Raw genomic sequence first — 71329 nt, 5'->3', positions numbered from 1 at the left:
TGGAATCGTATAGAACTACCCACTATCTCTGTTTTAGTTCCAAAGTCGAGATACAATGAAATACACAAAACTAGTTCCATGGATTGGTACATAACTCCCACTATCTCTGCTGAAGTTCCAAAGTCTGCATACAATGAAATACCCAAAACAAGGTCCATGGATTGGTACATAACTACCCATTATCTCTGCTGTAATTCCGAAGTCTGGATAATCGAAATACACAAAACCGGTTCCATGGATTGGTACATAACTACCCATTATCTGTGTTGTACTTCCAATGTCCGGATAAACAAAATCCACAAAACTAGGTCCTTTGAATCTTTCATGACTACCCACTATCTCTGTTGGAGTTCCAAAGTCCAGATACTACGAAATACAGAAAACTAGGTCCATGGAATCTCACATAACCACCCACTATATCTCTTGTAGTTCCAAAGTCCGGATACAACGAAATACACAAAACATTTCCATGGAATCGTTCATAACTACCCAATAACTCTCTTTTAGTTCCAAAGTCTGGATACATCAAAATACACAAAACTAGGTCCATAGAATGGTATATAACTATCACCATCTCTGTTATACTTCCAAAGTCCAGATAAACGAAATACACAAAACTAGGTCCATGGATTGGTACATAACTATCCATTATTTGTGTGGTACTTCCAATGTCTGGATAAACGAAATACACAAAACTAGGTCTATTGAATTGTTCATGACTACCCTTTATCTCTGTTGTAGTTCCAACGTCCGGATACTACGAAAGACAAAAAAAATAGGTCCATGGATTCCTACATAACTACCCACTAACTCTGTTGTAGTTCCGAAGTCCGGATACAACAAAATAAAGAAAATTAGGTCCATGCAATAGTACATACCTACTCATTATGTCTCTTGTAGTTCCAAGGTCCGGATACAATGAAAAACCCAAAACTATTTCATGGAATCCTACATAACTACGCACTAACTGTGTTGTAGTTCCAAAGTCCGGACACAATTAACTACAGATAACTAAGTCCATGCAATCATACATAACTACCCACTATCTTTATAATAGTTCCAAGTCCAGATACAACGAAATACAGAAAACTAGGTCTATGGAATGATACATAACTACCCACTATCTATATAATTGTTCCTGTCCGGATACAACGAAATACAGAAAACTAGGTCCACGGAATCATACATAACTACCAACTATCTCTCTTGTAGATCCAAAGTCCGGATACACCACAATACAGAAAACTAGATCCATGGAATCAAACCTAACTACCCACTATCTCTGTTGTAGTTCCAAGGTCCGGACACAATGAAATACACAAAACAAGGACCAAGGAATGGTACATAACCCATTATCTCTGTTGTACTTCCAAAGTCCGGATAAACGAAATACACCAATCTACGTCCATTGAATCATACATGACAACCCACAATTTCTGTTGTATTTCCAAAGTCCAGATACTGGGGAATACAGTAAACTAGGTCCATAGAATCGTACATAACTACCCATTATCTCTGTGGTATTTCCAAGTCCAGATACAGTGAAATACAGAAAACGAGGTCCATGGAATCTTACATAACTCCCCAGTATATCTCTTGTTGTTCCAAAGTGGGGATACAAGAAATACACAAAACTAGGTCCATTGAATCTTACATAACTATGCACTATCTCTGTTGTATTTCCAAAATCAAGGTATAACGATATACAGAAAACTAGGTCCATGGATGCGTCCATAACTACCCACTAACTCTGTTGTATTTCCAAAGTCCGGAAACAACCAAATACAGAAAAATAGGTCCATGGAATCATACATAACTACCCACTATCTCTGTTGTAGTATCAAGGTCTGGATAAACGAAATACACCAAACTAGGTCCATTGAATCACACATGACAAGCGACTATCTCTGTTGTAGTGCCAAAGTCCAGATACTGCGAAATACAGAAAAGTAAGTCCATGAAATCCTACATAACTACCCACTATCTCTGTTGTAGTTCCAACGTCTGGATACAACGAAAAACAGAAAGCTAGGTCCATTGAATCGTACATAACTACGCACTATCTGTGTTTTAGCTCCAAGTCCAGAAACAAAGAAATACACAAAACTGGTTTATGGAATCGGTCAAATCTACGCACTAACTGTCTTGTAGTTCAAAGTCCTGATACAATGAAATAGAGAAAACTAGGTAAATGGAATTACATAACAAACCACGTACTCTGTTGTTATTCCGAAGACCAGATATAACGAAATACAGAAAACTAGGTCCATGGAACCTTACGTAACTACCCACTAAATCTCTTGTAGTTCCAAAGTCCGGATATAACGAAATACAGAAATCTTGGTCCATGGAATCTTACATAACTACCCTCTATCTCTCTTGTAGTTCCAAAGTCCGGATACAACGAAACCCACAAAACATGATCCATTGTCTCTTACACAACTATGGACTATCTCTGTTGTAGTTCCAAAGTCAAGGTACAAGGATATACAGAAAACTAGGTCCATGGATGTATACATATCTACCCACTAACTCTGTTTTAGTCATACATGACAACCCACTATCTCTGTTGTAGTTCCAAAGTCCAGATACTACGAAATACAGAAAACTAGGTCCTTGGAATCATACATACCTCCCCGCTATCACTGTTGTAGTTCCAAGGTGCGGATACAATCAAACACACAAAACAAGGTCCATGGAAGGGGAACATAACCCATTATCTCTGTTGTACATCCAGAGTCCGGATAAACAAAATACACCAAACTAGGTCCATTCAATCATACATGACAACCACTCTCTCTGTTGTAGTTCCAAAGTCCAGATACTGTGAAATACAGAAAACTGGGACCATGGAATCATACATAACCACCCACTATCTCTGTGTAGTTCCAAAGTCCAGATACAATGAAATACACTAAACTAGGTCCATTGAATCATACATGACAACCCACTATCTCTGTTGTAGTTCCAAATTCCAGATACTACAAAATACAGAAAAGTAGGTCCATGGAATCGTACATAACTCCCCATTATCTCTGTAGTATTTCCAAGTCCAGACACAGCAAAATACCGACAACTAGGTCCATGGAATCATACATAACAACCCACTATCGCTATTGCATTTCCGAAGTCCGGATAAAATGAAAAACAGAAAACAAGGTCCATTGAATCTTGCATAACTATGATGTATCTGTGTTGTACTTCCAAAGTCTACATACAACCAAATACAGAAAACTAGGTCCATGGAATCTTGGATAACTACCCATTATCTCTGTAGTATTTCCAAGTCCAGATACAGTGAAATACAGTGAACGAGGTCCATGGAATCTTACATACCTACCCACTATATCTCTTGTAGTTCCAAATTGGGAATACAAGGAAATACACAAAACTAGGTCCATTGAATCTTACATAACTATGCACTATCTCTGTTGTATTTCCAAAGTCAAGGTATAACGATATACAGAAAACTAGGTCCATGGATGCGTCCATAACTACCCACTAACTCTGTTGTATTTCCAAAGTCCGGATACAACCAAATACAGAAAACTAGGTCCATGGAATCGTATAGAACTACCCACTATCTCTGTTTTAGTTCCAAAGTCGAGATACAATGAAATACACAAAACTAGTTCCATGGATTGGTACATAACTCCCACTATCTCTGCTGAAGTTCCAAAGTCTGCATACAATGAAATACCCAAAACAAGGTCCATGGATTGGTACATAACTACCCATTATCTCTGCTGTAATTCCGAAGTCTGGATAATCGAAATACACAAAACCGGTTCCATGGATTGGTACATAACTACCCATTATCTGTGTTGTACTTCCAATGTCCGGATAAACAAAATCCACAAAACTAGGTCCTTTGAGTCTTTCATGACTACCCACTATCTCTGTTGGAGTTCCAAAGTCCAGATATTACAAAATATAGAAAACTAGGTCCATGAAATCTCACATAACCACCCACTATATCTCTTGTAGTTCCAAAGTCCGGATACAACGAAATACACAAAACTAGGTTTTTGGAATCGTTCATAATGCTGCACTAACAGAGTTTTAGTTCCAAAATCCGGATACAACGAAATACACAACTAGGTTTATGGAATCGTTCAAAGACACAATAACTCTCTTGTAGTTCAAAGTCTGGATACAATGAAATACAGAAAACTAGGTTTATGGAATTGTGCCTAACAACCCAATAACACTGTTGTAGTTCCAAAGTCAATATACAACGAAATACACAACACTAGGTTTATGGAATCGTTCATAACTACGCACTAACTCTGTTGTAGTTCAAAGTCCAGTTCCAAAGAAATACACAAAACTCGGTTTATGGAATCGTTCCTAACAACTCAAAACTCTGTTGTATTCCAGAGTCCTGATACAACTAAATACACAAAAGTAGGTTTATGGAATCGTTCATAACAATGCAGTTACTGTGTTTTAGTTCCAAAGTCCGGATTCAATGAAATATACAAAACTAGGTTTATGGAATGGTCATAACGACGCACTAAATCTATTGTAGTTCAAGGTCCGGATACAACGAAATACACAAAACTAGGTTTATGGAATCGTTCATAACGATGCACTAACCGAGTTTTAGTTGCAAAGTCCGGATTCAACGAAATACACAAAACTAGGTTTTTGGAATCGTTCATAATGATGCACTAACTGAGTTTTAGTTCCAAAGTCCAGATACAACGGAATATACAACTAGGTTTATGGAATCGTTCAAAAGACGCAATAACTCTCTTGTAGTTCAAAGTCTGGATACAATGAAATACAGAAAACTAGGTTTATGGCATCGTGCCTAACAACCCAATAACACTGTTGTATTTCCAAAGTCAATATACAACGAAATACACAAAACTAGGATTATGGAATCGTTCATAACTACGCACTAACTCTGTTGTAGTTCAAAGTCCAGTTCCAACAAAATACACAAAACTCGGTTTATGGAATCGTTCCTAACAACTCAAAACTCTGTTGTTTTCCAAAGTCCGGATACAACTAAATACACAAAAGTAGGTTTATGGAATCGTTCATAACAATGCAGTAACTGTGTTTTAGTTCCAAAGTCCAGATATATCGAAATACACAAAACTAGGTTTATGGAATCGTTCATAATGACGCACTAACTGAGTTTTAATTCCAATGTCCGGATTCAACGAAAAACACAAAACTAGGTTTATGGAATCGTTCATAGCGACGCACTAACTCTCTTGTAGTTCAAAGTCCGGATACAACGAAATACACAAAACTAGGTTTTTTGAATCGTTCATAACGACACACTAACTGAGTTTTAGTTCCAAAGTCCGGATACAACAAAATACACAAAAGTAGTTTTATGGAATCGTTCATAACTATGCATTAATTCTGTTGTAGTTCAAAATCCAGATACAAAGAAATAAACAAAACTAGGTTTATGGAATTGTTCCTAACAACCCTAAACTCTGTTGTATTCCAATATCCGGATACAACAATACACACAAAACTAGGTTTATGGAATCTTTCATAATGAAGCACCAACTCTCTTGTGTTCAAAGTCCGGATACAACCAAATACACAAAACTAGGTTTATGGAATCGTTCATAACGACGCACTAACTCTCTTGTAGTTCAAAGTCCAGATGCAACGAAATACCCAAAACTAGGTTTTTGGAATCGTTCGTATCGACGCACTAACTGAGTTTTAGTTCCAAAGCCCGGATACAACAAAATACACAAAAGTAGTTTTATGGAATCGTTCATAACTATGCATTAATTCTGTTGTAGTTCAAAATCCAGATACAACGAAATATACAAAACAAGGTTTATGGAATTGTTCCTAACAACCCAAAACTCTGTTGTATTCCAATGTCCGGATACAACGATACACACAAAACTAGGTTTATGGAATCTTTCATAACGAAGCACTAACTCTCTTGTGTTCAAAGTCCGGATACAACGAAATACACAAAACTAGGTTTATGGAATCGTTCATAACGACGCACTAACTCTCTTGTAGTTCAAAGTCCGGATGCAACGAAATACACAAAACTCGGTTTATGGAATCGTTCCTAACAACTCAAAACTCTGTTGTATTCCAAAGTCCGGGTACAACTTAATACACAAAAGTAGGTTTATGGAATCGTTCATAACAATGCAGTGACTGTGTTTTAGTTCCAAAGTCCGGATACATCGAAATACACAAAACTAGGTTTATGGAATCGTTCATAACGACCCACTATCTCTGTTTTGGTTCAAAGTCCGGATACAACGAAATACACAAAACTAGGTTTAAGGGATCGTTCATAACGATGCACTAACTGAGTTTTAGTTCCAAAGTCCGGATTCAACGAAATACACAAAACTAGGTTTTTGGAATCGTTCATAACGACGCACTAACTGAGTTTTAGTTCCAAAGTCCGGATACAACAAAATACACAAAAGTAGTTTTATGGAATCGTTCATAACTATGCATTAATTCTGTTGTAGTTCAAAATCCAGATACAACGAAATAAACAAAACTAGGTTTATGGAATTGTTCCTAACAACCCAAAACTCTGTTGTATTCCAATGTCCGGATACAACGAAATACAGGAAACTAGGTATATGGAATCATACGTATGTATGCAATAACCGTGTTTTAGTTCCAAAGTCCGGATTCAATGAAATATACAAAACTAGGTTTATGGAATGTTCATAACGACGCACCAAATCTCTTGTAGTTCAAAGTCCGGATACAACGAAATACACAAAACTAGGTTTTTGGAATCGTTCATAACGACGCACTAACTTTTTTGTGTTCAAAGTCCGGATACAACCAAATACACAAAAGTAGGTTTATGGAATCGTTCCTAACAACTCAAAACTCTGTTGTATTCCAGAGTCCTGATACAACTAAATACACAAAAGTAGGTTTATGGAATCGTTCATAACAATGCAGTTACTGTGTTTTAGTTCCAAAGTCTGGATTCAATGAAATATACAAAACTAGGTTTATGGAATGGTCATAACGACGCACTAAATCTCTTGTAGTTCAAAGTCCGGATACAACGAAATACACAAAACTAGGTTTATGGAATCGTTCATAACGATTCACTAAGCGAGTTTTAGTTGCAAAGTCCGGATTCAACGAAATACACAAAACTAGGTTTTTGGAATCGTTCATAATGATGCACTAACTGAGTTTTAGTTCCAAAGTCCAGATACAACGGAATATACAACTAGGTTTATGGAATCGTTCAAAAGACGCAATAACTCTCTTGTAGTTCAAAGTCTGGATACAATGAAATACAGAAAACTAGGTTTATGGCATCGTGCCTAACAACCCAATAACACTGTTGTATTTCCAAAGTCAATATACAACGAAATACACAAAACTAGGATTATGGAATCGTTCATAACTACGCACTAACTCTGTTGTAGTTCAAAGTCCAGTTCCAACAAAATACACAAAACTCGGTTTATGGAATCGTTCCTAACAACTCAAAACTCTGTTGTTTTCCAAAGTCCGGATACAACTAAATACACAAAAGTAGGTTTATGGAATCGTTCATAACAATGCAGTAACTGTGTTTTAGTTCCAAAGTCCAGATATATCGAAATACACAAAACTAGGTTTATGGAATCGTTCATAATGACGCACTAACTGAGTTTTAATTCCAATGTCCGGATTCAACGAAAAACACAAAACTAGGTTTATGGAATCGTTCATAGCGACGCACTAACTCTCTTGTAGTTCAAAGTCCGGATACAACGAAATACACAAAACTAGGTTTTTTGAATCGTTCATAACGACACACTAACTGAGTTTTAGTTCCAAAGTCCGGATACAACAAAATACACAAAAGTAGTTTTATGGAATCGTTCATAACTATGCATTAATTCTGTTGTAGTTCAAAATCCAGATACAAAGAAATAAACAAAACTAGGTTTATGGAATTGTTCCTAACAACCCTAAACTCTGTTGTATTCCAATATCCGGATACAACAATACACACAAAACTAGGTTTATGGAATCTTTCATAATGAAGCACCAACTCTCTTGTGTTCAAAGTCCGGATACAACCAAATACACAAAACTAGGTTTATGGAATCGTTCATAACGACGCACTAACTCTCTTGTAGTTCAAAGTCCAGATGCAACGAAATACCCAAAACTAGGTTTTTGGAATCGTTCGTATCGACGCACTAACTGAGTTTTAGTTCCAAAGCCCGGATACAACAAAATACACAAAAGTAGTTTTATGGAATCGTTCATAACTATGCATTAATTCTGTTGTAGTTCAAAATCCAGATACAACGAAATATACAAAACAAGGTTTATGGAATTGTTCCTAACAACCCAAAACTCTGTTGTATTCCAATGTCCGGATACAACGATACACACAAAACTAGGTTTATGGAATCTTTCATAACGAAGCACTAACTCTCTTGTGTTCAAAGTCCGGATACAACGAAATACACAAAACTAGGTTTATGGAATCGTTCATAACGACGCACTAACTCTCTTGTAGTTCAAAGTCCGGATGCAACGAAATACACAAAACTCGGTTTATGGAATCGTTCCTAACAACTCAAAACTCTGTTGTATTCCAAAGTCCGGGTACAACTTAATACACAAAAGTAGGTTTATGGAATCGTTCATAACAATGCAGTGACTGTGTTTTAGTTCCAAAGTCCGGATACATCGAAATACACAAAACTAGGTTTATGGAATCGTTCATAACGACCCACTATCTCTGTTTTGGTTCAAAGTCCGGATACAACGAAATACACAAAACTAGGTTTAAGGGATCGTTCATAACGATGCACTAACTGAGTTTTAGTTCCAAAGTCCGGATTCAACGAAATACACAAAACTAGGTTTTTGGAATCGTTCATAACGACGCACTAACTGAGTTTTAGTTCCAAAGTCCGGATACAACAAAATACACAAAAGTAGTTTTATGGAATCGTTCATAACTATGCATTAATTCTGTTGTAGTTCAAAATCCAGATACAACGAAATAAACAAAACTAGGTTTATGGAATTGTTCCTAACAACCCAAAACTCTGTTGTATTCCAATGTCCGGATACAACGAAATACAGGAAACTAGGTATATGGAATCATACGTATGTATGCAATAACCGTGTTTTAGTTCCAAAGTCCGGATTCAATGAAATATACAAAACTAGGTTTATGGAATGTTCATAACGACGCACCAAATCTCTTGTAGTTCAAAGTCCGGATACAACGAAATACACAAAACTAGGTTTTTGGAATCGTTCATAACGACGCACTAACTTTTTTGTGTTCAAAGTCCGGATACAACCAAATACACAAAAGTAGGTTTATGGAATCGTTCCTAACAACTCAAAACTCTGTTGTATTCCAGAGTCCTGATACAACTAAATACACAAAAGTAGGTTTATGGAATCGTTCATAACAATGCAGTTACTGTGTTTTAGTTCCAAAGTCTGGATTCAATGAAATATACAAAACTAGGTTTATGGAATGGTCATAACGACGCACTAAATCTCTTGTAGTTCAAAGTCCGGATACAACGAAATACACAAAACTAGGTTTATGGAATCGTTCATAACGATTCACTAAGCGAGTTTTAGTTGCAAAGTCCGGATTCAACGAAATACACAAAACTAGGTTTTTGGAATCGTTCATAATGATGCACTAACTGAGTTTTAGTTCCAAAGTCCAGATACAACGGAATATACAACTAGGTTTATGGAATCGTTCAAAAGACGCAATAACTCTCTTGTAGTTCAAAGTCTGGATACAATGAAATACAGAAAACTAGGTTTATGGCATCGTGCCTAACAACCCAATAACACTGTTGTATTTCCAAAGTCAATATACAACGAAATACACAAAACTAGGATTATGGAATCATTCATAACTACGCACTAACTCTGTTGTAGTTCAAAGTCCAGTTCCAACAAAATACACAAAACTCGGTTTATGGAATCATTCCTAACAACTCAAAACTCTGTTGTTTTCCAAAGTCCGGATACAACTAAATACACAAAAGTAGGTTTATGGAATCGTTCATAACAATGCAGTAACTGTGTTTTAGTTCCAAAGTCCAGATATATCGAAATACACAAAACTAGGTTTATGGAATCGTTCATAATGACGCACTAACTGAGTTTTAATTCCAATGTCCGGATTCAACGAAAAACACAAAACTAGGTTTATGGAATCATTCATAGGGACGCACTAACTCTCTTGTAGTTCAAAGTCCGGATACAACGAAATACACAAAACTAGGTTTTTGGAATCGTTCATAACGACGCACTGAGTTTTAGTTCCAAAGTCCGGATACAACAAAATACACAAAAGTAGTTTTATGGAATCGTTCATAACTATGCATTAATTCTGTTGTAGTTCAAAATCCAGATACAACGAAATAAACAAAACTAGGTTTATGGAATTGTTCCTAACAACCCTAAACTCTGTTGTATTCCAATATCCGGATACAACAATACACACAAAACTAGGTTTATGGAATCTTTCATAATGAAGCACTAACTCTCTTGTGTTCAAAGTCCGGATACAACCAAATACACAAAACTAGGTTTATGGAATCGTTCATAACGACGCACTAACTCTCTTGTAGTTCAAAGTCCGGATGCAATGAAATACCCAAAACTAGGTTTTTGGAATCGTTCGTATCGACGCAATAACTGAGTTTTAGTTCCAAAGTCCGGATACAACAAAATACACAAAAGTAGTTTTATGGAATCGTTCATAACTATGCATTAATTCTGTTGTAGTTCAAAATCCAGATACAACGAAATATACAAAACAAGGTTTATGGAATTGTTCCTAACAACCCAAAACTCTGTTGTATTCCAATGTCCGGATACAACGATACACACAAAACTAGGTTTATGGAATCTTTCATAAATAAGCACTAACTCTCTTGTGTTCAAAGTCCGGATACAAAGAAATACACAAAACTAGGTTTATGGAATCGTTCAAAAGACGCAATAACTCTCTTGTAGTTCAAAGTCTGGATACAATGAAATACAGAAAACTAGGTTTATGGCATCGTGCCTAACAACCCAATAACACTGTTGTATTTCCAAAGTCAATATACAACGAAATACACAAAACTAGGATTATGGAATCGTTCATAACTACGCACTAACTCTGTTGTAGTTCAAAGTCCAGTTCCAACAAAATACACAAAACTCGGTTTATGGAATCGTTCCTAACAACTCAAAACTCTGTTGTTTTCCAAAGTCCGGATACAACTAAATACACAAAAGTAGGTTTATGGAATCGTTCATAACAATGCAGTAACTGTGTTTTAGTTCCAAAGTCCAGATATATCGAAATACACAAAACTAGGTTTATGGAATCGTTCATAATGACGCACTAACTGAGTTTTAATTCCAATGTCCGGATTCAACGAAAAACACAAAACTAGGTTTATGGAATCATTCATAGCGACCCACTAACTCTCTTGTAGTTCAAACCCCGAATACAACGAAATACACAAAACTCGGTTTATGGAATCGTTCCTAACAACTCAAAACTCTGTTGTATTCCAAAGTCCGGGTACAACTTAATACACAAAAGTAGGTTTATGGAATCGTTCATAACAATGCAGTGACTGTGTTTTAGTTCCAAAGTCCGGATACATCGAAATACACAAAACTAGGTTTATGGAATCGTTCATAACGACCCACTATCTCTCTTTTGGTTCAAAGTCCGGATACAACGAAATACACAAAACTAAGTTTAAGGGATCGTTCATAACGATGCACTAACTGAGTTTTAGTTCCAAAGTCCAGATGCAACGAAATACACAAAACTAGGTTTTTGGAATCGTTCATAACGACGCACTAACTGAGTTTTAGTTCCAAAGTCCGGATACAACAAAATACACAAAAGTAGTTTTATGGAATCGTTCATAACTATGCATTAATTCTGTTGTAGTTCAAAATCCAGATACAACGAAATAAACAAAACTAGGTTTATGGAATTGTTCCTAACAACCCAAAACTCTGTTGTATTCCAATGTCCGGATACAACGAAATACAGGAAACTAGGTATATGGAATCATACGTATGTATGCAATAACCGTGTTTTAGTTCCAAAGTCCGGATTCAATGAAATATACAAAACTAGGTTTATGGAATGTTCATAACGACGCACCAAATCTCTTGTAGTTCAAAGTCCGGATACAACGAAATACACAAAACTAGGTTTTTGGAATCGTTCATAACGACGCACAAACTCTTTTGTGTTCAAAGTCCGGATACAACCAAATACACAAAAGTAGGTTTATGGAATCGTTCATAACGACGCACTAACTCTCTTGTAGTTCAAAGTGCGGATACAACGAAGTACACAAAACTCGGTTTATGGAATCGTTCCTAACAACTCAAAACTCTGTTGTTTTCCAAAGTCCGGATACAACTAAATACACAAAAGTAGGTTTATGGAATCGTTCATAACAATGCAGTAACTGTGTTTTAGTTCCAAAGTCCAGATATATCGAAATACACAAAACTAGGTTTATGTAATCGTTCATAATGACGCACTAACTGAGTTTTAATTCCAATATCCGGATTCAACGAAAAACACAAAACTAGGTTTATGGAATCGTTCATAGCGACTCACTAACTCTCTTGTAGTTCAAAGTCCGGATACAACGAAATACACAAAACTAGGTTTTTGGAATCGTTCATAACGACGCACTAACTGAGTTTTAGTTCCAAAGTCCGGATACAACAAAATACACAAAAGTAGTTTTATGGAATCGTTCATAACTATGCATTAATTCTGTGGTAGTTCAAAATCCAGATACAACGAAATAAACAAAACTAGGTTTATGGAATTGTTCCTAACAACCCTAAATTCTGTTGTATTCCAATGTCCGGATACAACAATACACACAAAACTAGGTTTATGGAATCTTTCATAATGAAGCACTAACTCTCTTGTGTTCAAAGTCCGGATACAACCAAATACACAAAACTAGGTTTATGGAATCGTTCATAACGACCTACTAACTCTCTTGTAGTTCAAAGTCCGGATGCAACGAAATACCCAAAACTAGGTTTTTGGAATCGTTCGTATCGACGCACTAACTGAGTTTTAGTTCCAAAGTCCGGATACAACAAAATACACAAAAGTAGTTTTATGGAATCGTTCATAACTATGCATTAATTCTCTTGTAGTTCAAAATCCAGATACAACGAAATATACAAAACAAGGTTTATGGAATTGTTCCTAACAACCCAAAACTCTGTTGTATTCCAATGTCCGGATACAACGAAATACAGGAAACTAGGTATATGGAATCATACGTATGTATGCAATAACCGTGTTTTAGTTCCAAAGTCCGGATTCAATGAAATATACAAAACTAGGTTTATGGAATGTTCATAACGACGCACCAAATCTCTTGTAGTTCAAAGTCCGGATACAACGAAATACACAAAACTAGGTTTTTGGAATCGTTCATAACGACACACTAACTCTTTTGTGTTCAAAGTCCGGATACAACCAAATACACAAAAGTAGGTTTATGGAATCGTTCCTAACAACTCAAAACTCTGTTGTATTCCAGAGTCCTGATACAACTAAATACACAAAAGTAGGTTTATGGAATCGTTCATAACAATGCAGTTACTGTGTTTTAGTTCCAAAGTCCGGATCGATGAAATATACAAAACTAGGTTTATGGAATGTTCATAACGACGCACTAACTCTCTTGTAGTTCAAAGTCCGGATACAACGAAATACACAAAACTAGGTTTATGGAATCGTTCATAACGATGCACTAACCGAGTTTTAGTTGCAAAGTCCGGATTCAACGAAATACACAAAACTAGGTTTTTGGAATCGTTCATAATGATGCACTAACTGAGTTTTAGTTCCAAAGTCCAGATACAACGGAATATACAACTAGGTTTATGGAATCGTTCAAAAGACGCAATAACTCTCTTGTAGTTCAAAGTCTGGATACAATGAAATACAGAAAACTAGGTTTATGGCATCGTGCCTAACAACCCAATAACACTGTTGTATTTCCAAAGTCAATATACAACGAAATACACCAAACTAGGATTATGGAATCGTTCATAACTACGCACTAACTCTGTTGTAGTTCAAAGTCCAGTTCCAACAAAATACACAAAACTCGGTTTATGGAATCGTTCCTAACAACTCAAAACTCTGTTGTTTTCCAAAGTCCGGATACAACTAAATACACAAAAGTAGGTTTATGGAATCGTTCATAACAATGCAGTAACTGTGTTTTAGTTCCAAAGTCCAGATATATCGAAATACACAAAACTAGGTTTATGGAATCATTCATAGCGACGCACTAACTCTCTTGTAGTTCAAAGTCCGGATACAACGAAATACACAAAACTAGGTTTTTGGAATCGTTCATAACGACGCACTAACTGAGTTTTAGTTCCAAAGTCCGGATACAACAAAATACACAAAAGTAGTTTTATGGAATCGTTCATAACTATGCATTAATTCTGTTGTAGTTCAAAATCCAGATACAATGAAATAAACAAAACTAGGTTTATGGAATTGTTCCTAGCAACCCTAAACTCTGTTGTATTCCAATATCCGGATACAACAATACACACAAAACTAGGTTTATGGAATCTTTCATAATGAAGCACTAACTCTCTTGTGTTCAAAGTCCGGATACAACCAAATACACAAAACTAGGTTTATGGAATCGTTCATAACGACGCACTAACTCTCTTGTAGTTCAAAGTCCAGATGCAACGAAATACCCAAAACTAGGTTTTTGGAATCGTTCGTATCGACGCACTAACTGAGTTTTAGTTCCAAAGTCCGGATACAACAAAATACACAAAAGTAGTTTTATGGAATCGTTCATAACTATGCATTAATTCTCTTGTAGTTCAAAATCCAGATACAACGAAATATACAAAACAAGGTTTATGGAATTGTTCCTAACAACCCAAAACTCTGTTGTATTCCAATGTCCGGATACAACGAAATACAGGAAACTAGGTATATGGAATCATACGTATGTATGCAATAACCGTGTTTTAGTTCCAAAGTCAGAATTCAATGAAATATACAAAACTAGGTTTATGGAATGTTCATAACGACGCACCAAATCTCTTGTAGTTCAAAGTCCGGATACAACGAAATACACAAAACTAGGTTTTTGGAATCGTTCATAACGACGCACTAACTCTTTTGTGTTCAAAGTCCGGATACAACCAAAAACACAAAAGTATGTTTATGGAATCGTTCCTAACAACTCAAAACTCTGTTGTATTCCAGAGTCCTGATACAACTAAATACACAAAAGTAGGTTTATGGAATCGTTCATAACAATGCAGTTACTGTGTTTTAGTTCCAAAGTCCGGATCAATGAAATATACAAAACTAGGTTTATGGAATGGTCATAACGACGCACTAAATCTCTTGTAGTTCAAAGTCCGGATACAACGAAATACACAAAACTAGGTTTATGGAATCGTTCATAACGATGCACTAACCGAGTTTTAGTTGCAAAGTCCGGATTCAACGAAATACACAAAACTAGGTTTTTGGAATCGTTCATAATGATGCACTAACTGAGTTTTAGTTCCAAAGTCCAGATACAACGGAATATACAACTAGGTTTATGGAATCGTTCAAAAGACGCAATAACTCTTTTGTAGTTCAAAGTCTGGATACAATGAAATACAGAAAACTAGGTTTATGGCATCGTGCCTAACAACCCAATAACACTGTTGTATTTCCAAAGTCAATATACAACGAAATACACCAAACTAGGATTATGGAATCGTTCATAACTACGCACTAACTCTGTTGTAGTTCAAAGTCCAGTTCCAACAAAATACACAAAACTCGGTTTATGGAATCGTTCCTAACAACTCAAAACTCTGTTGTTTTCCAAAGTCCGGATACAACTAAATACACAAAAGTAGGTTTATGGAATCGTTCATAACAATGCAGTAACTGTGTTTTAGTTCCAAAGTACAGATATATCAAAATACACAAAACTAGGTTTATGGAATCGTTCATAGCGACGCACTAACTCTCTTGTAGTTCAAAGTCCGGATACAACGAAATACACAAAACTAGGTTTTTGGAATCGTTCATAACGACGCACTAACTGAGTTTTAGTTCCAAAGTCCGGATACAACAAAATACACAAAAGTAGTTTTATGGAATCGTTCATAACTATGCCTTAATTCTGTTGTAGTTCAAAATCCAAATACAATGAAATAAACAAAACTAGGTTTATGGAATTGTTCCTAGCAACCCTAAACTCTGTTGTATTCCAATATCCGGATACAACAATACACACAAAACTAGGTTTATGGAATCTTTCATAATGAAGCACTAAATCTCTTGTGTTCAAAGTCCGGATACAACCAAATACACAAAACTAGGTTTATGGAATCGTTCATAACGACGCACTAACTCTCTTGTAGTTCAAAGTCCGGATGCAACGAAATACCCAAAACTAGGTTTTTGGAATCGTTCGTATCGACGCACTAACTGAGTTTTAGTTCCAAAGTCCGGATACAACAAAATACACAAAAGTAGTTTTATGGAATCGTTCATAACTATGCATTAATTCTCTTGTAGTTCAAAATCCAGATACAACGAAATATACAAAACAAGGTTTATGGAATTGTTCCTAACAACCCAAAACTCTGTTGTATTCCAATGTCCGGATACAACGATACACACAAAACTAGGTTTATGGAATCTTTCATAACGAAGCACTAACTCTCTTGTGTTCAAATTCCGGATACAACGAAATACACAAAACTAGGTTTATGGAATCGTTCATAACGACGCACTAACTCTCTTGTAGTTCAAAGTCCGGATGCAACGAAATACACAAAACTCGGTTTATGGAATCGTTCCTAACAACTCAAAATCTGTTGTATTCCAAAGTCCGGATACAACTAAATACACAAAAGTAGTTTTATGGAATCGTTCATAACAATGCAGTAACTGTGTTTTAGTTCCAAAGTCCGGATACAACGAAATACACAAAAGTAGGTTTATGGAATCGTTCATAACGATGCAATAACTGAGTTTTAGTTCCAAAGTCCGGATACAAGGAAATACACAAAAGTAGGTTTATGGAATCGTTCATAATGACGCAGTAACTCTCTTGTAGTTTAAACTCCGGATACAACGAAATACACAAAACCAGGGTTTTGGTATCGTTCATAACAACCCAATAACACTGTTGTTGTTCCAAAGTCCGTATACAACGAAATACACAAAACCAGGTTCATGGAAAATTTCAAACAATGCAATAACTCTGTTGTACTTCCAAAATCCAGATAAAACGAAATACACAAAACTCGGTTTCTGGAATCATTCCTACCAACTCAAAACTCTGTTGTATTCCAGTGTCCGGATACAACGAAATACACAAAACTAGGCTTATGTAATCGTTCATAACTATGCATTAATTCTGTTGTAGTTAAAAGTCCAGATACAATGAAATACACAAAACTCAGTTTATGGAATCGTTCCTAATCCTGGGCTGGCAGGATGGAACAGTTGGATAATGGTGCTTACTCCCAAATCTCAAGATTTGATGTGTGTCAGGACCCAGATGGTAGAAAGATAAATTAACTGTTGCAAATTGTCATCAAACACACACACACACACACACACACACACACACACACACACACACACACACACAATCAGACAGACACTCAAATGAAACATGTAAAAATGTAATATGTAAATATTACAACAAATATATAAAACATGTTACAAATCAAGTTAAATAGATTGACGTTGTTCTACTTTTCATAAGTGAGGTAATTTTTTATCTCCCCTTTGGAGCCCAATGAGTTGGGTGTAATGATATCATCACTTATCTATTGATTATTTTACTTGTTCACTGAATGGAGGGATTTGAATCACGTTTGGCTTGCGATTAGGTTCTATAAACAGTTACTTAGCACATTTGCAATCATGTTACTTTGAAAAATTGAAGACCCCAGCCCTTTGATTGTCAGTGATTTTTTTTGTCTAGGCAGGTGTGCTGGCAGGACTCAGTTCACTGGAATTGTGTCTTCTGTCTTCAACTGACTTGAGTGCCCAGTTAGGAATCTGCTGACCACTGTTCCTACATTTCAGTCCAATCAAAGAATGGGGGAATTCCTGGCTGGATTCTCTGAGAGAAACATGCTCAGTTGTCAGGAACATCTATCTATTTTTTCCCTGAAGACCACCTCAAGTCTGTCTTCCACCTGGCTGCCTCTTGCATAATATTTGGACAGCACTACAGGGCAATTCCTTCACTGCCTTCCAGAAATGTCCTTTCTTAGTCAGTGCACTCATCTACTAGACTCTTATGCACTATACCCTCTAGAAATTTAGTAGAAAGTTCTTGGGCCAAGGATGTGAGTTCTGACATCTACAGTCAAATTGTATAGTATTTTTCCCATTTTGAGTTCAGTGGCAAATTTGTTGAAAACTCTGGATGGTGTGTTGATTAAATGCATACCTGTTAATTATGGTCTACACATACAGGTAAGGATAAGAATAATTTTTAATGGGTCAGAATATGAAAATTATTTAATAACTGTGACCACTAGGTGGTGCCACCATTGAAGGAAAACAATGTTACTCTTGCTGGTTACTCTTGCTGGCCAATCAAGGATCACACACAGCCTTGAGTTGCACATGAATGAACATATGCACTTATACATGAATGTTTGCATACAAAAGTAATGATCTAATGACTCTTTGTAATTAACAATAGTGTTAACGTGTTTTTGTGCATAGAAAGCTGTGCATTATCGGGCATTGCTCCTTTAATTCCAGCACTTGCAAGGCAGAGGTAGGTCAATCTCTGTGAGTTCGAGACCAGCCTGGTCTACAAGAGCTAGTTCCAGTACAGGCTACAAAGCCACAGAGATACCCTGTCTCCAAAAACCAAATAAATAAATAAATTTTAAAATGATACCAATAATTGATGTTTTAGAATCATGAAAATATGTAGAAGAACATTTAGCTATAATGAACTTGCAATACAAAAGGCACTTCCCTGATCCAGAGAATGCCAGTACTAAGACACTGTATGACTTTGTCCTATGTAATATATTACCCAATCAGTACAGTTTTGCAAGCCTCTGAACTGACTTAACTATGTCAACCTGGATTGCGCACATCTGCACAGGAGCGTTCTCTCTAATTAGAAATTAGCATTTGTATACTGCTGGGTGGTATTGAATACTGCTTAGCAATGGAGAGGTAGAGGTATGATGATCTCTGTGAGTTTGAGACCATCCTGGTCTACGAGAGCTAGTTTCAGGACAGGCTCCAAGCCACAGAGAAACCTGTTTTGAAAACCTGGGGAAAAAAAAGAAATTGAATACTTAGTAGTTCAAGCAATCCTCCATAAAATGTACAGCCATCAATTCTGTCTTTTTCATTTCCATGGAAACAATTAATGCATGCAGGAAAACTGTGATACAGAAAGTCATTCATCATAGCTCATCCATAGTTCTTCATGATGCAGATACCTGCATCTAACCTCCTCCAACTTGAGACTGTGATTCCTACCATCTCATTTGTTTGCCCCTGAAGTGTACACTGTGCACTGTTTCATGCTCTTCTGTTCCGAAGGAAAAACCATGCTTCAAACATAAGTCCTTTCCCTGGTCTGCAATGGACAATTCGCTATGTGACTCAAACTAGTACTTTTAAGACTCTGTGGTGCTGCAGACTTTTAATCCAATATTTAGAGTGGTTTGCCAGGATAACAAGAGCAATGAAAATACCCTGTGGGGCTACAGCCATGCGTCAAGTCCACTCAATCAATATAGGAGACCTTGTCACAAAACTGCTTTGCAAAAGACTGGAGATGTGTCTACACCCTGCCCTCTGTCCAGCGGTGGGTGCCCTAGCCTCAGAACCCTCATCCAGTGGTTGATGGAAGCAGAGGCAGACATCCACAGATACACACTGAACTGAACTCTGGAACTTAGTTGCAGAGAGGGAGGAATGAAGATCAAAGGGGTTGGTACCAGGTTGGAGAAACCCACAGAAACAGCTGGCCTGTGCATGGGGGAACACATTGACTGTAGGGGGCCGTTTCCTGCATTCTCCATCACAATAATGGTGCCTGAAGACACCAAGATGTAAATTACTTCACAGGCGCTGGGTAATCTCCATTCCTTTGATCTCTGCCTATCCTGTGGCTCATTTGGCCTGAGGAGCTGAAGCCATTCATAGGGTAACACGTCACAGGCGGCTGCTTGCCAGCCTTTATTAAGGAAAGGGTTTCTTAGTTCAGAGTCTCCGCTCTGGTAAGCTTATGCTCTCCCCAACTCTCAAGATGCATTAAAGCTTGTCTGCAGAAGGATCCGAGTGTCCTGCGTGTATTTCTTGCCGGCGAGAACATACAGCGCGCGGGACAATTGACCCCAGATGCAGTCTGAGAGGCCAGTACAGGACTGATCCAGACCCCTGAACATAGATGTCAATGAGGAGGCCTCTGCACTCTCAGAGGCCCCTGGTAGTGGATTAGTATTTTTCCCTGGTGTAAGAAGGGACTTTGAGAGCCCATCCCTCATGAAGGGAGGCTCTCTTGCCCTGGACACATGCAGGAGGGCCTAGGCCCAGCCCAGGATGATGTGGTGGACTTTGCAGAGCTCCATTGAGGGCCCTACCCTGCCAGGGGAGTGGAGGGTGGATGAGGTGGGGGGTAGGTCTGGTTGGGTTAGGAGGGGTAAGGGTGAGGGGAGGGAGAGGGAGAAGGGATTGAAATGTGAAACAAGCTTGTTCCTAATTTGAACTAATAAAAAAAATAAATATAAAAAAAGATTGGAGATGCAGCACTTCTGGAATCAATATACCTTTATGGCACATGACAGGTTAATGCCTGTTGTGATCCTGTAATGGTTCCTTGAGCAGTATTTAGAGGCCTGCTGTTTTAGTAGAGTAATAGGCTTTTCTGCTGGCTTTAAATCAGGGTTGTCTCCTTTGTTATTGGAATATAGCTGGGTAAACCTGAGGAGCAAACATTTACATCTCACCATATTGTATTATAACCATCATGGTTTGCATACTACTTGTCTTTGAAGAATTTAAGATGTAGTCCTCCATTACCTAAATTCTATTTTCTGACTTAATGTCTCCTAAGAACTGATAAATCTGTGTAGTATAAATTCTACTGCCATTGCATCTATACTTCAAGATCACAGTTTAGCAGTGGAGTGTTCCCTACAAAGGAAATATTTTTTACAAGATCCACATAATTAACTCCAAGTGTATTCAAACCATAGATAATAATCCAGACAGTGGTTGTGTATGCCTTTAATCCCAGCACTCAGGATGCAAAGGCAGGTGAATCTCTGTGAGTTTGAGACTAGCTTGGTCTACAAGAGCTTGTTCTAGGACCGTCTACAAAGCCACCAAGAAAACCAGTCTCAAAAAAATAAAATTACCATAGCTATTATAATTTCAAAATGTAGAAGTTCTAGGAGACACTAAAAGGACCAGAGTTTGTTAAGTCTGTGCTTCATAGTGATATGAGAAGTACTCTGGGTGCCTGCATTTAACAGTGATGTCAACAAGGATATTTCAAAGCACAGTTGCAATCCCAATGCTCTGCACAGTTCCAGCCATCAGAGTGAAGATGCTCAATCTGCCAGCTGGACCAGAGAAAAGACCATTCAGAAAACTTTGGATCACATGGGAATAAACTGGAGCATACAGGACCATTAGGAATATGCAGGATAATTAATCCAAGACCAGGCATGAATGTGGCAAACTCTGCATCTGTCCACTGACTCCCACTCAGGCATGGGAGGATCCTCCACACTGGCTCCCTTGGCACTTCTCCCAGTCTGGGGATTGTAGCCCCAAGTTAACCATGTTGTGGCTTTCCAATTCCTCTAAGCTCAACTCCCTGCAGCAGCACTCACAGCACAGCAATACTGACCACAAGAACAGTTTTCTACAAAGACAAGCCTGGAGATGACAGCAGGAATGACCCAGAACTTCTGTCTGAGAGATTGCCTGGAGGGCATGATTGTCTAGTGACACCTGAGTGACAAGAGATTCTCCCATAGGATTACACTGTGCTTTAAATAGTTCCTGATCCTGTCTTGCACCCCAGACAAAGACCTTTTCTACATCAGCAGAGATAATCATATCAATAGCACTTGTCCCAGGCTCCAAGAACATACCCTGCTACCTTCCTGATCTCCAAAGGCACTTACTCTTCTCTCTTCTGAAAACAAAGTAGCTAGCAAACTTTTACAGCCCTCTACACTATGTGGAGTGGAGTGAATTTCTGTCACACAGGTGAAAGAGTAGCCAAAATATTAACAACTAAAGAGAGATTTCAGGAAACAATAGGAGAGTTTTGTTATGTGGCTTCACACTGAGGTCACTTTCTATCTTACTTTCTATCTAGTTGCAATAGGGACTTCAGAAAACCAGGGAAGGAAATCAGTAACTAGATCACAAACAAGACAACAGAACTTTCTCCCATCAGAAAGTTGGATGATGCCTCCATTGCTTTAGGAGTTATATTTCTGAAATTCAGAGCAAAATGTTGATAAATGAATACTAATACAGAGTAGTCCTCATGGACAGCTGAATACTTGGAGAATAATGGAGCAAGGAAAATGTGTTTATAAGCACTATTGTTAGCAAGAATGACTTACTCCTTGATGAGTTGAAAAAAATAAAAACAACTCATGGTTCTCAATAGTGCTGGTAGAATGATTCACTACACATATGTGGAAATGGATTTATTAAAATGTGTAAGGAGCCTGTAACAAGGCAGGCAAAAGCCTGCCAAAAGGAAGATTGAGACAGAAGCTTACAAAGGCCTGGCAAGAGAAAAAATTGAAGGAAAGGGAGCCATTGTAGATAAGAGTGAAAATGTGTGGTGTGTGGCAAGGTGTGATTAGCAAGATTTAGCAAGCTATTTAAGTGACCAGCTTAGAACTAGAATTTTAGACTGCACCATGATTCTATGCCTTGGAGCTCCCCTCCACTAACCTGAGACAACCAGTCCATCAAGCTGAGTGCTTCCCTTTCTGAAAAGCAATACCATGACCCTGGGACCTCAGGAGACTGAATTCAGAGGTCCAGAAGTTGAGAGCCCTAACCTGCAGGCTGCTGCAGGAGATGTAGCCCTGCTGTGAGCCTGTTGTCTGTGATTCTTAGGAGTGTTTGCTTAAGCTTGTGTGGTACTTTAATATAAGTGTGAAGTAAAATTTACATATTAAAAACTAACTGGCTAAGTCTGTCATTCCACCCAGGTCAAAACCTGGAAAGGGTTCCAGACAGTTTGCAGGATTCAGTCTAGGAAGAGCTGAGGAATGTGCTGGGGATAACTAATTTATTTAGCAACTAGATAGGACTGGCTAGGTAGAGTTACAAATTTAACTCCCCAGTAAACTTGTTCATCCAAGCTGCAAAGCAACTCCTTCAAGGTACCACCACTCCAAAGGCAACCACAGTACAGAGGCCAAAAGCCAAAATAATGTGGGAAGAGTGGGTGGAAATCAGGGATTGAAGGTTTTCCAGAAACACCACCCTCCCTCTAAGGAGACTTGTAACCAGGCAGGCAAAGACCTGGCTGGAGGGAGATTAGAATGGAGGTTACAACCAGGCAGGCAAAGTCCTGGCTGAAGAAAGATTAAGGAAAGGGAGCATAGGTCCACTGTGCAGCCCAGCCATTGTAGATATGAGTGAGAACGTGTGACATGTGGCAAAGTGTGATTAGCATGATTTAGTGAACTATTTAAGGACCAGCTCAGAACTGGGAATTTTAGAATGTACCATGACTTTATGTCCTGGAGCTCTCCTTGGCTAACCTGAGACAACCAGTCCATCAAGCTGAGTGCTGCCCTTTCTGACCCTGACTCCATGACACTGGAGACTTGAATCCAGAGGAGAGGAAGTCCCTAGCCTGAACCTGTGGGCTGCTGCAGGAGAGGTACCCCTGCTGTGAGCCTATTGTCTGTGGTTATTAGGATTGTTTGCTTATGTTTGTGTGTTGCTGTGACATAAGTGTGAAGTAAAACTTATATACTCAAACCAACTCACTGAGTTTGTCATTCCTCCCTGGTCAAAACCTGGTAAGGGTTTGAGACTCTCCCTAAAAGTACTGAGTATGGATAGATTACTATATACCTTAATGCCAACTGGGCGACTTCGGAAACTTGCATGTCTTAGAGGAATACATAAGAATCAATACCCGGGGCTGGAGAGATGGATCAGTTGTTAGGCTGACTGCTCTTCCAGAGGACCCAAGTTCAGTTCTCAGGACCCACATGACAGCTCACAACTGTCTGTAACTCCAGTTTCAGGGGCCCTGACCCCCTAAACACAGACACCAGTGCACATAAAATAACAATAAATATAATAAATTTTGAGGCTGGATAGATGGCTCTTAGTTTACCTCTTCCAGAGGTCCTGAGTTCAATTCCCAGCAAGCACATGGTGACTCACAATCATCCATTATGAGATCTGGTGCCTTCTTATGGTGTGCAGATATACATGGAAGCAGAATGTTATGTACATAATGAATAAAGAAAATCTTTTAAAAAAAATAATCAATACCCATGTACTATGGTGGATATACATACAGGACTGGGGTTAGCCAGGTCCTCCACATCCCCAAATCAAGCAACCACCATATTGACATTATGGACATGGGCAGCAAAATATGGAGCAACCAATATATTACAATCTGATCAAGGCACACACTTCACAGGACAACAAACACAAAGAGTGACTAGAATTTTAGGAAGCATGTGGGACTTTCATAGCTTATAACCCCACAGCAGCAGGAGCCATAGAATGATTCAATGGAATGCTTAAAATAAATTAGAATCTATGAGAGATACTAAGATAACTCTGGCCTTAGAGAGAGCAACATATGAATTAAATAATAGGCCTAGAATAAATAGAAAATCTCACTTAAAGGAAGTAATAGATATAATGCCAGAAATAGAATACCCAACTCTCATGAATTAGGAAGTAATAAGGGATTATAATTGCATTTACAGGAACAAGAAGAGAAAGGACATAACTAAGGCTGAAATAATAGCCCCAGGCGCAGAAAACACCATTAGGATATCTCAAGATAAAGATTTAAAAATCAACAAATTGGAGGATATTGCATAAATATGCTACACATGTATACAGGCAAAGGTAGGATACTACCTATTATGCATTGCACTAGTAACAATTTATCTCATCCTCGCAGTCTGGAATATGACGACACCATTCTGCAAGGAGATATACACACACATGATTGGAACTGTCACACCAGGAAGCAGGGTGGCCAACTCCACAATCTCCTGGCTACATCTGCTGAATCACAGACTCACACAAAGGTGGGAAATGAGGAAAACGTTAAGAAGGAAGGCACTTTTACTGACACTTGGATTTTTCACAGTAGTCATAAAGCAGGTATATACTGCCATTGACTTTTGCTATCACTATTTATATTATTGTGTCCATGTCAGACACAGGATAGCAAAAGCAGGATAGCAAAACTGGTTACCATATCCACATTTACCATAGCCACATTTGTACAGAAATTTGCATCATTGGAAGGAAGATTACCCTTACACTGGTTCACTGAACAAAAATGGACTGAGTGCATTGCCAATAAACCTACAGCTTATTGTATATTGTGTAGAGTATCATGGCAAGCTGGGTGTGAACAATTCCAGAAGGCAATAGACACTGAACCTCCCATTTGAGCTACAGTCAAAACATGGATGATACATATAACACAAACATCCGTGAAATAAATACATCCCTTAAAATGCCATCTCATGAAAATATGGTCAAATATTACAGACAATAAGGGCATCTTCTCAACTTATTGAAGGAAATGCTAATATATTAAACATAAGTGTATTTGTGGTCAACAAAAATATGTAACTAAAATCATTGGCATAGAAACAAAACTGGAATTTAATTGTTAATTATATATTAATGTGTACTTTGTGAGACAATATTTTGCAAACCTCATAGCTAGGAGATTCAGAACACAGGTATATGGTAAAATCACTCAAGCCAGAGATTTGAACAACAGAATCATAATAATAGCACAAAACAGGACAGGACACAAATATAAACCTACGTATCCCAATGAATTGGACAGAATGTACTTAAGGGAATTTAAAAAGCCATTCATGATTAGAGCTGGACGTCCCCGCCATGAAGACCTTGGGGTCAGCATCATTACAAACCATGGTACCCCATTATCTTCTTTGGAGAACTTGGGTCATTCTCAGGATCTGGAATTCTGTCTGATATTATAAGCTTTGTAGTTAACATTTTAAATTCTATATTCTGCAGATCTCTGTAGTATTAGAAGTCTGCCTGGGTAAATCTGGCAACTTGTTTTCAGTTACTTGTTTTAAGCTTAACCTTTGAAAACATATACAAGGGACTAAGTGAGGTTTATCGCTGTTATAAAACATTAGTATTTAGCTTGACTATAAGCAATGAACTTGTTTATTTAAAAGGATGGCTAGTACCTTGTATCTCTTAGAATCTTAAAATAGGTTCGCAGCTTTTATAAAACTAAGATTTTATACTGCCAGGTTTTCCTTTAACATTTAATGTTTTAATCCTTAGTACAATTTTTTTTCTGTTGTTATCAGTGTAAATATCTGACATACAGGGGATCCTAGGCTACCCTTATAAAAGGGTTTTGTTTTTTGTTTTGTTTTGTTTTTAAACCTCCAAAGAATTGAGACCCATGGGCTTAGAAGTTATTTTAAGCCCTTTGTTAAACTTAGGTCTTTGTCTTACTGTACCAGATGAAATGAACAGCTCAAATTTTGGTTAGCATGTGGAGCTTATGTCTGTGATCTTAAATTCTGGTTCTTTGATTTAAGTACAAACATTATCAACATAACAAAAGCACAAATATAACGTTATAAATTTAACCATTTTAAAAATAATTAAAATCTTTTAATGTCTTCTTGCAATATCAAAAATAAAGTACCCTTTATGTCTTTAAAACCATTATCACCTGGGTGACAGTTAAATTTATCTTATCAATTCCCAGTACTACTAGTTTTAATTTTTTATTAGTTTTAATTTTTAGCAGTTTTAAAAATAAAATATTTCTAATACCATTCTTACTGAAATGACATCTGCATTGCTGATAACCCAAATTTAATGAGAAGATCTCAGAGAAAAATGTTGAGCTGGCTGCTGATAGCACATTAGACAGAAAAAAATATTTAAACCATTTTTTTGGCTGTGTGTTTGTAACAAAACTTATGTGCATACCAGGAAGCATAGATAGAACTTGATAAAACAAGCATACATACATTTATGGAGCAATAAACAAAACTTTTAAACAGAATTAACCTGGTATGGTCAATATTTTTAACCCATATTACCTTTTTTTAAATTTGGTTTATGCAGATATGAGAGTCCAGAGCAAAATGTTTACATCTACCTCTGACACTTTTATGACTTTTCTTTGACTTCCTTTATTTTTTTTTACATTCCCTTAAGCTCTTTCTCTGATTCCCTCAGATATCCCCATCTTAGACAAATCTCTCCTTTTCTCTTTGTCTCTTTCTTTTCCCCTCTCTCAGTGATTCTCACTCAGGGGTGCATGGCTGAAGTAAACACCATATCTTCTTATTTTCCTGTAAATACTGAGAGTACCTTTGCCTGTGCCTGTCTGCATTCTCTGATCTCTCAACTGTTTGTTGCTTTTACTGTTTACATGAAGTTTACCAGCTCTCCTTTTATTTTTTTAATAACTTTATAAATTTCTTACCTCCAGAGCTGTTTTTAATGATGTTTCTCAGAATGGTTTCCTTCCAGATGATAATTGAGAAGCTAATTAAAAAAATAAATGGTGCCAGGTTCCACAAGGGTAACAGAACTGTGCTGTTTTTCTGGGATTTTGTTTTTTTCTTTTTTCTTTTTTAAATGGAGAGTGCTGGATGTCTCTACAATTTCGTTTAAATGACCACAGAACCTGGAAAAGCTGTTGCTGCTATTGATGAATAATATACTACCATTATTGATATATATATATATGATTTGAATTTTTGGAAACTTTAGCTGTGCTGTCAACTTTGGAAAAAAGTATCCCAGTTTACTGTGTTAGTTGGCATTGTACAAAAATTAACAGCCATGTTGTTCTAGAAATGTTGAACTTAATTTTTTCCCATTTATACAAGAGTAATGCACTGTATTAAATATGTAAGGTCTTAAAAAAAAGGGATTTTGAGAGCCCATCCCATATGAAGGATGCTCTCTTGACCTTGACACATGGGGAAGAGCCTAGGCCTGGCCCAGGATGATGTGGTAGACTTTGGGGAGCCCTTTTGAGGGCCTTAACCTGCCTGGGGAGTGGAGGGGGGATGGCTAGGGGCAGGTGGGATGTTGGGGGGAGCAGGGACGAGGGAGAAGGGATTGACATCTGAAGCAAGCTTGTTCCTAATTTGAACTAATAAAATAAAATTAAAATTAAAAAAATTCATACCTCCTTACAACTCTCCTGTTTTATTGTTTATTGCTCAGAGAAGCAGAATCCTACTCTCAACACCTTAAGCTCTTTCCAATGCTCTTCTGTTTTGCTTTGGTGTATTCTGTGGACATCTGAATGTGCACCCCCATTTGACATCTCCTACATCTAATGTTTTAACACATTTGGTCTTCTTGCATCAGACTGATCATACCAAGTCTTCACATAGCCATCACATCTACATACCATCCAGTTTTATAACCTTATTTCTCCATCTTAATTGTTAGCAGGAACCACACACAGTGCAGGCACTGCATTCCCGGCCCCTGACAGTAAAACTTAATACAACTTTTATATATGATTATATTTTTTTTACCTAAATCCCCGCTATTTTTTAAGATTTTATTTATTCATTAAGTATACAACATTCTGCTTCCATGTATATCTGCACACCAGAAGAGGGCACCAGATCTTATAATTGATGGTTGTGAGCCACCATGTGGTTGCTGGGAATTGAACTCAGGACCTCTGGAAAAGCAGTCGGTGTTCTTAACCGTTGAGCCATCTCTCCAGCCCCCAATCCCCGCTTTTTTTAATTAATAATAATATGGACCAATTTTTTTAAAATGATGACAAATAAATGTAACTCATTACGTTTGGATAACTAAAACACATATATTTTTTTCTGTGGAAGGAAAAGCATTTTTTTATAAACATAATGTATCTTTGTCTTTTATGTAAATGTCAAAGCTTCCCAAAGTATACAGAATGGCATAATTTAACATAATTGGCTTAGGAAGAAATGGAGCCAGAACTGATGGGCACAAACTGTCTTTGCCTGCCAGTGGTTTTGAAAAACATTTTTCATTACCCTAACCAATAACAATTTGTAACCAGCCCTTGAATCTGAATGACCAGAGCAGACCTGGTGGAGGGAAGTCTGGCTACAGTGTCATAACAGGACCCAGGCATCCTTAGGCTGTAACTTTACAGCACAAAGCCAAGCCTGTTTGACTAGGAGTGGGCAACTTTTCAGGCAGGGTGCAGGAATCCCATCTGCTAGCACTGGAGAGAGCTGTGACAGGCAAGTGAGCCAGTGAGTGTTAACTTTGGAGGACCATGGCTTTTTCCTAAGAGCAGCAAGGTTTCCAAAGGTTCACTCATGCCCTTTAGGCCTAATGAGCCAGCAGGTGCCACCCAGGCTGCATTCACGCTCTCTGCACTTACTGGGCAATGGTGAAGAGGCAACACTGAGCAACATTCCCTGGGTGGCTGAGCAACACTGATGATGCCCCTCCCTCCAGCAATCACAGGCCTGCTGCTACCCTCTGAGCCCCTTCTGCCCATAGACCTGCTGGGACCTCAGCTTCCCAGGAATGCAGGGCCAGAGGGGCACACTTAGATTTGGAGGCACCCACCCCTTGGCTAGCCAGTGTGAGCCCCACAGGCATCTTTCTCCCAAGGATTTGTCATCCTTGAACCCACCACTGACACAGGCCTATGTGGAGGATGCTTTCTCCCAGAAGGCATGCTGTAGGCCACTGTCACCCTGCAGAGAAGGAGGGGAGAGGCAAGTCTTTCTGGAAGCCAGCTCCTACCCAAGCCCAGGGACAAGCAGGCTCTGAGTGCCTGCCATTCACAGGCTTTTATGTAGCCCCAGGAGCCTCCATCAGGAGGCTGGCAGCCCATGCTGGTCTAGGGGCATGCAAGGAGCCAGAGGGTACTGTCCTCCACCAGGCTGTAACTTCCCCCCTGTTTTTCAAAGGGGAGGAAAGGGTCTGTCCCATTAGCTTCTGTCCTGAGTCATAATCCTTCAAGAGAAGACAAACTGACAAACAACAAACACAGGGCTGAGACTAGGAATAAAGTGTCTATACCTAGATTCCTACATTTAGCGATGGAAGTCCTCAATTGGACCCCCTATATTACCAACAGAAGTTCTCAATTAGACCACCTATTTTAACCTAGATTGCAGGTTTGATCCAACTCTCCATAGAATACCTGCCCTAGAAGAAAAGTTGAGGACTTCTCCTAGGTTGCCCAGGCCTGGCCTTGTAGGCAAATCTGCCAAGCTCTTGGCCTGTTACCTCTATTACCTGTTACCCTAGCATACATAAATTAGAGGAACATGAACTTAACAAATATAAAACATTTACTCAATCAACTAGTTGGAGTTGAAAACCTACGTGTTCTGAGTCCTGGTAGGGTCTTGAGTTTCATAGTCAGGAAACCAAATTGTTTGCCAGGTTCCTGGAGCCCAGCGACTAAACCAAGGTTTTGACACTCTGATGCAAAAGCAAAAGGTTTCTTTTTATTTCAAGCTGGCCAGCTAGGATCTCACTGCATGGCGGGCAAGTGAGATACCAACCACCCAAAAAGAGAAGCTTTTACAGGGGAAGACCAAAGGTTGAAAGCCACAAATTACAGGGTTTCCATGGTTACTTCAGGTTATACAAAGTACAGAGTATAGCAGTAACTATATATTTTAAGTGAGATACATTTGAGTGAAATAAGACAGGGCATGGGCTTGCAGGGTTAGAGGGTCACTGGGTACTGTCAATTATCCCCTTGGCTGCAGGATCTTTTTTTTTTCTCTTTTTTAAACAAAAACCTGAACACATTTATTCAAAAACAGTTCAGTTAAGTTAAAATCCTATAATCAGTTCAGCCCCAATTCCAGTCACTTGGGTGCGAAGTGTAGATTTGTCACTAGCCACATCTGGGTGAATCCCTTGGTCCGCAGGTACAGGCTGGTGAGGTAACTACCCTGCTTGTTAGCTGCCAGGGACAAGAAAGTCCTCCGCAGTTCTGAGCAGCGCCCTCCTCACCCAAGTGCCAGGGTCGCTGCAGGCCGCTCAAGGGCTCCCAGGTGATGGTGGCTCCTGCACAGGGGCGGACAGAGGCTTGAGGAATCGGTGTGAGGATAGATTTGCCTGTAGCTGTAGTTGTAGTGAATGTAGCCGCGGCACTGCCTCCTTGATGAGGTTTCCCGAAAGCAGGAGCTGCTGCAGGAGCTGGTGCGGGTCGTCGTCGCTGGTGTGGGTCTCAGGCTGAGATCCAAGACAGTGGGACATGGCTGTGCTCTAGGGCCAACCCCGCTGGCACTGGCCTGAGAGAGGTTGTGGGGTGCTCGGCTTGCCTGTCACCGGAGGTCCCTCACGGCCAGGCTGCTGGGATGCAGGGAATAGGGCACTGGCGCCCTCGGTGAGCTCCGCCACGCAGTAGGGAGCAGCCAGACTCCACACGTGCCCTCACTCCCACAGCATGCAGCGAATGGCTCCGGGGTGAGCTGGGGCTCTGGCCAGGGACCGGTTCTGTTCCACTGAGACAGCCATGACCAGCAGTGGCCCTTGGTATGGGGACCCCCTGGGAGGCTGCTTTCTTCTCTTATCTAGGGTTGATCAGCAGTACACCTGGGGAGCTACTGGCTGCCTACAGCCAGGTGATATTTCCTATTTTCCCTCTTGCCAACAAGGCCTGTTTACAAATATGCAGATTATCTGCATAGGGCAAGGGTCTTAAGAGCTTGGAATTTGAACTGAGTTACTTCCTCGGGAACTTCCAATGCTATAGAAGTCAACAACCCCCTACATAAAATTGGCATTTTTCTTTCAAGAGTGACCAGCTGTTTTGCCTTTATTAATCTTCATATCCCTTGCTGGAACCTGTAAGAAGTAGTAGCACTGGATGCTACATAGTGGAGGTGCTCACCAAGATTAAGAAAGAAGGGAATACACACTGACGGATCACCAGTGGATTTGCTGGCCAGCGCCAAGGTCAAGGTAGCCTTGGGAGTATTGATATGTGTAAAAACCATACACCTGGATGACCATGCCCCCTAATGTCGGAGCACACACCTGCCATGCATTGGGACCTGTGTGAGGACTCTGCTCAGGTGCAAAACCCCAGTGCGCATATGCAAAATCCCCTTTAAAAGGTCCTGCCTCCCATCTCTCCTCCCTTCTTTTGGCTCCTCTCGGGTTAGCTGACAACTCAGCCCCATCGCTCCCCACATTTCTGGTAAATAAACTTCATGTGGGTTGTTCATCCATTGTTCCTTTCTTTATATCATCATCTGCAGCTTAAACAAAAGAATAGCAATATGGCTGCCTCAACTCCTGAGAGAGTTAGGTTGGTAAGGTAATGTAAGTGTGCCACAGCTCTAGTCGGAGCTGGATTGTAAATAGAGAAGCACTGTCTCAAAAAGAAATTTAAAAAGGAGAATATAGAAAAATAGAAAAATTTAGCAATAGGAAATAAAAATGTCATGCATGGGTTTATTGGGATTTGTTTAGATATCAGACCAACAGTAACTTCAGTTAAAAATGTTATTCCTTTAGAGAGAGCAGGGCATGGGGAGGAGGAAATACACAGAGGCTTCTAGAGATTGCTTTGGACATGGTCAGGAAGGGCACTGAGTCAGAGAGAGTACCAACAGAAGAGAAAATAGAGAACTGGGTTTGTGCCCCATATGCAGGAGAGGGAAGCAGCCACAGATGACCTACAGCAGGTCAGAGGAGAGAAGGCTAGGGTAAGGTCAATGTCAGAACTTAGATAACTTGCAGCCTTGGGAGATGGAGCTGTGGCTGACACCAGTCACATGTATAAAAACGCTATTGATACAGCCAGTCAGAAACTCTTTTAAGGCCTTAGGGAAAAGAAAAGAAAGACAACATAGGTAAATTTGGATCTGTTCGAATTTTGGATGCTCATAATTCATGAATTGACTGTAACTGCTGTGTTACCAGAGATTTCAATTAGGGATTTTTCAGTTCAACAAACTGATCATAACCTAGGCAAAAGGAGAAATGTGAGATGTATGCAAGTTGTGAATGTTTGGTGTGGCCACACATGAATGTTTGATAAATGTAGGATTGTGAATACATGAATGCTGACAAATGGAACTGCTTATTGACTTGGATATAGTTTGTCTCAGACATAGTAAATTAGCTACCAAAATTGCTTTAATTATAGTCAATAAGAACATCCAGTTGGTCACTCAATGTCTTAACAGGAGATGTTGATTTGAATCCTCAAGATTCACTTGGTGGAAAAATAACAGGAGCCCATAGCATTGATTGAGGGGCAAGGGAAATCTATGGATGATTATATGGAATTTGGCAGATGAGAAGATACAGAAATCCTCCTAAATTTTTATAGTTGTAATGAAAAATCTAGAAAGTAAATGTTGATACATGATTTTTGAGAAAAAGCCACTCAGGAGACAGCTGCCTGTTAAAACCATTAATTGATTTCAAGGAAAATTGATAATCAGTTTCCAAATCTTGGGCTGTTGCAATTTATGCTAATGTATCCTTTCAGATTCCCAAAATAGTAAGGAGCAGTCCCATGAAAATACTATGTCATTTTTTACTAATGGTTCTTCTGATAGAACAGCAGCTCCTGTTGTTACTAGTAAAAATATGCAGGAGAGACGGCCCCAACCACAGCTCAGAGAATGAAGTTATGTGCTGTTGCAATGGTCTCTCAGCATCTAATAATATGATTCATTTAATCTATGTTCTAAGAATCATTTTGTTTTTACGACTCTTTAAATTGTGGAGACAATTCTATATAGAGAGACTATTACGATCAGGTTAAAAATGTTATTTGGGCTCTCTTCTCCAGGTCCTTATAGAGCGACATGATGGAGGAATCTGGATCGGAGACAATCAGGTCGGCACCGACTGGTCAGAAAGTTGGCGTGGGCAGCCTCTCTGGGCAAGGTGATGGCGGCAGTGGGCCTGGACCACAGGCATGGCTGCAGTTGCAGGTAGGGATGGCTCTGGCAGGGACACCACCAGGGGAGCTGACAGCGATGGCGAGATGAGTTCCATGGAGCTTCTGCAGTTCCAACAGCAACAGGCTCTCCAGGTGCCCAGGCAGTTCCTGTTGCAGCAAGCCTCCAATCTGAACTCCCCAGGGAACAAGGACAGCAAACAGTGGGCTTCTGCAGTGCAGGTGCCTATGTCTGAGGCCATGATGTCACAGCACATGCTCGTTGCAGCAACAGCACTTGCTCAACCTGCAGAGGCAGGGGCTGGTCGACCTGCAGCCCAGCCAAGCCTCCTGGCCCCTCCAGGCCCTCCCGCAAGCAGCCGCGTGCCCATCACACCTGCCTCAGCTGTGGAAAGGCCAGGGTGCCCCAGGGCAGCCTGCTGAGGACAGCATCAGGCAGGAGGGGCTGGACCTCGCCAGCACAGCTGCCACTGCTACTTCGTTCGCCAGGCCCCCCAAGGTCTCCCCACCCCTCTGCCACCACCCCTTACCCAATAGACAGCCCACTGTGCTCACATCTCAGAGAGACAGCTCCTCCCATGAGGAAACCCCCAGTTCCCACCCCCTTTATGGACATGGGGAATGCAACTGGCCAGGCAGTGAGACCCTGTGTGAAGACTTGGGCCAGTTTATCAAACACCTCAACACAGAACATGCTTTGGATGATCGGAGCACGGCCCAATGCCAAGAACAAATGCAGGTGGTCCAGCAGCTGGAGATCCAGCTCACCAAGGAGAGTGAGCGGTTCCAGGCCATGAAGGCACATGTGCACATGGGGCCTTCAGAGCCCAAGCCCTTCTGCCAGTCAGTGACCGTCTCTTCAGACCCATTCCTAGATGGCCTCGTGCATGCCCCAACTTCAGCTGCTGCCCCTGTCACACCCTTGCAACCCCCTGGTCTGGGCTCTACCTCTTTGCATAGTGGGGGCCCTGCCCGCAGGAGAAGCAGCCACGAATTCAGCTCCCCCATCTGTTCAGAGCTTGCCCAGAATCATGATTTCTACAAGAATGTTGCTGTCAGGCCCCCCTTCACCTATGTCTCCCTTATCCGCCAGGCCATTCTAGAATCTCCAGATAGGCAACTGACTCTGAAAGAGATCTGTAACTGGATCACCAGGATGTTTGCCTTCTTCCGAGGAAAAACTGACAACTGGAAGAAAGTTGTGAGCCAAAACCTCAGCATGCATGAGTGCTTCGTCAAAGTGGAGACTGTCAAGGGGGCTGTGTGGACCGTGGAGGAGCAGAAATATCAGAAACGGAGATCATCAAGGATGACAGGGAGTGATGATCTCGGGCCTCAGTTTTGGCCCCTTAACACCAGCTATCAGGCTGCCCTGGCAGAGAGCAACCTCCCCTTCCTCAACAGTCCTGACATGCTGAACCCTGGCTCAGCCTGCAGCCTTCTGCCCCTCAGCCAGGATGACATGGGTGCCCCTGGGGAGCCACTGCCCTGCAGAGGGAACAGCAGCCCCCCTCGCCTCTCCCCTCCTCAGTAAAGCCACCAGGTGCAAGTGAAGGAGGAGCCTGCTGAGGCAGAGGAAGACAGGCAGCCTTGGCCTCCCCTGGGTGCCCCCAACCCCAGCACTGTGGGACCTCGGGAAGACAGGGACCTGGAGGAGGACCTGCCAGGAGAAGACATGTCCTAAGGGCTGGGAGGGCAGGTGGGGCTGGCCACGACCCTGCCACCCAGTCCAGACCACAGCCCACCCACCCCACTCTACAGCCCCTACAACCTCAAGGCAATTCGGGGACTCAGATCAGGGAGACCTGGGCCAGCAGCTCCCTGGGGACTTTTGAGAGGGCCAGATCCTGTTTTGGTGTGGGCTCCTTGCATTTTTCCAGAGAATGGTGAATCTCCAATCTGGTTTCCAGAGTGTTATATATACCTGGTTTTGCTGATTCCATTCAGCTTTCTAATGAGCCATTGGATGCTAATGAGAAATCTGCCAGCCTTGGTGCTGATGGATTCTCAAAAACAGGTGTGACCGGTTATGGTCAGCTCCAACCTTAATCTGGGAAAGGCAGACGGCAATAAGGATTTAAAAGAACAAATTTCCTAATTGTTGACCACGTCTGCTTAGGAAAGCTGGAAGCCAAGCCAACCTTTTCCCACATGTTCCTCTGCTGGCCTTATGCCTGGTTAAAATACAGTCCCTTTGGCTGCTAAAGGGGTTAATTTATCTGACAAGGTGTGCTCCTACACTCTTTGAACCCTATTTTACCTAGATGGCAAGTTTGATCCAACTCTGCATTGAATTCCTGCCCTAGACTGGACATTGAGGACATCTCCTCGGTTCCCCAGTCCTGGCCTTGTAGGCACGTCTGCCAAGCTTTGGGCCTGTTTCCTACATTACCTGTTGCTGTAGCATACATGGATTAGAAGAACATGCACTTAGAGACAAACATAAAACATTTACTCACCCAAATAGTTGAGGGTGAAAAACTCAGAGTTGTGAAGCTGATTTATTTAACATAACAGAATTTCATAAAGGCTGTCTCATCATAGTCCTTAAAATCCTTCTTTGGGCGAGTTTGAGGCCAGCCTGGAATATGGTTGGACCATGTCTCTTTTTTTAAAGAAACTTTTGTCACATACTATTTTGCAGGTACTTGTGTGTCTCCTTTTTGACCAGCTGGTCCTTTCCTGTGAAATGACTCTTGCTCTCCCAATTTCTTACTGTTTTAACATCTGTGGTTACCTCAGGGTAAATGAACAGCTTGAGAGGCAGTCACCATACCAAAGCCCCGTCAGAGCTTTTCAATAAATTGTTAGCCATTATGGCACATTTCTTTTCCATACAAATTTTGCAATATTATTTGTCATATTTTGTGAAAATTCTTCTGGGACATTGCTTGTGGTTGATTTTCTGATTTGGGGCAACACTTGATTTCTTTAGAAAATCATGTTTCCTCCATTAATACTTATCTTTGGCTTTGCCGACATCACATGGCTTTTCTCCTGATTTCCCAACAAAATGATTTACATAAATATGTATTTTATGAAGTTGAATTCACTTTCTAATTCCTCCTGCTATAGTTGAATTCTCATCCTGAGTGTAGGATTAGGTTGAAGGGAGGGAAGGTGAGCTGACCAGCATTCAGGCTCCCCCAGGTGGCCAGCAAGCAAAGGTCAATGACCTTGGAATGTGAGAATTTGGGTTCCTGTAAAATACTGGACTTCAGGCATTCAGGCCAGAAAGATTTCATGGAAGCAGGAATTTGGTAGACATACACTTTGTCTATTCATTTTGGCTGTTTGTGTGTATATTGCCTCTGGGACTTGACTGGGTTCTTAACATTAGGAAACACTGAGGAATGACACCTGCAACCTGCATGAAAAGAATCCATTCTTCCAGATAGATATAAAGGATATAAACTGCTGTCTTCCAAAAATGATATGGCAGCTTTTGAACTCTCTGTGAGGTGAAACAAAATAGATAAGTCAGCTACCCACAGAAGAAGGAGAGAGAGAGAGAGAGAGAGAGAGAGAGAGAGAGAGAGAGAGAGAGAGAGAGAGAGAGAGAGAGAGAGGTGCAGATATCATGCATAAAGTGTGAGAAGGGGGAATGGTCAAAATACATTGTGTATCTTGAAATTTTGAACACCAAGTACAAGACTAAATAAATAGATTTTCTGAAACAAAGAAGTCCATTCACATACAGATTCTCTTCTCTAAAGTTTATGGCTTCAGATGCTTCTCTCTTTGATCTTTGCTGAGGCTTGAACCCAGGGTATCATGCATGCTAGGTAAGTGCTCCCACACTGAGTTAAACACCCAGCAGTGGCAGATGTCATTTTCAATAAAGTAAACCCTCAGATATAGTTTCAATATTAGGAACCAGGGTGATATTTCCTAATAAAAAATTCACAGATAGAAAAATATGTGCCAAATTTGGTTCAGAAGATATGCTTTTTTGTTGCCAGCATGGTATTTTGCCTCCTGACTATTCAGAAACCTTTCTGAAAAGCTGTAACAGGAATATTTTGTACATGTTTAAAGAGAGAGGTTCCTAATGAAACTGAAAAAGAAGAGAAGGCATCAAGAGCCATCTAGAAATACAGAGGAATTCCTGTGAAATGTCAACCAGATGAGATGGGAATGTTGGGAGAAATCACAGCAGAAAGGAGGAAGCCACTGTGCCATTCAAGTGGGTGCTTCTGGGCATTCCAAGTCCAGCACAGAAGGGATAGGAAGGACCTCAGCTGTCACCAGGATACTAACTGGCCAGGCACTGCAAGGAAAGCAGACACCTAAGCCAGATTGGCCATTGTCAATGGTTTCTGAGCCTTGGAGAATATCTGGAGATTTGGAGAGTGCAGATGATACCCCTGACCTGGGTAATTCCTCCTGCCCTTCATCATGTTTTCTGAAAACAATACATGCTAGTCAACAATAAGAAGCAAAACACACTCAACAAAGTCAGAAACACAGAGGAAGAAAACCATACCAAAGAAAGCATTAGAATTGACGGAGAATAAACAAAAGGAAGATTTGAATCATGTGTGACTGATACATCACTGAGGTAAGAATAGACATTTCATCCACAGAACACTCATAAATCGGAAAAAAAAAGCCAGGGAAAGAATCTGAGCCAGGGTCTGGTGCTAAATATCTTTACTCTCAGTACAAAAAGGGAGGTAGAGGCAGGTGGATTTCTGTGAAGTTGAAGTCAGCTTGGACTTCCCAGCAAGTTCCATGACATATAGTTCTACATAGAGAGAACCATTCTCAACAAAAGGAAAAGAAAGAGAGGAAACTACTCCATTTATTGCTAAAACAATGGTAATAAAAAGGGAAACAAACAAAATACCACAGGTCACATGCAAAGAGAAGGTGTCCAAGTCTGTAGGCACAAGTGAGAAATACTCCCAAAGGACCAGGACTGTAATGGCCAGGCCTGTAATATCATCACTGGAGTGCTGAGGCAGTAGGATTGCCAGGATGACTAGACCAAATATGGCCCCATTAAAGAAAAAGAAAGAGAAAGGTGGGTAACAGGGAGGGGGAAGGAAGAAGCAAAAAAATGTGGATGCAAAAGAGAAGTGTGGAGGGGTAGGAAGACAGGCTTTCTCAAAAACAAAGTAAATGAGGAAGAAAAGAGGGAAGGAAAGAAAGAAAGAAAGAAAGAAAGAAAGAAAGAAAGAAAGAAGAAAGGGGAAATTGCTCATCAGGTAAAGTGCTTGCTGTAGGCAAGTGCTGATTTCCATTGCAAGGACACCTATGGTGGACACAGAGAAGCTACTCAAAAGGTTGTCCTCTGACTTCTGCACTTGTGCTGTTGTTTTATGCTTATCTAAACCACAGGAAGGAACTTCAGGATATGCTCTCTCAGATAATTATTCTTTAGTTTGTATTGTGCATGTCTCCTGGTCATTATAAACAATACCACTACCAACACTTGTGCTCAAGGTGTGCAAACACATTTCTTTCTCATGGGTTCCCATCTAGGAGCTGTGGAATCTATGGTAAATATCTGCTTCATGCACTGAGGAACTTCTAGACTGTTTTCAAAGCAGCTGCCTTATTTTACATCTCAGCAGCTGTGCATAAGGCTTCTGGTTCCATGGAATTCTTCTATGTAATATCTGTGTGTTGTAACTGTACCTGTACAAAACTGAGGAGGAGGTGGTGTCTCCTGAATTTGATTTTCATGTGCTTATTGATGACTTTTGTCTTTGAGGAAATTGTACTGCAAACATGGCTTGAAAGTTGTGTTATACACCTGTTTTAATATTTGATTTATTTGTTTTGGTTTTTAAGATTTATTTATTCATTATGTAAAGAGAGTGCATGCATGTGTGGCTACAGGCCAGAAGAGGGCACCAGGTTTCACTATTGATCGTTGTAAGCCACCTTGTGGTAGTTGGAAATTGAACTCAGGACTTACTGGAAGAGCAGTCAGTGCTCTCAACTGCTGAGCCATCTCTCAAGCCCCTATGTTACCCATCTTTCTGCAGGTTCTTTGAATGTTCAAAGCACAACATTCTTCTCAGATAGATTCTTTGCAACCCCCTTCTTCTATCCTGTCAGTTTTATTTAAATTGTCTTTTTACTGTTAAGTGTGTCTTTAAATGTCCATTGGCCCCATTTTCTTTCTAGTAGTAAAGACTAAAACTGAACGCTCATCATATTAGGCAAGAATTCTACTAGTGATAAAGATCCTAACCCTTTCTGACTTTTGCGTTTGATGCAGGTTCTAACTGACTTGCACAAGATAAGCTTAAATTTACTCAGTAGATCAGGGAGCTTTAACTTAGAATCCTCCTGCCTCTCAATGCAGCTGATATTATACACTTGAGCTATGAGGCCTAAGTTAGAGCATTCTGTTTTGTTATTGTTTATGGACATTTGTCCATTTCTTTTAAGCTGTCTAAATATATTTGGCATACAACTTAAATAACTTATTTAATTGAAAAGTAACATAGTTTTTTAAACTTACATAATGTGATATTATGAAACACATACAATAATAAATACAAATTGTAAGATCTTACATTAAGGTAATTAACAATTGTCTTCCTTAACATATTTGTGGTAATAACTCTTCATAGTCATTTTTTTACATTTTTCTATTTTAACTAGTTATTGTATGTGTATGGGTGTTTTTACCTACAAATACTTCTGAGCACTGTGTGCATGCCTGGTACCTTGGAATCTGGAAGACAGCATTGGATGCACTGAGACCTGAATTTCAAACAGAGGTGAGCCTCCATGTGAATGCTGGGAATCGAATCTGGGTCTCCTGCTATAGCAACCTGTGCTATGAACCATGGAACATCTCTCTAGTCCTACGTTTTTCTTAATAATTTAAATCTAGTCACATTGCTCTTTTCAAATATATTCCGTTTAGCAACCATGTATCATCCTTCCAGATAACATTTCCAAGCTTCTGGTGGCCACCATTATACACCCATCCTCTAGGGGAACACCTTATAAACAAAATACAGGTAAACTAATGTAAGTTTTGACTCTTTCTGACTTTTCATATATGACTTTTTGTTATCCTCTAGGTTCTAACACATTGCAGCAAATTTTAGGCTTTCATCTTTTACAGGTCTACAGCTGTTACAATGTTCCTTTATGATTCTTATTGTTTTGTAAAGTTGGAAGTGATGGCTCTCATTTCTTTTGTTGTTCTAGTAACTTGAGTCTTTTTTCACCTTGAAGATTGGCAGTTTGGTTACTCTTTTCAAAAGAAGTATATGGTACCTTTGCTGCTATTCTCCATTATTTTTCTGTTTTATATCATTAGTTTCTGCTGTTATAGCTAGCTTCCTAGCTTTTGTAGAACACATGGTAGGTCCATCTAGGCATAAGTCCTCATAGTCAGTTCCTCTACAATTTTGAATATCAAACAAGTCAGAAAACCTCACAAATCACATGGATGTACATTTTAGATCTGCTCCCCTCTTTTGCTGCCATTGCCATGATGTGAGTTCCCAGGTCCTTCTTGTGTGTTCTGGGAAGACATTCAGGACACTTATGCCTGCTGGCATCCATCCTGTACCTCTCCCTGTTCACACCTTTACCTGTGGTTTAGACATGTCTTCCTGAGGTCTGATGGGTTGGAGACCTTGAAGATTATAAAATCATGTCTAAAGGCCAACAGCTGTCAAAACTCCTTCCACTTAGATCCAAAGAGAAAGAAATATCATTTATCATGGGTGCTGTCCCTGTGAGAGCACTATTGCTATGACATTTCATTCTGAGTTCCAGGGATAACTTCCTAGATGGTCAATTAAACTGGAATAATGAAAACTGTTTATAGTAGTCTTCATAAACATACAGATGTCCTCCTGGGAACTGAGATCTTAACTGACTTCCCTTGGGTTTTCTTACACCATTAGGTAGGACTATGTGACTCATATCCTAGGAGTTCCTTATTCTCCCATAAGTAAATAATAGTTGTTGTATGCAGGTAATAAAACAGGCTTCAGAGCCTTTAAGCACAAGGCAGAAACAATTCTGTTGGCTTCTAAATTCAAGATTCTCAGCAAGTGCCCCCTGGTACTTATTTATTGTTCTCTGCTTCTTTGTTCTCTTTTTAGCAATATAGTTTTTACATTCCTATCCAAGTTCCCCCTCTCTTCTCCAGTCAGTGTAGTGTGCATGCAGCCTCGGACACCTAAGGGCATCACAGACCTGTTATTGCTCAATCTCAGGTGGCTGAATGCCCTTGTCCCTCTAAGAAGTTGGGAATGCTGACCACTCCGGGGTCACTTAACTAGTTACCATGCCAGAGTCTCCTTCCTTATTGGAATTAACCAGACAAATCGCTCCACCAAATAAGCATGGCCATGCACCACCACCCATGAATTCAAGAAAGAGCTATCAATATGTTAATCCTGTCTGTGTCTGGTCAAGGTGAGGTCTCCCGTGTAGAGTTAAATTAAGCTACAGGCTCCACTCCTAGTGGTGCCCTTCCATCAATTCCTTTAAGTTTCAACTTTGCAACCATACTCCCCCCAAACCCAAACCCTTTGGGTTCCAGGAATCTACCTAGGATGGTAGTGGGAATAACACAACTGCATCTCCAGTTGGCATTGTTTGTGGTCGGAACTATGAAGGTATCTGGTCATCTTCAAACCTCCTACTTTCTTTCTTGATTAAAGAAAACATTTTTGGCAAATGCTTTCCCTCTGGTCTGTCTTGCACTGGTCCAAGAATTTCACCTTTAGTGGCACAATATGAATGCCCCCAAGCACCATCTTAATTATGACCTCAGTTCCAAAAACCAACAAAATAGAACTACTCCATCTGCCAAAAATGCCACAATGGTGTTTACAGTTCAGAGCAGAAACTGCTCACAGCTTCTATTTCCATTTTATCTATTTTTTCGTCATCCCTTAGGGCCAGATAGATCACGATTTCCTTCCATGTACCTCAGGATGGCTTTCTAATACATAGGCAAATGTTGTGGGGCACCATCCTGATTCTTAATTCTGTGTGTTTAACACAGAGAAACAAGAATTTTGATGCTCCACAGGAAAGTGGTTTGAATTACAAGGCAAGCTTTTCAAGGAGTATTTCTATATTCTGCACATTGGTCATGCCTATGTGTCTTGGCCTCTTTAAACATTTGATCCAGTACTAAGCAAATTTTGTTACTAAAAGGCATCTTTATATCTAAAAAGAGAGGACAACTTCCAGAGATCAACAGACCAATTGTCACTTACCATGTGAGTTCTGGGAATTGAACTCAGGTTAACAAATTTGGTGGCAAGTGTCTTTACTCACCAAAGCATCACACAGACCCCATTTTCTTTTTCTTTATTGATTATTTTTCAATATGCTCTATTCTCTATTTTACAATATGAATTACAGAACCATATTTGAATTTTGGACATGGTGGGTTGTGTCTTCTAGGACCTGTAAGGCTGCTGGAAAGGATTGCAGTCTGAAGTCAATTTAGGGCATGTTTAGGTTTCCATGTCAGGCTGGAATACACAGAATAAAAGGTCTCAAATAACCAAAAAGAAAAAAAAGAACACTTCCATTTGACTTCCATGCCTTTCTTCTCCTCTTGCTGTTTTTAATACTTTAATTTTCTGAATTATATGGAATGTTCTAGATTGAGTTCCAAATGAGAAATAAACATCATGGGCTGGCAGGATGGATCAGTTGGATAATGGTGCTTACTCCCAAATCTGAAGATTTTGTGTGTGTGAGGACCCACATGGTAGAAAGCTAAATTGACTGCTGCAAATTGTCATCAAAAATACATGCACACACACACACACACAAACACAGACACACACACACACACACACACACACACACACACACACACACACACCATCAGCAGCAACCAATATGTAAAATATTTAAAAATCAAGGTGAATAGATGGACTTGGTTCTACTTTTCATAAGTGAGGTAATTTTTTAAAAGATTTTATTATGTATACAACATTCTGCTTCCATGAATATCATTCATGGAAGGTAATTTAAGGTAATTAATTAAGGTAATTTTTTTAAAGATTTTATTTATTATGTATACAACATTCTGCTTCCATGAATATCTGCACACCAGAAGAGGGCACCAAATCTCATAATGGATGGTTGTGAGCCACCATGTGGTTGCTGGGAATTGAACTCAGCACCTCTGGAAGAGCAGTCAGTGTTCTTAACCTCTAAGCCATCTCTCCAGCCCCTGCAGTGGGGTAATTTTTACTATCTCCCCTTTGGTGTCCAGTAACTTGAATGTAATGATATCACAAATTATTGATTGATTTTTTTATTGTTCATTGAATGGAGGGATTTGAGTTATATTTGGTTTGGGATTAGGATCTATAAACATTTACTTAGCACATTAGCAATCATGTTCCTTTGAGAAATTAAAGACTCCAGCCCTTTGATTGTCAGTGGTTTTGTTGTCTAGGCACATTCCCTGGAAGGACTCAATTCACTATTTTGTCTTCTTTCTCTAACTGACTAGAGTGACCAGTTAGGAATCCACTGACCACTGTTCCTACATTTCAGTCCAATCATAGATTTGCAGGATTCCTGGCTGGATTCTTTGAGAGAAACATGGTCAGTTGTCAAGAACACCTATCCGTTTTTTCCTGAAGCCCACCTCAAGATTTTCTTCCACCTGGCTGCCTCTTGCATAGTTTTTTTGACAGCACTACAGGGAAATTCCTTCACTCCCTTCCAGAAATGTCCTTTCTTAGTCAGTGCACTCATCTACTAGACTCTAATGCACTATACCCTCTAGAAATTTAGTAGAAAGTTCTTGGGCCAATGTTGTGAGTTCTGAAATCTAAAGTCAAATTGTATACTATTTTTTCCATTTTAAGTTCTGTGGCAAATTTGCTGATAATTCTGCATGGTGTGTTGATTAAATGCACACCTGTTAATTATGGTCTACACATACAAATCAGGATAAGAGTAATTTTTGATGGGTCAGAATACAAAAATTATGTATTAACTTTGACCACTAGGTGGTGCCACCAATCAAGGAAAACAATGTGGTTACTCTTGCTGGCCAATCAAGGATCACCCAAAGCTTTGAGTTGCACATAAATGAACATGTACACTTAAACATAAATGTGTGCATATATAAGTAAGCATCTAATGAGTCCTCCTAGTGAAACAATAGTGCGAAAGTGTCTTTCTGCATACAAAGCCATGCATTGAGTTGAGGCATTCTAGCAAGCATGGTATTGAAGTGATAAAGCAAGAACTTCCAAAGGCAGGTGCTTCTGCTGCTAGTCTCAATGGCCAGGCTAAAAAGCTGTCTGCTTATTACTGTAGGAGAAAGACTTAACTCTAGGGGGAAATACAATAACAGTTATACAAGACAGCTTTTCTTAGGCTGTGACACTATCAGAATCTCCAGTCCCTCCAGGATCATCAGGTTAGCAAAGCTTGTGTCCAGTCAGGCCATTCAGAATTATTAGTGAAGCAGTCACAGAATTAAAAGAAGGGAAACACACTCTCACAGTGAACATGAGCAGTGACTTCTGAAACCCTGGGGACTGCAGCCTGATACCACTAAGTCACCAAAGCAGCTTACAAGATGACCATTTTGTATGTAACCTCTCAACACACACACACACACACACACACACACACACACACACACACACACACACACACACACACACACACACACAGAAAAAAATACTCACACAGAAACACATATGTATATGCACACATGTGTATTGACATCTACAAACATATGTCCATACAAATCCCTGCTAATATTCCTTGTATACTTTCTAAAAGTTTCTATTTGGAACTAGAATATTCCAAGCTAACTAACTGCATTAATGTGAAAATAATGTCACAGTTAAGTGAGTCTCCAGTTTTTGTGTATAATGTTAATCAAATCCCCTTTCATGTATGTTTTGCATTCTGTCTGAATCTCTCCATGCCATCTGCCCAAGGTTCCCAATTGATATTTACAGTTCAGGTCAGTTACTGCACAAAGTTTGTATTTCCATTTTGTCTCTCTTTCTGTCATCCCTTGTGGCCAGAAATAGATCATGGTTTCCTTCCAAGTACCTCAGGATGGCTTTCTAATACATGGGCTAATGTTTGGGGCCTTGGCTTGATCCTTTATTCTATATGCTTAATACATACCAACAAGAATTTTGCTGTTCCACAGGAAGGTGGCTTGAATTACAAGCAGTGTTTAAAGAAGTATTTCTATATTCTGCACATTGGTCATATCCATGTGTCTTTGCCTCTTTAAACATTTTGTCCTGTAGTCAACATATTTTGTTACTAAAACTTCTATACATTATTAGATTTTAAGTGTTTTATTACACTCTATTTATTTTTATATAGTATGTACATTAATACTCTTAAGCCTGTTGCACATGTATCTGGAAAAGAAAGGACAACTTCCAGAATCCAGAGACAAATTGTCACTTACCATGTGAGTTCTGGGAGTTGTACTCAGGTCCATAAATTTGGTGGCCAGTGTCTTTACTCACCAAGGCATCACACAGACCCCATTTTATTTATTGATTATTTTTCTATATGCTCTGCTCTCTATTTGCAGTATTAATTACAGATGTATATTTGAGCTTTGGGCATGGTGGGTTGTGTCTTCTAGGACTTGTAAGGCTGGTGCAGAAAGAGTGCAGTCTCAAGTCACTTCAGGGCATGTTTTGGTTTCTAGGCCAGGCTGGAATACAGAGAAAAAGGAGGTCTCAAATAACCAAACAGAAAAAGAAGAACACATTTGATTTCCATGACTTTCTTCTCCTCTTGATGTCTTTAATGCCTTCATTTTCTGATCTATATGGAATATTCTGGATTGAGTTCCAAACTAGAAACTAACATCATGGGCTGGCAGGATGGATCAGTTGGATAATGATGCTTACTCCCAATCCTCAACAATTGATGTGTGTCAGGAAACACATGGTGGAAAGATAAACTTACTGCTGCAAATTCAAAATTGTCCTTAAAAATACACACACACACACACACACACACACACACACACACACACTGACAGACACTCAAACGAAACATGTAAAAATGCAATATGTAAATATTACATATTACAACAAATATGTAAAACATTTTACAAATCAAGTTGAATAGATTGACTTTGTTCTACTTTTCATAAGTGAGGTAATTTTTACTATCTCCCCTTTGGAGTCCAGTGACATGAGTGTGATGATATCATCACTTATCTATTGATTATTTCACTTGTTCACTGAATGGAGAGATTTGAATCATGTTTGGCTTGAGAATAGGTTCTATAAACAGTTACTTAGCACATTTGCAATCATGTTACTTTGAAAAATTGAAGACTCCAGCCCTTTGATTGCCAGTGTTTTGTTGTCTAGGTAGGCGCGCTGGCAGGACTCAGTTCACTGGAATTCTGTCTTCTGTCTCTAACTGACTTGAGTGCCCAGTTAGGAATCTGCTGACCACTGTTCCTACATTTCAGTCCAATCAAAGAATGGGTGGATTCCTGGCTGCATTCTCTGAGAGAAACATGCTCAGTTGTCAGGAACATCTATCCGTTTTTCCCTGAGGCCCACCTCAAGTCTGTCTTCCACATGGCTGCCTCTTGCATAGTTTTTGTACAGCACTACAGGGAAATTCCTTCACTCCCTTCCAGAAATGTCCTTTCTTAGTCAGTGCACTCATCTACTAGACTCTAATGCACTATACACTCTAGAAATTTAGTAGAAATTTCTTGGGCCAAGGATGTGAGTTCTGACATCTACAGTCAAATTGTATAGTATTTTTCCCATTTTGAGTTCAGTGGCAAATTTGTTGATAATTCTGGACGGTGTGTTGATTAAATGCATATCCGTTAATTATGGTCTACACATACAGGTCAGGATAAGAATAATTTCTGATGGGTCAGAATACAAAAATTATTTGTTAACTGTGACCACTAGGTGGTGCCACCAATGAAGGAAAACAATGTGGTTACTCTTGCTGGCCAATCAAGGATCACACACAGCCTTGAGTTGCACATAAATGAAAATGTGTACTTATACATGAATGTGTGCATACATAAGAAAGGATCTAATGACTCTTTGTAATTAACACTAGTGTTAATGTGTTTTTGTTCATAGAAAGCTATGCATTGCCGGGCGTTGGTGTCACACGCCTTTAATCCCAGCACTCGGGAGGCAGAGGCAGGCGGATCTCTGTGAGTTTGAGACCAGCTTGGTCTACAAGAGCTAGTTCCAGGACAGCCTCCAAAGTCACAGAGAAACCCTGTCTCGAAAAACTAAAAAAATAAATAAATAAATAAATAAATAAATAAATAAATTTTAAAATGATACTAATAATTGAAGTTTTAGAATCATGAAAATAAGTAGAATTACATTTAACTATAATGAATTGGAAATACAAAAGGCACTTCCCTGATGCAGAGAATGCCAGTACAAAGACACTGTATGACTTTGTCCTATGTAATATATTACCCAATCAGTACAGTTTTGCAAGCCTCTGAACTGACTTAACTATGTCAACCAGGATTGTACACATCTGCACAGGAGAGTTCTCTCTAATTAGAAATTAGTATTTGTATACTGCCGGGTGGTATTGAATACTGCTTAGCAATGGAGAGGCAGAGGTATGATGATCTCTGTGAGTTTGAGACCATCCTGGTCTAGGGTACCTTCTCGAAATAAAAATTCCTGTAAGCTCTGTCTGCATGGAGTGTTTGTCCCTCACCTACTCTGAGTCAGACACACCTGCCAATGTGCCTCTTGAATAGTATTTTGACAAAGAATAATTTTCATTTTGTTCTTTTATTTTTATGAATTTTTCATTTATTTTATATACTGACTAGTTTCTCTCTCACCTTACCTCCCTTGAAACCCCCACCCACTCCTCTGCCATCTCCTTAAAGAATGGGGCAGGCCTCCTATTGGAGTCAACAAAGCATGGAATCAGGTTGAGGCAGGACAAAGTTCCTCCCCCAACATCTATTCTATAAGAGGCTACTCAGTATGGTTCCTGATCCCACTGCTTGGAGCCCCACAAACAGACCAAGCAATACAATTGCCAAACATATGCATAGGGCTTGGTCAGTCCCATGCAGGCTCCCAACTCTCAGTCCAGGGGCTCCTCTTCCATTGCTTCAGCAGGACTTCCAGAGCTCAACCCAGTGCTTGCTTACCTGTGGATCTCTGCATCTGCTTTCATCAGTTATTGGATGAACGCTCTCTAATGACAACTTGGGTAGTCACCTATCTGATTATAACAGATGGCCAGTTCAGGCTACATATCCACTACTGCTAGGAGTTTTAACTTGGTAATCCTTGTAGATTCCTGTGAGTTTCCCTAGCACCAGGTCCCTCCCTAATCACAAAAAGCCCCATATCTAGTTATATCTCTAATTACCTTGCCCTTCCTTCCACTCCCAAGCCAGCCAACCAGATGGCACAATTTTCCATCTTACCCCCAACCCCACTGTCACCAGTTTACCCAAAGATCTCCTCTGCTAAACACAGCACAACTTTAGATGATCATAGAAAGAAAAAACAAGATATTTCATGTCAAAACCTGATTTAAACAATACTTACAACCCAGCCCTACAGAAAATACTAGAAGGAGATTTCCAACCAAAGGAATTAAGCTGTACTCACAAAAATGCAGGCAATAGATAATCTCACAACACCAAAACACAAAAAGGAAACACACACACACACACACACACACACACACACCATCGCATTACCACAAGAACAACAACAAAAACCCCAATAATTAACATTCATTTGGGATTAATATCTTTTAGTATATATTCAGCAATAAAAAGGACACAGAAAAACAGAATGAATATAAAAACAGGATCCATTCTTCTGCAGTATATTGGAAACACACATGAACTTGAAAGACAGACATTCCTTCAAAATAAAGAGTCAGAAAAAGTATTTCCCATCAAATGCAGCTGAGAAGCAAGCCAGTGTAGCTACCCGAATATCTAACACAATATGCCTCAAACTAATTACAAAGATGGAGGACATTTCATATTCAAAGGAAAAGTCCATCATAATGAATTCTCAATTCTTAACATTTATACCAAATACAAGGGCACACACATTTGCAAAAGACACATTACTAAAGGTTAAATCACATATCAAACTCCACATGTTAGTAGTGGGAAACTTCAACACCTCACTCTCACCAGTGGACAACTCTGCTTGACAGAAACTGAAAGAGAAATAAGGGAACTAATAAATATTATGACTCAAACAAACTTAATGGATATCTACAGACAAGTTCACCCAAAAAAGAAAGAATATACCTTCTTCTCAGCACATCATGGAATCTTTTCTAAAAATGTGCAAATACTTGGACAGAAAGCAATTCCCAACAGATACGAAATTTGGAATAACCTCATTAATTGTAACAGATCATAACACAAACAACAGAAAGCCTACAAACTCATGGAAAATGAACAAATCTCAACTGAATTATCACTGGGTCGAAGAAGAAATAAAGATAAAAATTAAAGACCTCCTAAAATTCAATGACAATGAATCCATAGTATATCCAAACTTAAGTGAAACTGTGAAAGCAGTGCTAAGAAAGTTCAAACCACTAAGTACTTATGAAGAATTTGTAGAAATCTCACACTAGTGACTTAACAGCACACCTAAAATCTCTATCATTAAAAAAAAGAAACAAACTCATCCATGAGTATTAGACAGCAGGAAATAATCAAAAACCTGCCTGAAATCACTAAAGTGGAAACAAAGAACAATACCAAGAATCAGTGAAACTAACAAGATATCCAAACCAACTATAAGGTATGGAGAAAATATCCAAATTAATAAAATTAGAAATTGGGGGGGGACATAGAAACAGATACTGAGGAAATCCAGGTAATATTTAGGTCATACATCAAAAACCTGCACTCCACAAAATTGGAAAATATAAAAGAAATGGACAACTATCGTGGTAGGTACCACATATACAAATTAAATCAAGACTAGATAATTTAAATAGTCCTATAGTCCCTAAAGAAATAGCACTAGTCATTAAAAGTCTCCCAAATGAAAAAATCCCAGGGCCAAATGGATTCAGTCTGTAATTCTACCAGAATTTCAAAGAAGAGCTAATGCCAATAATCCTCAAATTGTTTCAACAATAGAAACAAAAGTATCTTTGCCAAATTCTTTTTATGAAGCTGCAGTTACCATGCTACCAAAACCACACAGTGTGTCAACTAAGAAGAAGAATTAAAGACCTATCTCCCTCATGAACATTGATGAAAAACTACACAATAAAATACTGGAAAACCTATTGCATGCCTTTAACCCCATCATTGGAGAGGCAGAGGCAGGTGGATCACTGAGGTCGAGGCCAGCCTGGTCTAAAGAGCAAGTTCCAAGACAACCTCCAAAGCAATACAGAGAAACCCAGTCTCGGGGAAAAAAAGAAAAAAGCAAAGAAAAACAACAAACTGGCAAAACAAATCCAAGAACACATGAAAGATATCCTTCCACCCTGATAAAGTAGGCTTCATCCCTGAGATGCAGGGATGTATCTACATAGTAAAATCGGTAATATAAACAAACTGAAAAATAAAAAACAGATGATCATGTCATTAGATACGAAAAACCCTTTTAGACATGTAAAAACTGCTTAGCCATGAACCTCACTACACCCAAGGCTGTATCTTATGACCAGACCTCAGTGTTGTCTCTCAGTCCAGATACCCAGACATAGTCCTAGAACCACATGACATCACTGGACAGTCAAAAATAGAGAGCAAGAGCAATGCTGTCCTCTAGACGTGTGAAGAAACTTCACCTTGATTATCCCTGGGAATAGAGCATCTCCCCCAGGATGATGATCCATGAATCAGAAACTTCTGTTAGAGGCTGGACCTGAACTTCAGCTAGGATACATTGAACAGATGAGCAGCCCTGGCAGGATAGGCTTAGGACCATAATTGGGAATTCACAGTGTGAACCTTGTGTGATGACCCTTGGCATACTAAAATGTTATACTAGTTATGCGTGTCTACCTTCTTGCTCACAAAAGTTAGGATCAATTTCCTATGACTGATGATTGCCTTAAGTGCATCAAGATGAGGAAAGGAGACCTTTTCTAAACCAAATGCCAGAGAAGAGATTTTTAAAGAAACAATGTTAGATTTCTATTATACAACTAAAACAACAATACATATAGAAATAAAGTATATAAATGATCCTAGGGAATATGTTGCAGCAAAATTGAGATGTTGTTTACAGTTAATTTGCAACATAAGATGAATACAATCCAAATACAATTTCCAACTATTTCTAAGAGAAAAGATGATTCCAAGACTACATACAAAGTGAAAACATTTCAGAATGCACAATGCAATTATATAAAAAAAAAGAAAAAAATTCAGGTTGTGGTGGGCCATGCCTTTAATCCCAGCACTTGGGAGGTATAGTCAGGTGGATCTCTGTGAGTAGGAGACCAGCCTGGTATACAAGAGGTAGTTCCAGGACAGCCTTCAAAGCCACAGAGAAACTCTGTCTGGAAAAACCAAAATAAAGAAAGAAAATACAGTACACACCTTGATACAATATGACATCTACTTTACCAGGGAAGCAACAATAATAAAGAATGCCTACAATATTTGTAACAGAATAGAGAATGGAGAGAAAAAGCCAAGAACAAAAACAGGAAAATGAGCTTTTATCCAAAACACTAAAGCAGTCTCAGCCAAACACAGGTACCTATGTTTCAATGTGTACAGAAATTAAATAAAGACAGATTCCAACAAAAAAGTGACCACTAAATTGTTAATTTTCTTACCCTCCAGCAACTAATATTTCCTGCAGAGAGGCCCCATGCTCTGGGGCCCTCCCAGAAAATGTAAGCCATCTCCTTCAGAGCCTTCTATGACTCTACAGCCCCTCGTTACCCTTTGTGGTTTCAGGCAAATCCAGCCACAGTGATGTCCAATCAAATCACAATGTATAGAATAATTTAATGCCTGCTTCCTGTTGAATGGATGATGTCACAAGATATGGCATCTTCCCTATTCACCTGCAAAATACTATGCTAACCTGAAATACCTCTACATTGCAGAAAATCCTTTGTGCCCTGGAACTGAACTTCACCTGAATCACATGATGGTGGCTGTCAGTAGCTGTCAGTGTTGAAAACACTCTAATCATGTATTGCTGAAGGATGATTCCCATGCCCTCCTTTCTAACAGTTTCTAAACTATCTGTAACATTTGTAAGACAAACCTGAAAGTGGAATGTAACATCCAGAACTTCTAGAATCCAGACCTTCAGGTTTCCAATCTCTCTCCCCACTGCTCAACAAAAGCAAAGCCTGTATCACTGGACAGTGATATTACCAGCTCATTGTCTCCCTTGCCAGGAAGGCAGAGCCTCCCTTTCCCCAGGGAATCCACACTCAACAAAGCTCAGAGCCCAAGGTTTGGTTCCAGCAGTACTACTTCTTACAGGTTAGATAGAGGGAGGGATCTGTGGATTAATAAAGACAAAACAGCCAGTCACTGTTGAAAGAAGAATGACAATTTTATTTACAGGGGAGTTGACTTCTACACCATCAGCAGCACCCTAGGAAGCAAATCAGATCAAAGTCCAAGCTCCTAAGCCCCTGGCACCTTGCAGATAATCTGCATATTTTTAAACAAGTCTTGTTGTCAGTAGGGAAAATAAGGAAATAGCACCTAGCTGTGTGGCAGTCAGCACCCCCAGGGTACTGCAGATCAACTCTAGATAAGTCAAGAAAAGCAGACTCCCAGAGGTCCCCTACAGATGACCCCTTACACATATAAAAATAAAAATTAATGTCTGACTTAGTATTTCCAGGACTTCAACAACTATTGTGTCCATCATATTAAAGCCTGCCCAAGCCTTGCAGACCCTCTGTTTTAGGTAAACAGATGTCCCTTGAAAATAACCCATCATTGATAACTCATTTGTCCAGCATACTCAGCTAGACCAGCCTTGAGGGGTAGCTTGCTGTCAAGGAAAGCATGATTTACTTACTCCACAAATGGCTCTGGACTTGCTGGGTTTTTTGTGCCTCAAGACAGACAAGGCTAAGAGAAGCTGCCCAGATTTTAATCCTGTGGTCTAGTGATCCCTCTTCAGACCTGAATCGACCTTTAGTAAGTGTTCCAAAAGACAGAAGTCTCCCTAAAGAGGAGGCACCCTGATCTCACAAGCCTAAATGATTTTGAATACCCAATTGAGAAATCTAGAAAAGTTACCCAATTAAAATTTAAAGTGCCCATTCAGACTAGAGAATTAATATAATTTTTAGGATCTTAAAGCAGAAGGAACCTCCCCTGAGAACTATGCAGGATGCTTGCTGTGTTAAGTGCCTGAGGGGCAGCTAAGCCAGAAACTGCCTGGTGGTTCCAATTGCAGCCACATTGTAAGTCACGATGTCAAGATCTCTCCCATGTCAGTAAGGAAAAGCTGGTCTCCTCCAGGGAGTCCCACTGTGGTGTCTGTACCACGAAAACCAAGACTGCAATCCTATCATCTCTGCAGCTTCTCCAAGTGGCATTTTTGGAGGAAACAGTTAAACATTTCACCGGAGGGAGGGTTAGTTAGCATATCAAGGAGTGTAGGAGCACACCTTGTAAGTTAAATTAACCCCTTTAGCAGCCAAAGGGACTGTATTTTAAGCAGGCATAAGGCCAGCAGAGGAACATGTGGGAAAAGGTTGGCTTGGCTTCCAGCTTTACTAAGCAGACATGGCCAATGATTAGGAAATGTGTTCCTTTAAATCCTTATTGCTGGCTGCCTTTCCCAGGTCAAGGTTGGAGCTGACCATAACCGGTCACACCTGTTTTTGAGAATCCATCAGCACCAAGGCTGGCAGATTTCTCATTAGCATCCAATGGCTCATTAGAAGGCTGAATCGAATCAGCAGGAACCAGATATACATAACAGTCTGGAACCGAGATTGGAGATTCACCATTTTCCTGAAAACTGCAAATAGACATAGGAGCCCACACCAAAACAGGATCTGGCCCTCTCAAAAGTCCCCAGGGAAGATCTATTCATTTATCCAGAGGCTTTTTCTGCACAGAGGACTGCCAATGACGATTTGATGCAGAGTTATTAGAATTATCCACTATTAAAAAATTTAAAACATAAATAAGTAGGGTGAGGTGAGCCAAGGGATCCCTCAAGGTCCCCCTTATTTAACCAAATAAGCTTTTAAAGTGTGATGGACCTGTTCCACAATAGCCTGTCCTTGGGTGTTGTAAGGGATGCCAGTTTTGGGGGTAATTACAAAATCCTGACAAAACTGATTGAAACTTGACACATGGTAGGGTTATTAGCCATTCCTTGAGGCAAATATACCCATTGACATCCTTTTGTAAGGCTCTCTTAAATTAAGAGATAGGACACTGAACACAAAATGCTGACAATCAGCAGGGTGCAGAGGAATATTGAAAATACAGTCCTTTAAATCTATCACAAGTAAATGCCAATTTTTTGGGATGGCTACAGGTCCTTGCATCCCTGGCTGAGTGGCACCCATGGGAATCATGGTCTTATTGAACTGTCTCAAGTCTTGTAACAGCCTCAATTATCTATTTTTTCTTAAAAACACATATTGGGGTATTCCAGGGAGAAGTTGAAGGAACAATGTGACCGGCATTGAGTTGTTCCTGAACCAGGGCATGAGCAGCCTCCAATTTTATTTTAGACTGGAGCCATTATTCTACGCAAACAGGTTCATCATTTTTCTAGATGATAGTTATTGGAGGTATAGGAAGCTTTGGGTGCACTCGCCCCCATTAAAAATGTCCCAATCCAGCCGTGCGTTGGTGGCCCACACCTTTAATCCCAGCACTCAGGAGGCAGAGGCAGGTGGATCTCTGTGAGTTCGAGGCCAGCCTGGTCTCCAGAGCAAGTGCCAGGATAGGCTCCAAAGCTACACAGAGAAACCCTGTTTCGAAAACCAAACCAAAACAAAACAAAACAAAAATAATCCCAATCCTCTCCTGTCTCCAGGTGCCCTCTGTACCTGGGGTCTGTCTGACACAGGCAAGGGGTCACCCTGTAAATTTTTCCCAATCTCCTTTCCTGCCTTGCTCTTTAAGCACACCCTACACAGGAGGCTTGACCCCATTGCTTCTAGGACATCTGGGTTCATACCTAAATTACTTACAGATAAATATTGTGGGTACACCTCATTGTTTGGCAATTTTGAGGAGCAGAATCTCTAGCTAAACCAAATTGTATATTTAGATTTTGTTATTAATGACGAAAATTATGAGGCTGTGAAAAATCTGCCATTTTCATTAAACAATCTGTTAACTCCATCCCTTTAGCCAGTAGGCAGGGGAAAGGCCTGAACAGCTCCCAATGTGACCAATAAATTTAGCAATTTTTTAGGTGAACAGCATATTTAATTTGTCCAAATAACATTTTGAACCTGATCCTCTATGTATAGAATTGTCTAAACAATTTAAAGAGCCATAAAAACATATTGATTCTTAGTCCATAGATTAAATGAATCATATTATTAGATGGGGAGAGACCATTGCAACAGCACATAACTTCATTCTCCGAGCTGTGGTTGGGGCTTTCTCTCCTGTATATTTTTACTAGTAATAACATAAGCTGCTCTTCTATCAGAAGAACCAATAGTAAAAATTGACATAGTATTTTCATGGGACTGCTTCTTACTATTTTGGGAATCTGAAAGGTTGTATTAGCATAAATTGCAACAGCCCAAGAGTTGGAAACTGATTATCAATTTTCTTTGAAATCAATTAATGGTTTTAACTGGCAGCTGTCTCCTGAGAGGCTTTTTCTCAAAAATCTTTATCAAATCATGTATCAACATTTACTTTCTAGATTTTTCTTTACAACTATAAAAATTTAAGGGGATTTCTGCATCTTCTCCTCTACCAAATTCCATATAACCATCCATAGATTTCCCCTGCCCTCAATCAATGCTATGGGCTTCTGTTATTTTTCCACCAACTGAATCTTGAGGATTCAAATCAACCTCTCCTGTTAAGACATTGAGTGACCAAGTGGATGTTCTTATTGACTATAATTAAACCAATTTTGGTAGCTAATTTACTATGTCTGAGACAAACCATATCCAAGGCAATTTAAGCAGTTCCTTTTGTCAGCATTCATGCATTCACAATCCTACATATATCAAACTTTCATGTGTGGCCACACCAAACATTCACAACTTGCATACATCTCACATTTCTCATTTTGCCTAGGTTATGATCAGTCTGTTGAACTGAAAAATCCCTAATTGAAATCTCTTGTAACACAGCAGTTACAGTCAATTCTTGAATTATGAGCATCCAAAATTTGAACAGATCCAAATTTACCTATGTTGCCTTTCTTTCTCCATAAGTCTTAAGCACAGTTTCTGGCTGGCTGTATCAATAGCATGTTCATACATTTGACTGGAGTCAGCCAAAGCTACATCTCCCAAGGCTACAAGGGATCTAAGTTCTGACATTGACCTTACCCTAGCCTTCTCCCCTCTGACCTGCTGTAGGTCATCTGTGGCTGCTTCCCTCTCCTCCATCTGGGGAACAAACCCAGTTCTCTATTTTCTCATCTGTTGGTACTCTCTCTGACTCAGTGCCCTTCCTGACCATGTCCAAAGCAACACCTAGAAGGCTCTGTGTATTTCCTCCTCCCCATGCCCTGCTCTCTCTAATGCAATAACATTTTTAACTGAAGATTCTGTTGGTCTGATATCTAAACAAATCCCAATAAACCCATGCATGACATTTGTATTTACTATTGCTCTATTTTTCTCATTTTTCTATTTATATATATATTTTCTTTTTCTATTTTTCTATATTTTAATTTTTTAATGTCTTTTTGAGACAGAGCTTCTCTCTTTCCAATCCAGCTCCATTCAGAGCTGTGGCACATTACAGTACCTTACAAGCCTAACTCTCTCAGGAGTTGAGGCAACCATGACAATGCACGCACTCCTACCTTGACCTTGATGCTGGCCAGCAAATCCACTAGTGATCTGTCAGTGTGTATTCCCTTCTTTCTTCATCTTGGTGAGGACCTCCACTATGTAGCATCCAGTGCTACTACTTCTTACAGGTTCCAGCAAGGGACATGCAGATTAATAAAGACAAAACAATTGGTCACTCTTGAAAGAAAAATGCCAATTTTATTTAGAGGGTTGTTGACTTCTATAGCATCACCAGTTCCCTAGGAAGTAAATCAGATCAAATTCCAAGCTCTTTAGCCCCTGGCAATATGCAGATAATCTGCATATTTGTAAACAGGCCTTTTGGGAGGAGGGAAAATAGGAAATAGCACCTAGCTCTGAGGCAGCCAGTAGCTCCCCAGGTGTACTGCTGATCAACCCTAGATAAGAGAAGAATAGCAGACTCCCAGGGGTCCCCCACCCCAAGGGCCACTGCCCAGTTCAACACAGGGACCAGCAGAACTTCAATGTGGCTCATGGTCCATCTCAGCCCAAGTAGTTCAGATTCTATAGATCAGCCCCTCTGCTCTTCCTGGTCTTGGGACACAGGCCCATACACTCACCTTGGCATGGCTTATGGTCTTGCTTACAGCTCTCCACAGCAGAACAAGAGGAGAATCCTGGAAGGAACCTGTAAGCTACCCTCTACTGGTTCTCCTGATGGATTAGCCTTCCAAAAGTTCATCCTTAGTTAAGACTACCCTGCTGGGCTTCAGGATTTTAGCAGTCACCCTTCTGAATGAGCAGAGATCAAATGACTCAGATCACACAGGTACTCCCAGATTTGCCCTTCCACAATATAGTCAGTTATGGTCCTGATGTGGGAAATTAGTAATTTAGTAAAATCCTCCAATGTGGTAGAGCACATCCTGTTCCTCTTCTATGGCACAGGTTGCTGTGTGTGCATATTCAATTACATGATCAATGTTCAGCACAGAAAAGTTGCCTCCTATTTCCTTGTGGTGCCGCTTGTCTTCTTGTGGCCATTTACGCTCTATAGACTGCCTACCCAAATCTGGTTCTATGAACTATTTATTCTCATTTAGTAAATTCTTCATTCCTCTTAGGCCAGAAGTTCTTAGTGGGAGCAGGGCAGAATTAGATCAACTGTGGGGGGAAGGGGGGAAGGACATGGAACAGGGTATGTGTCAGACTATCTTACAAGAATGTTTTGGGGCTCAGAGAGATGGCTTGATAATTAAGAGCATTGACTGCTCTTCCAGAGGATCTGGGTTTGATTCACAGCAACTGTGTGGCAGATCACCAAAATCTGTAATTGAAGTTTGGGGGAAACAGCTGTTGTGGACACTCAGGCACATGGGCAGACATACAAGCAGGATAACCCTGAAACACATAAGATCAACTATGATAGTGCATGAGTGTCACAACTTAGGACTGAATGAGCCAAGGTGATTCCCCACAGATCTCCAGCCTCATCAGCATATCGAGAGTGGATTAATTTATTTCTGAACACATAGATGGTGCAGCCAGCGCCATTTCACATGAATTCTCTTTCATGTTTTAACAGAGCTTTTTCAGATATTTTCATCTGTTCATTCATCCTGTCCCTTGAGAAAGGATCTCACTGTAACCCTGGCTGTCCTGAAACTCTTGGTGTAGACCAGGCTGGCGACAAATTCCCAGAGATCCACCTGCCTTTGCCTTTTGAGCGCTAGGATTAAAGACATATGACTTATATTCAGCTCTTTCTTGGATACAGGCTCTCATGTAGTCCAAGCTGGTCTACAATTCACGGAGAACCAGACGAAAACCTCATACTCCTGATGCTTATATTTCCATTTTCTGCTAATTCAACTCCAACCCAAGCTCCAGCTACCACATTCATGTGTCTGTAGCCAACCTGCTTGGTTACTTGGGAAAAACTATTATCTTTTTTGATAATACAGCACTGTCTCCTGTAGCTCAGGCTAACCCCAAACTCCATATATGGCTGAAGATGACTTTGAAACTCTGGCCTTCCTGCCTTCATCTCCCGACTGCTGTGATTACTGGTGTTGCTGGGTATAGTGCGTGGACCTCCATGAAGAATAGATGAGCACTTTTTCAGACCCACTCTCTATAAGGGTGACAGTATTTACCAGTCAATCAAATAAACGAAGTAGGGACTGGAGAAAGGGTTCCAAGTTGAAGAACACAGGCTCTCTACCAAAGAATGGAGATTTGGTTCACACCACCTATATCTTAGTTCACAATCCACTGTAACTCAAGTCCCTGGGGGTATCTGATGCCCTCATCTGGCCTCGATGTACATACAGTTCATCAACATTTGCACACACACACACACACACACACACACACACACACACACACACACACACACAATAGAAATAAAAACAATATAAAAACTTTAAAATACTATTTTATTTTTGAGAGTATAATCACACCATTCTCTATCTCTATTTCATCCCTGTAAACTCACCCCTGTTACTCATCTTATGGTCTTTTGAATTTATAGCATCTTTCTTCACCCATTGTTATCCGTGCATATGAGCGTGTTCTTAATTGCATGAGTACAAGCTGCTCAGTTTATATAATGTCACCTGATTATTTTCAAGGATATTGGTTAACCAATTGGTGAGCTGTTCCCTGGGGGAGACTATTCCTTCTGCTCTCAGCATTCCTTAGTTTCCTGTATTTCTTTGCATAGCATTGAGCTCTCCTGAGCTTTCCTCTGTACATGTTTGCAATACATGCAAAAAACAAATTACACCCAGACATACACATGAATTAAATATATCTTATAAAAAATAATAATCCCCTTGAGAAGGCTCAGGATTGATTTCAAGAGTCCAGCATATAACTGTGTGTAACTCCTGATCCAGGGGATCAGATGCCCTCTTCTGGTTTCCGAGGGCACCAGCCAAATAATTTTTATAATTACTCATCATTATACAGCTCATTGTGGGGGACCCCTGGGAGTCTGCTTTTCTTCTCTTATCTAAGGTAGATCCACAGTATCCTTGGGGTAGCTACAAGCTGCCTCATGTGTAGGTGCTATTTCTTTATTTTCCCTCCTGCCAACAAGGCCTGTTTACAAAAATATACAGAGTACCTGTATATTGCCAGGGACTTAAGAGCTTGGACTTTGATGGCTGGTTGTTGATGGTGTATGGCTTTAATCCCAGAACCCACGAGGCAGAGGCAGGCAGATCTCTGTGAGTTCTAGGCCAGCCTGGTCTACAAGAGTGAGTGCCAGGATAGGCTCCAAACCTACACAGAGTAACCCTTTCGCAAAAAACAAAACAAAACAAAACAAAAAAAGATTAAAATTAGAAAGGATAGTTTACAATCTCTGATTTTTTTTAAAAGAAATTGTTAAAAAATATTCTAGGGTAACCCTTCCTTCTTTATGGGGTTATCTAATGATGATTTAAAACTTCTAAATGACATTCTAAAAGAGTTGGTGATCCCAATTCATCAAGCCTGGTCTACAATAGCTAGTTCCAGGTCAGCCTCCAAAGCCACCGAGAAACCCTGTGTCGAAAAAAAACAAACAAACAAAAAGATATATTTTTCTTAATTGATGGTGGCCATTCTGATTAGGTGAAACTCAGTCTTAAAATAGTGTTTTCCATTACAGAGGCCCCATAGATTTCCAAGGTCTTCCTGCTGACACCCACATTCAGGGGGTCTGGATGTGTCCCATGCTGTTTGCCCAGCTATCAGTCTGTGGACCAAGAGTTCTCCCTTGTTCAGGTCAGCTGTTTCTGTGGGTTTCACCAGCCTGGTATGGATCCCTATGCTCATCAGTCCTGCTGCTCTGCATCTGGATTTCAGTGCAGTTCAAGGTTTAGCTGTGGGTGTCTACTTCTAGGAGACACAAGGGGGTTGGCCAAGGCCCTATCCCAAAGAATATGACACTGGAAGATCCCCTATTGAAGGCCTCACCTTTCGTGGGTAACAGAAAATGTATGGGATAGGTAGGGTGTTAGTTGAGGGGGCGGGGGTGGAAGGGGAGGAAGAGGGACCTGGGATTGACATGTAAAATAATTGTCTTTCTAATAAAAAAGAAAAAAAACCTTAAACAATCACCAAAAAAAGATTGAATTCAAAAAAAAGCAAAGAAAAAAAGCACAGTCTGTTAAAAAAAAAGTGTTTTCCCAATGTTTCTATGACTAATGGTATTGAAATTAACAACTACCCTGAACCTAAGCTACTTAGTTGTTTACATATTTGGGTGTTTGTTTATTTGTTTGTTTGTTTATATTTATTTCTTTGAGACACAAACACTCTTTAGAAACATGACTCTCCTTAATCGTACCTTGTAGACCAGCCCAGGCTGAAACTCACAGACATGCTCCAGCCTTGGCCTTCTGAGTGTGGTGACTAAAAGCACCTACCACCACAGGCAACCTATTTCACATTATCTATAGGAATGTGGGTTTCACCTTTGGAGACATTTCAGTTCAGTTTTATATCCCACTTTTAAATTTGGTAACTTGTTTTCCTTCTTTCTTTATTTTTTTTCAAACCATGTCTCTCTTTGTAGCCCTAGTTGTCCCAGAACTGTTTGGTGCGACTGGGTTGTTCTGGAACTCAGAGATCCACCTGCTTCTGCATCCCTATTGCTGGGATTAAAGGTGTGTGCCACGATGAAGTGTTGGGTCTGCCTGTTCTTTCAGTTCATTAAAAACATTTTTGTGTTTATTCTAAACATTACCCATCTGTCAGAATATGTTGAATGGGGAAACTTTTAATGGATAGACCGACTGACCACACACACGTCTACTCACTCCAGATAGGGAACCCATGAGAGAACAAAATGTCCAGGTGGCAGCTCAGTTTGGTGGAAGATGCCTTTACTCCCATCTCCTGAGATGCAGAGATAGTAAGATTTCTGTGAGTATGAGGCAGCCCTGAGATACACATTGATTTATAGGATAGCCAGGGCTACACAGAGAAACCCAGTCACCAAATTCACAAAAATGAAAAAGGGAATCAAAAGTAAGAAAGAAAAATAGAGAGAGAGAGTTGGGAAGGAAGGAAGGTAGGAAGGAAGAAAGGAAGGAAGGGACGGAGGGAAGGAGGGAGGGAGGAAGGAATGAAGGAAGGAAGGAAAGTAGTACAATTCTGTGAACCTTGAGTTTTATTGGGGTTACTTACATGTTGCTATATATTGGGTAAAACATCCATACCCAAGTGCAGGCCTCATGTTCACGTCAGGAGTTGCTGGACTCCATTTGTGTGTGTGTGTGTGTGTGTGTGTGTGTGTGTGTGTGTGTGTGTGTGTTTCTGTCACTGTCTCTGCCTGTTTCTTTGTGTATGCTTTATTTAGTTTTTATTTACTTATATAATTAGTTTTATTATCTGTAGATAATAATGAAATGTTTGGTGAGCATGTGGATTACAGCAGGGGGAGAGGAAAGAATCCCATTTTATCTATTTCTATCTCTGGGTGTACATTTGTTGTTTAGAAGGGTCTTTGTGTGTAGCTTCGGCCATCCTGGAAAGCGCTATATAGATCAGGCTAGCCAACTCACAGGTATGCAATTGTTTGTGCCTCCTAAATCCTATGATTAACCGTAGAATCTAAGACAAGATGATGAAAATATATTTAATAAATTTTTCTGCTGAAAGGCCAGTAATTGTTTTACTAGATCCACCACTACATAAAATGTATTTTAAAAGTATTTTCTGAATTTTTTAAATTAATTTTCATTTAAATTATAAACAATTATATTTTATATACCCATCTCAGTTTCCTCTGCCTCCCATTGTCCCACCCCCCCACACCAACCTATTCCAACTCCCATTGACTCCTCCGGGAGGGTAAGGCCTCAGAGATACAATCTTATACCTGCCAGAACAACTAAGATCAAAAATACTGAGGTCAGCTTATGTTGGATTGGATGTGGGGTCAAGGGACGATTTCTCTATGGCTGGTGGAATTGCTAACTTGAAAACATCCTTTGGAAATTAGTGAGGTGGTTTCTCAGAAATTCGGAGTCAGTCTAGCTCAAGACCCAGAAATATCACTCTTAGGCATATACCCAAAGGATGCCCATTCATACCACAAGGACACTTTCAGAACAATGTTCATAGCAGCTTTATTCATAATAGACAAATGGACTTTGGGAGCCCATCCCCTATGGAGGGATACTCTCTTAGTTTAGATACATGGCAGAAGGCCTTGGTACTAACCCAAATGATGTGACAAACTTTGATGATTCCCCCACAGGAGGCTTCACCCTCCCTGAGGAGTGGATGAGGGGTGGGATGGGATTTGTACGTGACAATTGGAGGACAGGAGGGAGGGGGAACTGGGATTGGTATGTAAAATAAGGGTTTTTTAATTTAAATAAAAATTCATTAAAAGATGAAAGTTAGAAACAGAAAAAAATAGAGTGTATGGTTGTTCTCATTGGAACACCTAGAGGCTCAAATTGAGATTTTTGTCTATTGTTTCTTGATGTTTCTTTTTACCTTTTGAGTCAGGGTCTCCTATAACCCAGGTAGACTTTGGAGCTCTTGTGTAGTCAGGGCTGGCCTTCAAGACGTGGTCCTCCTGTCTCCACGTCCAAGACAATCCAGCATGCTGAACCAACCTGGTGGGTAGAGGGCTTAAATGCACCTAACTACAGTGTGAGCTATAGAGTGATAAGTTATCTCAGCAACCAACAAAATTCAAATGGATGAGGTATGGCTCTGTGGGCAGATTGGGCCATCCTCAGCATTAACTCCCTTGTGTGGTGGGCCATGCTGCTCATGGTTAATCCCAATTCCTCCAGGTCATCTTCAGATAAAAAGGAAGTTCAAGGCCAGTTAAAGATACACAAGGCCCCACCTTAAAAGAAGTTGTGGGTCAATGCTGGGACACACCTTGAATACCAGTACTTGCCAGGCAGAGACAGGCATATCTCATGTTTGGGGTACAGCATGGTCTACAAAGAGAGTTCCAGAACAACCAGGGCTTCTCAGAGAAAACCTTCCTCAAAAAATGGATTGAAGAGCAAGCCATCACTAGAGAGAACGCTGATCTCATCTTCTAGAACAGTATCCCTCCTCCGTCTTTCTTGGTCATACCAAGAGCAGGTGCAAGGCCAGTGTTTTCCCAGATGCCAAAGAAGCAGGACAAATGACCACCTAGCACACAAGGTTCCCAGAGAGCAAGCAGAATAAAGATCCAATTAGGGCAGAATGAAGCAGCTGAAGAGCTGTGTGTGTGTGAGGCAGGGAGAATTAGAATTTCATGGTCATCTGCTGTTATACCATGAGTTGGAGACCTGCCTCAGCTACAGAAACCCCACGTCAAATTCTACCCTGTGAGAGAATACAAAACTTTGGGGAGAAATATTGGGAGAAAACAAAAAAGAACTGGCAGATCTTGGATTCTGAGAGATGACTTAGTTAGTATAGAATTTGCCACCAAATATGTGAACCTAAAATTGTTTTCAGGGTACCCATGGTGGAAGGGAAATGGCAGCATGCACATATTGTTCTCTGCCTCCACATGTGGGCCCTAGAATGAGTGTGTCCAGAACACATACACAAAATAAAATACATAAACTCCCACAGATCCCTGGCCATCCTAGCATTTGTGTGTTGTCCAGGCTGGACTCAAGCTCAGAGAGTTACAACTGCTTCCTACTACTGGTTCAAAGGTGTGTGCCACTACAGCCAGAAGTCTGGATTATTAAAATATGATTATTGTGATGAAATGTTTTGAAGAAACATATTTCTGCTTTGTTTCTATTTCACCTTGTAATGGGGATTTATCAAAGGATTTCCCACAAAGCAGCACTAATTCTCTGGTCGCTAAGCCTCACCAGGGACTGCTGGGTTAATTTTGCATTAATTTGATATTGTTCTTAATTTCAATCCCCTGTAGACCTCAAGAAAATTTCTCGATCCTGGCCGAGTAAAATGAGGTCTTCCCTCACACTGGTTTCCAGAACAACTCTAAGTCACATGCATCTTCTCTTTCACCTCACATGAAAGTGGCTAGATGCCTTCGAAACAAGCCCAGAGGTCCTAGGTGTGGACTGAAAGCAGTTCTTTTTCTCCCAAAAAATACATCAGCCCTAGAGTACAGATCATTCATTCAGTGCAGGGCCAATCTGTGAAGAGACAAGTTACCATGAGGCCTGCACTCTGTGCAGGAGCTTAGAGGCAGATCTGGCACCTGGGCACCTCCAGTGACCTCAAGGAGCAGAGTAAGACTCTAGGTGCCCCATATTGAAGCTGGGTGGTGGTGTCATCATGGCTTAAATGAGTCACATTCAGGAAGTTCTAAGGATGAGCAGCTCATTCTCCATCATGAAGGTTGACCAAGCTGCATGCAGCAGACCATTCTTTCATCCCAGCACAGATGAGGCAGAGGCAGGCAGATCTCTGGGAGATTGAAGTCCACATGGTCTATAGAATGAGAGACAGGACAGTTATGGCTTTGTAGAGAAACCCAGTAATCAAAAAGAAATGTAAGAAAGAAAAAAAAAGAGAAAAAAAGACCTTGCCAGGATAGCACATGCCTTAAATCCCAGGACTCTGGAGGCCGAGTTCTAGGATAGCCAGGACTATACAGAGAAAATGTATTAAGAAAAAAACAAAAAACAAAAAACAAACCAGAATGAGTGAAAAGAGAGGAAGCCAAATTTCAATTTAGATGGAGCCCCAAGAGAAGGTGAGGAATAAGAGAGTGTGGCAAAAGAAGTGTTAGTTTTTCATGTTCCAGGAAAAACAGCACTGAGAATATCTGTTCAGTAATGAAAGCCATCTTCAACTATGCTGATCATTCCTAGGGTGGGGCTGTAGACTGAGTGTGACCAGAGAATGGGAGGGTCTGGTGGAGGATTTGGGAGGGACCTGAATGGGGAAGTAAATTTAAGGCCAGGTCCTGGGAACAGTTGGATACTACCAGCAGGATCTGGACAAGATGGGAGAGCCTGCTGAGATCCTGAGTAAGTTGGCCACTAAGGCTTCTGAGTAGATGTTGGGGCGGCATGACTGGACCATTTTATCCTCCCAACAGCAATGAAAAGGAGCTCCTTTGCCACCACATCTTCACCTCCATGAGCTGTGGTTAGTTTTATTCATCTTGGCATTTCTGAGTAAGAAAAATATCTCAAAGTAATTTTAATTTACATTGATATTGTGCTATAGATGTTGAAGGGTGTTTTTTTGTTTTCTTTCTTAAGGACAGGTCACTTTATACAGTCCTGAGTGTACTAGAAGACACTGTGTAGATCAGGATAATCACAACCTCACAGATAGCCTCCTGCCTCTGCCTCCTGAGTATTGGGATTGAAGGCTTGTACCACCACACCCAGCCAGTTTTAACTTCCTGTTTATTTTATTCCTTGTTTTATGAGATAAGGTTTCTCAATGTAGTCCTGGCTGTTCCATAACTCTCTGTTTAATAGGTGGCCCTCCAACTCAGAGATCCTCCTGCCTCTGCCTCCCTAAAACTGGGATTAAAGGTGTGTGCCACCATGCCCTGTTAGGGTTTCTTGTTCTTGCAGTTCATTAAAAAAATGCTTCATAAGCTCTGAGGTTGGATTGGGTTGAATCTCAGGTGTATTGCTGAGCAGGGCTGTCAAACCCAAAGCTACATGAGCTGCAGCTGAAGCAGACAGTCTACAGGGAAGCTTCTGCCTCAGTGAGAAGCACACATGTAATCCATGAATCACCCCATCCTAGCTCCAGCTGGGACATCAGCACACTTCTGGGTTCAAACCAGCTCTAAGTTTCCAACATGCCTTTAGACACTGCCTTATCTCCTTGAACTACAGACAAATGCTAGGATGGTCAGGGCTACACAGAGATTTGTGTGCCCCAGGTGGTCACTAAGACCAGCAGAGTATCTGGGCATGGGGTCTCTCCTGAGGTGACTTTGCTCAAGAGTTCTACTTGGTGTTACCTGAGGTTCTTCAGGTGGGTGGTGTTGTGTCCAATCAAAACTAGAATTATCTTTTTGTTGTTGTTGTTTTGTTTTTTTGAGTCAGGGTTTCTCTGTGTAGCTTTGGAGGTTGTCCTGGAACTCGCTCAGGAGACCAGGCTGGCTTTGAACTCACAGAGATCCACCTTCCTCTACCTTCCAAGTGCTGGGATTAAAGGCGAGAGCCACCACCACTGCCCGGCTGGTATTATCGTATTTGTCCTAAATGTTTTAGATTTATGTTTTCTGTATGAGTGTGTGGCTTATATATATTTAAGAAAAGGCCATTGAATCCCACTGCAAGAACAAGTACTCTGAAATGTTGGCCCTCTCACCAGCCCCAATTGTTGCCTTCCCCCTCTTTTGCTCTTTGGATTTTTGAGACAGTTGTTTGTTTGTTGAGACAGGATAACCTGTAACCCTGCTGGGCTTTCCAGGTTCTACAGAGTCAATCTCCACTCCTTGGTCTTCTTTCTTCCACCAACAAGGAGGTGGGTTTACAGGCATGATCTAGCAATCTGTAGAGATAATAGAAATTACCTAACTTCAATAAAGCTTCAAATAGATTTGTCAGTAGTGAAACGCAAGAAATCAGGGTTACATGGTGAACAGGCATCCATGTAACATGTTAAGTTATGCATTTTCAGTTGTGATTCCCATGAATCGAGAATAAAGACCTGAGGCAGGCAAAGTGGAATGTGCCTTCAGTTGTACCGCTAGGGAGTCTGTGAGTCTGGAACAGCCAAGGTTACAAGGTGTGATCCACCTTACTAAAACAAAAACAAAACATTGTAGTAAACAAAATAAATAAAAAATAAAAAAAGTAACAGGAAAACATGGCTCATGGCTCAGTCAAGACTTCTGCAAATTCTAGAGCAGGGTGGGCTATGATTGACACGCTTTCTCAGAAAAATCAACAAAACCCCAATGGGCTAGGGACATGCATCCCCTGGCAGGGTGCTTGCAGAACAAGTAACAATCCCTGGATTCTTAGGAGGTGGAGCCTTCGCCTTGATAGTTTTCATGGTCTCAACACAAAGCAGCACTCCCCTGGCTCAAGCAGAAAGGATGAACTGAAGGGCACTGGTCACTCAAACTTTTCATCCCAGAACTTGGGAGGAAGGCAGAGTCGGGCAGGTCTCTGGGAATCTGTGGGATTCATCTGGTTACATAGGGTGCTCTATGGAAGCTGAATCTTGCAAGACCTTGCCTCAAAACCAGGAAAGAAAAGCTGCCACCATCAAAGCCACACCTTTGGAGGGTGTGGCTAAAGAGAAGGTGGGGGCTATTCAGACTAGAACTCAGAATCTGCAGAATTTCTGCACTGCTGGGTAGGGAACTAGGGAGTGGGAGGAGGTGTGGAGGGTGGGCCCAACCCAGTTCTCCCTCTTCCCCTTCTACTGTTCCCAACCTCCCGACTTCTCAAACCCATCCATTCCTCCAAGTGGAAAAAGCCTTGATTGGGGATTTGACAATGATAACATGCCAAGTTGCGAAGAACCAAGCCCTCCCCTTTCTATCACAGCTAAACAAGGTAATCCACCACCAGGATTGGGTTTTAAATAGCCAGTTTCTGTACCTCGGTTTGGTACTGGTGCTACTTCCATGGCCCCACAGAGCAGGCCAACCCACATATCACCCACATTCTGAGGGCCAAGTTTGGTACCATGTAACCAAGCATACTATTTTTTGGCACTTCTCACTGCTAAATTTGTTCTAAGAACTCTTGGTCCTGATGGTCCTGACATTCCTGCTTTCAACTAACACAGTATAGGGATTACAGGTAGTTACCAACACACACAGTTTTGTTTTCTTTGCTGAGACAAAGTTTTACTAAATATTGCTCAGCTTGGCTTTAATGTTCAGGGAACAGGCTGCTTTCCTTCCCACAAGTCTGTTATTACAATGTGTGTCTAAGAATTTAGATATGAGAATATTAACTTTTCAGTGACTGTATTTGTTGTTTTTAATTTCTTTCAGAGACAACTGTTTAGTATGAGTATACTAACAAATTTTGCAGATATTGGGAGAGAGCATTTCTTTCTGTAGTTCAGTCAGGCCTATGCATTCTACATATTCTCCCTATGTGTAGAGTCATGAGATTCTCAATGTGAACAAACACACCTCCCCCATGAGCTTCTCTCCATGGATTACTGAATTGTATCATTCATATCTTATCTTATTTTATCTTTTTTTAATCTTAGAGGCATTCTTATTTGCATATCAATCCCCTCATTCAATTGCCCTCCCATCTCCCCTTGTTCCCTCCCAAACCCCCAACCCCAACCCCACCTCCTCTTCAGAGATATTGAGGACCTCCAAGGGAGACTCTCAAAGTCTGTCATACCATTTTCATATCTCATCTTTAAATCAATAAATTGATTTTAATCAAATTCCACATTTCTCCTACTACTTCAGAATGTGCCACCACTTTGACAAAATTTAATTCATGGTCACTTGAGATGACCCAGAATCAACCTTTACACTCCACATAAATATGAAATATCTTGGGATAACTCAAACAAGTAAAAGGCCTGTATGACAAGAAATTAAAGGCACTAAAGAAAGAAATTGAAGGCGTGGGATCAACATAATACAAATGGCAATCTTGTCAAAAGCAATCTACAGATTTAATGCAATCTTCATCAAAATCACAACACAATTCTTCAGTCTTTAAAAGAATAATCAACTTCATAGGCAAAACGAAAAAACCCAGAATTTGCTTAAACAATCCTGTACAATAAAGGAACTTCTGGAGGAAACACAACCCCTGACTTCATATTCCACCATAGACCAATAGTAAAAAAAACAGATTGTTATTGGCACAAAACAGTAAGATCAAGAGAATAGAATCAAATACCCTGATAATAAGCTACACACCAAAAGTACATGAATTTTAACAATTAATCCAAAATAGTAAATTGGAAAAAGAAAAGCATTTTTTACAAATGGTGCTGGCATAAATGGATGTCAATATGTAGAAGACTGCAAATAGAGCCATGTTTGTCACCATGCACAAAGCTCAAGGCCAAGTGGATCAAGGACTTCTAAATAAATCCAGGTACATTCAACCTGATAGAAAGCTGGGTGGTGGTAGCACATGCCATTGATCCCAGCACTCACTAGTGGGTGAGGGGCAGGTATATCTCTGTGATTTTGAGGCCAGCCTGGTCTACAGGACAGGCTCCATAGGCATACAGAGATACCCAATCTTGAAATTCTAAAACAAAAAACTGAAAAACAAAAA

At 40.1% G+C, this 71329-nt stretch overlaps 1 protein-coding gene across 1 annotated transcript; it reads left to right on the top strand.

Moving 5' to 3' along the window:
* Positions 1 to 34128: 34128 nt before the first annotated feature.
* Positions 34129 to 35907, top strand: LOC113832619 (forkhead box protein P4-like). Its single transcript, XM_035452057.1, is given in 3 exon segments — positions 34129 to 34231; positions 34234 to 34484; positions 34486 to 35907. Coding segments are annotated over 3 exon segments (1776 nt in total).
* Positions 35908 to 71329: the final 35422 nt, after the last annotated feature.

Source organism: Cricetulus griseus (assembly GCF_003668045.3).
Source record: "Cricetulus griseus strain 17A/GY chromosome 1 unlocalized genomic scaffold, alternate assembly CriGri-PICRH-1.0 chr1_0, whole genome shotgun sequence".
NCBI classification, from domain to species: Eukaryota; Metazoa; Chordata; class Mammalia; order Rodentia; family Cricetidae; genus Cricetulus; species Cricetulus griseus.
Note: the sequence above shows the minus strand (reverse complement) of the source record. Positions and strands in the feature narration are given on the sequence as shown.